Below are 72,089 nucleotides of genomic sequence, written 5' to 3'. Positions count from 1 at the left end.
GTAACTTTAAACATTCATGGCATTTCGGTTTAATGGATCTAAAACATTTTTTGAAAGTCTTTAAAGCCAAGGTTCATATTCCTTGAGTTGTGCATATGGTAAAATACAAAACCAGTTGTCTAATATATGACTTTAATATAATTTTTCTTGTGTTTTGTTTTAGTTTCTGACTTAATAACGATCAAAAAACCTTTAACCTTCATGTTTAAAAGTATTTGTTTAAAGTTTTTTTTAAAACGTTTGTTATTTTCTGGCTTTGGGTCGATTTAAACTATCATCATTTTATACCCCTCTTTTACGCAAAAGGCCAGTTTTTCACAAGCCATTTTGTAAACACGTACCTGAACCTTAGCCAATTAGTTCATTTTTAAAACATAGCTATGTTTTTTTTTTTTTTCATGCATAATACAGATAAATGCTCACACTTTATATGTGGTATAATTTAATTCTGTACTATTATCTGAAAACTTTGCAGTATGGTGCATTCCCATTTAATTACGTTTTTATCCCTGTTTAAGCCTGTTGACCTATAAAATAGGACATACAGTATAATGACTCAGATAAAAACAAATAATTTTCACCTGCACTAAGAGTATCAATTGGAGGATGGTAACTTTAAAGTTCCCCATTGTGGACTAAAACTAGGAAATAGAAAATGAATTTGTTGAGGGCAGAAGCGGGTATGAAATGTCGAGAAATGTCGAGAAATATTGTTCTCTTGTATTTGAATGTGCCGTATGGGTATTTTTTTGGTTAGGAGACACTGGTAATATTTTGGGTCTAGACTTTATTTGTCTTCAGGTCTTGTGCTCCTGTATTTCAGTTTTGCAGCAATACCCACCGTTAAAACCCTAGGATTGACCAAGGATCTACGTTTATTTTAAACATGTCTGTAAGATCCACGTTTACACATCATGCATGGTTCTGAACGTTGGGAAGAATCTGGACTAGCGTAAAACTGGGTTATCAGCCAACGGTCGTTAGAATAAAGATGTTGACGACATAAACGGGCTGTTGTGCCAGCAGCAAGATCTCACCAGTGTCTTGTTGGAGAAAATCATATTATTTGCTTTATTGTTCATTTTTGTTTAGCTTTTCTTTTTTTTATCAATTAATATGGTTGAACCTCAGCTTCTAAAGTCACAGAAAGAGCATAACTTCTCTGCTTCCTGTCATGGTTAATAACAGGGAATTTCTCAGATTTCTGCTCAGATTATAAAGAACTTGGGTCGACTCAACAACAAAACGTCACAGCCAGCGTCAGACCGAAGCCATTTGCTCCGAAAGACAATTTCTGATCTACGGTCCCTCGGAGATTCAATTTTCACAATAAAAAACAATTTGAGTTTCTGCTGTCAACAACCCTTGGGAGAAAACACTGAGCTCAGTCCCGACTAACACCAGAACTCTGTCTCGTTTTAGTCGGGATCGCAGCAATAACTCTCCGAGGTCAAAGACTGAACTTGAGCTTTTCCCACCACTGATGATGAGATTCTGCAAATAAACAATAAAAAGAGGGGGGGGGGGGGGGGTTACAAAATGTGGGAAAACACATGTTTACAGCGTTTAGTCATTTTGTCCATATGTGTTTCTCTATTTGCAAAGGTAATCACACTAAAAGTGAGATGCATACGGTTTTATAGCTGTTATCCACACAACTCACCAATGATTCATGCAGAACACACACACACACTGTTGGCATCAGCATGACCTTACCAACAGTGTGAACACACACACACACACACACACACACACACACACACACACACACACACACACACACACACACTGACCTAATGAACCATGTTTTCTAGCCAAGGGCTGTGTGTCATCATAGCCAACTGCTGCTACATGTGTTAGCTATAAAGCCCTGATTAACAACAGCACAACTCTGTGCAGAGGAGCGTTGTACATGTGTAACTCATGATGGATGTAAGAAATGCGTTGTTTGACAAACAGACACACTCAGGCTTCAACCCCCCCCCACCCCCTGCACTGAAGGCTCATAGTTTTGTGATGTGCATTTCGTCTCGTCGGCGTTGAGCTGTGTGAACGTCGGCGGGAGATCCGACGCTTCAAAAAAACATTAAAAACTACAATTTTTTTTTACGATTTGTCACTGATGAGCAGCAGGTTTGAGAACTGATTGAATCAAGCTCTAGCTCGTGGTCAGAGCTACTTTCTGTAGTTGTAATTTAAATAAAGGTAAGTATTTGACAGTTGTAAGAATCCTAATATGAGCAAAACATGGGCACTGGAAGCAGAGGAAGAAAGTATGCCGAAACAGTATATATGGCTATTTCAGTGGTTATTTATGTATGCCAGGCAGTGGCCATAAGTAATAGATTACCACACAAAAATTATTTTGTTACACCATAAAATGTATAGTATGCAAATCTTTTTTTTTTTTTTAACAAAGTCAATGATCAATACAGTAAGCCAGATACAACAGTTTCCAATGCAACCATACAAATAGTTGAACAACAACTAAACAAGTCGGCGAGCTGAAAATCCAAGATTTTTTTTTTCCTTTCATGGGGAATGAAATAAAGGAGAAGTCTTTCTGAAGTGACTTATTTTTATCACAACAGAAATATATGTTAAGTCTACCTATAAAGTACGTACCTGTGTGTTTACAATTATCTTACTTACAATATTAATTGGAAATATGTCTTAAAAGGACTCCATCTTTTCTCAAATAAACCAGTGGACAAGTTTAATTTTGCTGTTATTTTCTCCATCGTATAAACGTTCACTAGTTTTATGCAAATCTTTTAAACGCATTTAAAACTGTAGTTTAGCGGTCCCTCTTTATGTCTTCACTTACACTAGATTCTATGGAGCTAAAACGGTGACAGCTTGCAGCGACATTGAAAAGAGATTCAGCATTGCAAAATCAAACACTGAAAAATTAAACAATAAAAAATCACTTGCAATGACAACGTAAAAGAGATTAGACATTGAAAAGTCAAACATTGTTAGAAAGTTGCTGGTGCAGCTTCTTCTACTTTTACGTTTTCCTTCCACTCAACTTTCTATTAATATGCTTAGATCCTGCACTCGGTGAACAATCAGCTTCCTTAGCAAGAACCTTTTTGTGGCCTCCCCTCCTTGTGAAGGGAGTCAATGAGTGTCTTCTGGACATCCGTCCATTCAGCAGTCTTCCCCCTGATTGTGTCGCCTATACTGACCCACACTGAGGCACAATTCAGAGGCTCAGGGATCCTCTGCAGTTGTTTTGCATTGATTCACTGCGAAATATTGGAAAACACGACTCTCCAACGAGATTTAAACTTTCTGAAACACTGAGGTTTTGGTTTTCATTATCTGTGAGCCATAAGGATCAAAATGTTTTTTGATCCTTTTATGACATTCTGATGCTTTTAAATGCACCTCTTGTAATTTCTAAGCATGAAATGAATCAACATTTATGGGTTGAATCATGTTATGTTTTAGTGCATACCCTAAAGTCTTATTTCTGTATAATTGAAACCATTTCATGACCATTTTGATGTGTTTATGATGTTTTTTTCATGATGTAAAGCACTTTTAACAGCCTTGTTGCCTAAATGTGCTATACAAATAAACTTGACTTGACTTATAGAATAAAATAATGTTGAGAACAAAGAAGAGAAGAAAACCGTGTGTCCCCTGGTTGACAGGAGAGGAACAACATTGTAGAAGTGACGGTAAGTGAGCCTGACGGGGTACAACTGCGATTAAACCAGCAACCTGGTTGCAGATGGAGCCTATCCAGGTCAGACTGTGAAAGGCCTCCATGGTCTTTGTAAGGTTCAGGTTCAGGGTGGGAGAAAGGTCAACAGCAGCACCGACTGCTAAAGTCTCCAGTAGCACAGAAAAAACCAATGAACAATTGTTGCTTAATTAAATAAATGTTGCTAGAGGAGTCAAAAAAGTCACTAAATACAGTGACTGAGTAGTTAAATTGGAAGCAGTGCATTTTGAAGACAAAAAGTCGTAAAATGTTTCTATATTTTTCTGATTAAAAGGGTAAAACTCGCTAAAACGTTGGAGAACATTGTTTTCTACGAGTGAAAAACAAACCATAATACATGCTGACACAAAATACTGCAGTTTTAGGATTTTTCTTGCCCATATGATAAATTGAGGCGGCTGGCCTGATAGCGGCAAAACTGTTAAGAATCAAAACAACATAAATGTTTGTGTTTAATCTGATTGAACTAAAGAAACAACACAAAAGTGGAAATAGAAAGTCGATCCAGATCAGTTTTAGAGCAAAGTGTGTTTTGAACATATGTGCTTCAAAGAGAAACGGCACCATTTACTAATCTTTGACTTATTTGCGGTTTCTCAGCCCAATTTATTTTCTTGTTGTTCGTGTAATCAACGTTAAGGGAGCCTGATGTAAGTCTTAGTGTTTCTGTCTCACCCATGGCGTCACATTTTCCTCCACATGGCCCATTTGTTCTTGTCATTCATCATTTATTTTGTAAGTGAAAAATCATTTCGCTCTTTGTCCTCCTTACTTCACTCCTGCCTCAGCTCTTTTTTTCATGTGAGGCTTTATTTGTCAAAGACGCTACTTTAATCCCTCGGCTTTGTTGCGTCATCGGACGTGTGACAGTCCGGATTATGTCTGTCTAGCAGAAGATATTCTCCTAATCAGAACCATCCTTCATCCCACCAGTAGCATGACACTTTGCTGTGAAGTTTTTAGCGGCGCATGGGGTCCTAAGTGAGGAAAATGCATTTTGTTAAGTGACTCAGGAATCAGACGGAGCCAGTGGTTGCTCGCAAATAATGAATTTTTAAGTTGGGGCTGCATTTATCTGCATCAAGATAGAGTCCTTCTGTCTCAGTCTTAAATCACGAAAAATAAAAGATTCCCAAAATAACAAAATAGTCCACATTTGCTGCACTGGCATTAATGCCATGGCTCAAAACAATGAGTTATTTAATGGTAAAACCAACCTTAATTCTTTTGAATTTTATTCAAGCTGTGGTTACGTGGCTCTGCTATTGTTTAAGGACTAATGTGAATCACATTGAAAGTTAAAAGAAAAAAACAGAATGAATTTCAAAGATTAGGTGGCTCTCAACCTCCGACCACATGGTTAACCAATACTGAAGAGTTTCCTTTAAATACATCTGGTTATCTTGTTTTTTTTTTTGTTTTTTTTTATTATTCAAAGAATCTTCAATAATAAAAGCTAAAAACGGTTCATCTCCACAAATCAATTGCATCCTGTGTAATTTCTGGCACTGATAAGTGAACTGAAAGTCCTGAATCCTTTGCGCATATCTAAATTTTTTTCACCACACTTGAATTTTAATAAATCCCACTTTATAAAGCACATATGGGCAGAATACATTCAAAGGGCCAGAGCTAGTCTTAAATGGCCTCCAATACCAAATAACTTAACCTTTAAATTTAAAACGAGGGCAGCAGATCGGCACAGTTGGCAGCAATATCTTCTTTTCCACCAAACGTCTGGGGATTTTTTTTGTTTTTTTACCCATACCATAGCATAGCATACGATACCATACTAGGCTTAAAAATAGCCAACAGCTGAAACAAAGTGCTGGACATTGCTACAAGTGAAAAACACATTGATTAAAAAATAAATAAATAAAAAAATAAAATAGAAAGATAATGCATGAAAACGCTTAAAAGAAACAATAAAACCAATTTAAAATGAAGACTAAGTCTTGCTAGTGGTAAAAGCCAAAGAATAATAGTGGGTAATTTGTGTGCTTTCTGCTTTTAGTGCCATGAAAGGCTGCAGAAAATTTTATCAGTCTGTTAATCTGTATGGCGAAGTTATGAAGTAAACTGCACTACACCTCCAGTCCAGCAGGGGGTGGTAATAACAAAAAGAAAGACCATACAAGCAAAGCCTGACCAACAAGCCCGTTTTCCACCATTGGTTCACAAAAAAAGATGGAAAACACACAAGTCCTTAGGTTCATTCTAGATTACAACAAAATATGCTTAGTTATGAGTCTCACATATATAGTAGAAAACAACAACAGGCAGGTCTTAAATATGGCGCATGAGTGAAAGTCAGAACACTGCAAGAGTCCAATCACTGTTGCTCAACCCATAACCCTGACCGACAGCAATCCAGGGGTGATCTGAAGTCCAACCCCTAAACTACACCCATTTATCTGGGAAAGTGTGCACCCAGGAAATAAAAATTGCTCAGGTAAAATTGTATTGAAACACGTAGAAGGCATCGCTACAAAATCCTGGGTAATGACTGACTGGGTTCAAATCTCAGCCTGAGGTCTCTCTGCTTTTTAGAGACTGCAGTTGTAAAATATTACAAAATAGGTTTATGGAGAATCAATATTTATTATTTTTATGCAGACTGGATAGTTGTTGTTTTTTTTTAATTAAAGCTGCTTGATTTGTTTTACACTTTTTTGTTGTTTGCTTTATATCCTGTGAAACTGTGATATTTAAACTCATAATTACCAAAGTGTGCGGATTTCCTGCTGTCCCGGTTCAAATCTGACCCTGAACAACACACACTTGATGAAGATTAAACATCGTCCTATACAGCTCATAGTAAAAATAGGAAATTGTACTAGTATTTTTTTTCTTTTATTCAAGCAAGGCTAACTCTTCTGCCATAAATACAAACAAGCAAAGTCTGATGAGGAAATAGTCACACAGTCACCTTGAGGAGTTGGATAAAAACCCACATCCTTGTTTCATTCAGAAGTCTTCCCACAAGTCCTTATCCAAAAAATTTGTCATGGAGTGGGACAGCCACTTTGTTCTTAATTAGTTCAAGGAATCTGCATGAAATCTTGAGCTGTTTAACCACATTTAGTCACTGACCCGTACCCCTGAGGACATGAAACACACTGCACACTGTTCCCACCAAATCTAACCCCAAAATGTGTCCCGTGTTTGGCCTCCACCTTTCACAGCAACAGGTCTTCAATCTGTGTCTCATGACAACATGAAAAGGACTTCATAAATTATATTAATTTAGAGATTCATTTAATTAATGGTGATAATATAAAACAGACTACTGACCCTGTGTGAACTTTTCAGTTAACTGAACCACCAACAACCCTCAATATTCTCGTTTTTAAAGTTTTGTTTGTTTAAGAACAACACAGGATATAGATTGTTACCAGATGAAATCATCAAAGATCCAAAATGACTCTAAAAAACTTCATGTTGCTGTAAAAATGAGCCATCAGCCACATCTGTAACATCTGGTTCCTCGTCACGGTGGCTTTCCTGTTGTTTTGTTGCTCTTCTTCTCGGTCCTGACAGTCAGTCAGCCGCCCCGCAGGACCATGCAGCAGCATCTTTGTTACTAGGAGTTACATTCAATTTTTTATTAGCGATATTTACCACAATCAGAACCAGTTTGCTTTAGTTTAGTCATTAAGTCTGACAATTTAAGCTTCCAGAAAATTCATTTTTCTCTGGTTAAAGCTGTTTCTTATCTTCTCATGTAAGAAGTTTGGCACATCGAAAATGTGTTATATAAATCAAATGTGAGAAGAGAAAGCAGATTTTGCTTTGTTAGGCTAACTTATGTTGCTTTCTGTAACATCAAACTCCTGTTTTATATATTTCCTTAAAGGACTGCTTATCTAACTGGGGAAGAAAGGTTTAATGCTCTAAACACAATCTATATTAGTTCCCCCCTAGAGGTCAAATATTTATTAGATGAATTGCACATAAATTAGGTGGTTTTGCTGTCAGAGCCACTCAGAGGAGAGTAAATCTTCATCAGGGCAGACAAAGCATCTGCATATGATAGCATGAGAAGACGTATCGATAGTGCTGGTACTATTCGACCTCAGTGCAGCATCCTGTTAGAGCGCCTGGAAAACTGGATCTACCTTTCTGGTACAGCTCTCCGCTGGTTTAAATCCTGCTTAAAGGACAGGGACTTTTTGTGTCAGTAGGTCATCAGATATGACAAAATTCACATGTGGGGTTCCCCAAGGGTCCATCCTGGGTCCCCTCCTGTTCAATATCTACATGCTCCCTTTAGCATGGGTCATAAAAAACAACAAAATCTGAGTAAATAATTGGAAGAGATCAATGCATGGATGTGCCAAAATTCTTCAATTGAGTAAAAAGAAAACTGAAGTAACTATTTTTGGAACAATGGAGGAGCGATCAAGAGTGCACTGCTTCAGCTAGAAGCCACTGATCAGGCCAGGAACCTGGGTGTAGTGATGGACTCAGACCTGAACCTCCAAATGAATCTCAAGACAATTTAAAAAGTCACCCTTCAATCACCTGATGAACATTTCCAGGATTAATGGACCTTACACTGACTCTCTGTATCTCAGAGAATAGACTTTAAATCCTTCTGTTAGTCTATAAATCAATCAATCAATCAATCACTTTATTTATTTTGGTAAATTGTCCACATTAAACACAAATTAACAGCAAAAGAAAAAAAAGAAAAAAAAAACAATAGAATCCCTGAATGGCTTAGCACCTAAATACATCACAGACTTGTTATCAGTGTATCAACCCTCCAGACCACTCAGGTCGTCTGGCTCCAGCCTGCTCTGCATGTAAAAGTGCTGATACCCCGAGTTCCTTTAAATCAAGGTTAAAAACCTAATTGTTTAGAGTTGCCTTTAACTGTTAATGTTGAAGTTTGTAATCCAACTTGTCTTATACTATATCAGACCTGCTGTTACTATTACAATGCAATGTGCTCGACCCCTGAAATGTTTTCCCTCTGTCTCTGTAATGCATTGTTTCCTCTGTTTGTTTTTTTTTGTTCTGTTCATGTACAGCACTTTGAATCGTCTTATTACTGAAAAGTGCTTCAAAAATAAACTTGCCATGCCTTGCCTAGTGCGGGGTCATCGCTGCAACATCTGTGTGGTACGTATATTTTTTTGATGTGTAGAAAAATCTTCAGAGCCTGATGATCACTGCTTATACCGTGGTCTGGGCGAATACTGAATTCTGATTGGCTGCAGTGCGTCCATTGGAAAGTGTTATAGGACACCTATAAAAAGTTACAGTCAAATAGTCAGATTGTTATAAATTATTGTGCTGCCTCAAATGTTAGCCGGTAACGGCAAGACAATTGACGCTGGTTTACTAGGAAACACGTCACAATGAGAGATATTAAACAGTTCTCTCTTCCACTTCTGGTGAAAGACTTCTGAAAGTATTATTAACTGATTTAATATGTATTTATCTCCTAAGTGACATTGATATAAGTGGGATAATGCCCTTCGAGGGGTCCTTATCGGATGAATGGTTTACGCCTCCGGGTCGTCCATTAATTTCTGATAATGGACACCTTGTCACTATCCCTAACATTTACCAAAGCAGTGTCTTTCAAAAATTTCCAACTTCCCACTTACCAAAAAAGTAGCTTTTATTTAATCGGAAGAATACATTTTTATCTCTTTTGACAATTGCAGCAAAATGTTGCTTCGCTGTTGGGATTTTTATTATTTAGTGTGATTTAATTTAATTTAAGACTTGTAACTTGTTTTTTTGCACTCTCTGCAACTGCATCAAATATACAGAGTGGCAAAGCTGGAGTGTTATCTCAAAATATGCAAGAATACGACAGAAGGAAAATACTTAAAGTACTGAGTCCCAGGACCACGATTCAACTTTCTGTATATTGAAAATAATACAATCAAAGACTTAAAATAAAAAGTATCATCAAGTTCATTTGTAGAACTGGTCTGATCTGTCATTTACTAAACATTCAAACCAGTAATGGATTTATAAGTAACTCAGGTTTCTATGAGTTGAAACATCAGCCATTAGAGGGTCTTAGTGGTTGCGTCTTATTTAAAGTGATTACATTAGACACATTAGACAGATTAGACAATAGCTGGAGTCCATGTGTATAATATCAATGTTTTTCAACATTTATTAGAGATAAACCTCTGATAAGTATGACATGCATTTGTGTTTACTTATTCTTTAGTCTAGACCTCAATACTAAAATCCAGAGCGACAAATTGCCTGCAGACGTCACCTAATTGGTTATTAAAGTTATTCTCTGTGCGTTTTAATTTCAGTATAAAAACTAGTGTTCGAAGAAAACTTTACAAAATGTAAATAAATAATGCTTTATAATTACATGTAAAAAGTTCATTATATTAAAATAAATTAGGAATACAATACTTGGATATGCATTTGTAGTAAATATACCTTCATATTTTAAAAAAGGTACAAAGATTGTGGGGGGAAAAAATCCTGGAAATCTGAGGCTGAAAAAGTTTGACATTTTTCAAATGATAGATGTGCGGGAAGCACAGAGCTCAGTCTCTTTTTCCCCCCTCACTGTTGATGTGCGCCGTGTTCACTTCCTGTGTCCCCCTAAGCCCCCTAAAGCCTAAACTAAACACCCTGGCTGTGAAAGGTTGCTCCCGGGTCAAAGGAAATTGAAAATGTGTTAAGCAACAGCCGCAGCAGCAGCGCCACATCATCATTCACACGCACGCCGCCTCCAGTCAGCCCGCTGGAGTCCAGCGAGCGTGCTGCAGGTGTTAAAAGCTTAAACGGACACGGAGGTGGAATGTAAAGATAAGCCTGTGCTTATACAGTGACACAGTGGTGGTGGGGGGGGGAGAGGGGGGGGGGTCACACGCATAACGGCGCTAACGTGCCGAGCAGCGGCAGACCTGGAGCGTCACGCAGGAGGTCACGACCTCGCAGCGAGAGAGGAGGGTTTGTTTGGTCGTGTGATTTTACAGGAACTGTTTAAATCAGATGTTTGGCACCAGCTGCCATTATCTCATCCCCATCTCAGCAGCAGGTTGTGAATCAGCTTTGAATCAGAGCTGCTGCTTTTTTTTTTTTTTTTTTTACCGCGTCGTCATCGTCTCCGCCTGCAGTTTGTTCGCTCTGAAAACAATCTGTGAAACGGTGGCGGTGGCGGGAGAGAGGGGGGGGCCGGCTGGGTTCTACCTACAAACACGAGAGCCTCCATTAATCAGGCGGTTCTGCGTTAAGGAGACGGGTTTGACCCAGAAGAAGCAGGCAACCTGGTATTGAGATCATAAACCACAGACAATCGATGGTTCCATTAGTCAATGCCGCTGCAGGCTTTGGCCTCTATAAATCTAACAAATTCTATTTGTTGTTTCTCAAAAAAAATGTTCTCTTGAACAGGGCTCCGTCTTTAAAATGTTCTTTATTTACATGATGAGGAAAATGTGACCGTACACTGCAAAAACGGAAATATTTTCTTAAAATGAGTGTATCTGTCCTTGATTTAAGCGGCTAAATAAAATGATCTAACTCATCGACATCGTCTTATTTCAAGTGCAGTATGTCTAATTATCTTATTGTAAGGGTCAAAATACTCATTCCGTTGGTAGATAATCTTATTTATCTGCTCAAATCTAGAACAAAAACATTTTACTTACGTTTAGATCCTTTTTTGCAGTGTATGTACAACAGGAAACCTGTCATTGGTTTTCTGGAAAAAATGCAACATTTGTGTATTTTTTGTTACTATTGGACCAGCACCCATAAATTCTGTGCCGATTTATGTGCATTTTGTAGATCTGGAAAAAGGCCAATGACCGTGTCCCTAAGGTACTTTGCGTGGGCTGCTGTGGTAGTATGGGGGGGGGGGGGGGCGGGTTGGCTTTAAGGGGGATCCAGTCCGGCTGTCCAGTCCAAAGCCAGAGCTGTGTCCCTATTCTCGGCACAAAGTTGGACCACTTTCCAGTTTGCCTTGGACTCCACCAGGGCTGCTCCATATCACCGACCCTGTTTGTGGTGTTAAGAGAATCTAAAGGTGTAGCTGTGGAGAGGAGGGCATCTGGTTTGGGAACGTCAGGATATCATCTTTGCTTTCTGCAGATGATGCGGTTCTGTTGGCCTCTTCAGGCGGTGATCATGGCCACCCGAGGAAGGTGGACCCTCCCCTTCTTCACGAGTGATGATACGGTGGAACGGACTGGTGGACTGGGAGTTCATCCGCAGCGATGTGGGCGCTGCTCCGGTCTGTTGTGATGGAAAAAGGACTGAGGACTGAGTGATTTACAAGTCCGTCTATATTCAGACCCTCACCTACCTAACATGAGGTATCATGACTGAGACAAACGAGATCCTGGATACGAGCGGTCCAAATGAACTTCCTCTGAGGCGTAGCTCAAAGTAGGGCCGCTGTTTCTCCGCCCTGAAAGGAGCCCTGCAGGTGGCTCAGACTTCTGATCAGGATGACCCTGGGTGCCTCCCTTCGGGGATTTTCCGGGCACTTCCCCCTGAGAGGAGACCTTGGGACAGACCCAGAACTTGGTGGTGGGACTAGATCTCCTGTGTGGCCGGGGAATGCTTTGCAACTGAAGCAGAGGATGTCTGGGATTCCTGATGCATAACAACTCACACAGGGCCATGAAGTTTAAAGTCAGGATCTTTATATTAAATCAAAAATGAGCAGAGAACCATTGCAAAGACGCTCAATCAGGGCTGGTTGGAGCTCATCCGTTTGTTCCTGTTAAGACCTTTGCTGCAGAGTTTCAGACCAAATTAAGCTGCTCAACGGCTTTTCTGTTTATACATTTGAAAAGTGCAGAACAACAATCTACAGAAAAGGGGGAAAAAGCACAAATGAACATGTAAAGTTCATATTTTGACATGAACATTAATATTTAACGACATTTATTTGTAATTAAATAGCAGAGGATGCGTCCTCTGATCTGTTGTCTGATCAGAGGACCCATTCTCTGCAAGACACTCATCACACACTCCTTTGAGAGTTAAGTTGAAATAGAGTTATTTTCTGACAAGTTTTTAATTTCCTTCAGGTCCTTAAGTAACTCAGTTTGAAGGAATCAAAACCTTTGAAGGAACAGTGAAGCTGAATGATATCATCTCCATAAAAGCGATAGGAGATATTGTAAAATTCATTAATTATCTTTCCAAAGGGGTGTTTATATTACAGACAAAGGGGGATACCAAAACACAGCCTTGGGGTACCCCAGATTGGCTAAAAACATTAGAATATAAATATATTTATATGGAAACTTTTCAAAGAGAAGTCCAGCTCAGTGGAGGTAAAAAAATTAAAAACTAGCTGCTTTAAAAGGAGAAAGTGAGCCTTGGAATGTGCTTTTAATACAGTAATATCACATTTATCGATTATACATCTATTATTCACTCAATGCTGATGGTGCACTGTCAAAAATAAAAAAAATGAATTGTATATTTTTCTTTTGCGGGCCACTTTTTCCCAGGATGAATCTCGCACATGTATTTATTCAGCGACAAAGACTGTAAAATTATTTATATCCGTTTTAAACATCAGGTGCATCTAGTTTCTGGATTTTCCTCAGCAAAGCGGTTGATTTCGTTTGTATTTCACAACAAAAGGCCTGAACTCCAGCTGAACATCTGTCCCAAAAACAGATGACAGAGATGTTGAGTCATAAATATCAGAATCAGGTTTCTAGGAGCGCCAGCCCTCCTCGATCCTGACTGACAGAATATAGATATTTAGACACATTGTGATTAAAACCTGCATGGAGTGAGACAGAAACCGGATAAAAATGTTTTTAGGTCAGAGGGAAATCATCTTCTGATTAAAGTTGAGCGGTTTTAGTCATCGGGTGAACAGTTTCTGCTCTCACTCAAGATATTTACAGCATTCAACTCATCCAAGCAGGCAGACCGTCTTCTAATCTTTTAGTGCTCCTGATGAAACGTTATGAGCCTTTTCCAAGGTTGTTCACGGCTTTCTTTGGTACTTTTAGCTGCTTTTTGACTTATTTTCTTTTAAACCCTCTACTAAAAAGTAAGGGAAGTGGACATGTCGAGGAAAGAAGAAGTGTGTTGCCTAAAAATGAGCAATTGAACCGTATCTGAAAGTCTTCAAGAAGAAATGCAGCAAAGACCCGAGGCAGAGATGATTTTTGTTCTTTTTTGCTGTTTGTAAAAGCTCTGTGGTTCCTCTGAGCAACATTTGTGTTTGTAGAAAACTTTTCACTCAAAAATGTAGGAAAAAGGAATATGGTAAATAAACATTGCTTTGGCTGCACAAATACTGTAGAAATTTGCTAAAAGTCGACCTTCAATGAAGAACAATCAGCAGACCTGTTTTTTTTTTTAAATGTACCTAAACATCTAATTTAATCTTGGTTTGCTTTCTTCTGCATGGACAACAACTCAACATATTAATTTTTCTGATGTTTTTTTTTTAATGTACCTAAACATCTAATTTAATCTTGGTTTGCTTTCTTCTGCATATACACAACTCAACATATTCATTTTTCTGCCAGACAAGTCAGGGTCCGGAGGCCTAATTAAGAAAATACAAATATTCCTTTAGAATTGGGCTGAATTTTAAATAAAAAGCAAAATCATCATTGAGTGAGACAAGATTTGTCCCAGTATTTGTCAGTATTACATCTCTGCTCATATTCACAGCCTGTAGTTGTAACCTGTGCCTCTCCATGGCTCAGTGGGACTGCAATGAGGCTCACCTCCGCTAGGCGGCGGTGCTGAGCTGCTGACTGAGGAGAAGACTTGATGAAGGGAAGGGAAACCAGGGAACCCCGTTGAGGTTTCTCCTCTGTTCTGGAGAGGAGAGGAGTGAGCAGGGAAAAGCATTTCTATACGTGGTGGAGTTATTATGACAGAAAGTTATTAAAAAAACTGCTTTAGTTTGTGGAAATTCTGTTATTGTGCTGAAAAAAGTGAAGATGCAAAGGTCCACTTCATCAGCAGATTCAGAGGAGATGAAGACAAGGGTGATTAAGAAGAGTGAGCTTTATGGGGGAAATGAGAGACTGGAGGGTAAAATCATCTTTGTTTAGTAGGATTTATGCAGCCAGCGTTGTTGGAGAACATCGTTCAAACAGATTTTAGGTGTGATGAAGGTGAGGAGAGAAAGAAAGGAGATGCAGGAAGGATCAGAGAGATGCTTGGTGTGTTTCCACCTAACCTGGTCATGTTAACCAGATATATGAGCTTTAACTAATGTCATCAGCTGACAGGTCAGCTTGACCAAAGAGGGCAACATTTATTTGTCTATTTAGTTTATATATATATATATATATATATATATATATATACACATATATATAAACAAACCACTAGCTTCTGGCCACGCCGTCAGATAATACCAGAACCACATATTTTAGGTCATAAATCAGTGGAGTTATAGTATTTTAAAGGCTTAAGGTCACACTATGTAATGCATACATTCTAATGTAGATCAGTTGATTTTTCATAGTTGAAAACATCAACTGCGTATTTAAAAAGTGGATTTTTCTTTGATGTTTAATATTTAAATTTTTAAGATAGGTAGTAGAACTTGAAGTTTTACAGCTGTTGGTTCAGATGTGCCACTGCCGACTGGGCCGCAGCTTCTAGCAACGCCATAGCCCCAACGATTGGGACTATTTACATATATAACATTTATATGTTATATAATGGTTTTAAACATACAGCTTAGGAGCCCACGTCACCATAAATCCTTGCATAAATCTTTATATGTGTGTTTCAGAGGCAGCTAGCTCTTCAGTGGAGTTGGTACTGTCCTCAAAAGCGTCCGGACCTGCTGGTGGAGGATCCAAAGAGGCTTTGTGCCTCTCCTGAGAAACAGTTTAGGTGAAGCTATGAAAAATGTGTCGGTCATGATACTTTAGGTTCCAGTGCATCTGTTGTTGTTGTTGCTGTTTTCTTTTCCAAGAAAAAAACCCCCAAAGGAATTATGCTAAAAGAATCCAATTTATAGTTTGGTTCTTATGGAACTTTGTGTTATTTCATTGATGAGGCTTTAAACAGTTCATTTGTTGAATTTATTAAGTAGAGAACAAACACACGATCATTACAAACCTCTGAACCAGGGGTCGCCAACATGGGGGACCACATGTGGGGCCCACGAGCCTGTTCTAAAAAAAAAAAAAAACAAAAAAAAAAAACAATCCACCACTGAGCTACATCTAAAACTATTATATTCTCTGTTACTCTTCCTGTTTATTCAAACTTGCATTTATATAGATTCAAAAATGACAATATCTATGACAAAGAATGAACATTTTTTTATTTTGCATAAAGTTAAGGTGAACTCTGACTCTTGTGGTTCAAAGGTCAGTACAGGTAGCCCTTCATGTGACACACCAATAAATTAGCTCTCAGTTTGAAAAAGCTCGGTGACTCCTGGTTTAATCTAACAGGAGCAACTTTTAAACACTTTCTCCATGACTCCGTTGCTTCTGGAGAAGTTTTGTACTGGCATAGTTTCTACAATATCTGTCCAGCATTTTTTTTTTTTTTTTTTAGTGTTTATTGACGACTCCTTGTATACGAGAAACTTTTCATAAAGAAGAAAACTGACTGTGGGCCAGGGCACCATGAACCTAATGTGTACCCATCCATCAGCCAGTTCTTATTTAGAAACCTGCGTGGGCAGACAGTGGCGCTTCCTGCAAGAATGGCGCCCTGAGCACCTCCTGCTGCCACCCCACTCCATCTTCTCACTTAGTAAAAAATAACGACGCGTAATAATTCAGTCTACTTTGAAAATAATTACCTTTTTCAATTCATTGCATCAGCAGGCTGCGTTTCAATTGGACTACTGTTTAAAAAAAAATGATGTTCCAGTTTCCATTTTATTCCCGACTGAATTTTCTCGCACAATGATTTTCAAAATTCACTGGATGCAACTGACTGAAGCCTGTTTTCTTTCTTCTTCTTCTCTTCTTCTTCTTCTTTGAGCGCTCCAGGAAGAAAGTTTCACTTTGAGATGCGGAGAAACAGGGGAAAAAAAAGAAGAAGCGCGCACCCAACTCCGCGCGTAAATGCGCATCGCTTAGAAAAGGTTTCCACGGTGTGCGCGGACTGTTTTAGCCCGCAGGTGACTGGCTGAGGGGGTAGAGAAGGATGAGCAGTGCGCACGTCCTTCACGGAGTCATGACTGCCACTACAGCCCCGTTTCTCCCTCTCCTCTCCTCCCAACCCAGCCGCTGGCGCTGCGCCAGCTGCAGCACGCTCCGAGCCTCCTCTCCTCTTACGCCGCTCTCCGCTCACTTTACAGCACCCCACCCCCTCCTCCTCCTCCGCTTTCTTAGGGGTGGGAAGGGGGTTCTCCGGGAGCTGAGAGAGGTGGAGCAGAGGTGGAGGAGGGATGATGGGAGGGGAGTCTGGGGCTGGAGGGGGGCGACGGGAGCCCTTGGCCGCCTATTCGCCTTCCAGTTGCCTCCACACTATATAAACACTCATTGGTGCCTCTGGCTGGACGCACACACACTCTGTGAGCACACACACATACTCACACACACACACACGCACTGAGGGTGACTTGTATATGCAGCCAGCAGAGAAAGAGAGAGAGAAGCGCTCCGAGAGACAGAAAGGTGCACAGAAAGGAGAGTGGACGGCAGCAGCAGACAGAGCAGCAGCAGCAGCAGCAGCAGGACGGAGCATCTCCTGCGCATCACTGCAGCTTCACGGATCTAACTCCTCACAGAGGCTCGTAAACTTTTTAAAATATATGTTTTTTTTAAGTTTTGGATCTGAATCCCGCGATTCCTGGAAGAGTTTCCCCTTTAAACCAACTTTTTTCCATCCCAGTCCAGAAGTTTTTCTTTTTTTTTTCTTTAAAAAAAGTTTAAACTTCTGTTGGCTCTAGGCTCGGCTTCACTTTTTCCACGTGTCCTGGCATCTCACTTCTTTTTTTTTAATTATAATTATTATTTGCCTCAAATTTCCAGATATCCTTTTATTTCTAACTCAATTTTTTTAACCCAGAAACTCACAAAAAGACTGAAAATGAACTTTCACACCCCAGGAGCGTCCCCGGTCAGGTGTGATTCTGGTCCCAGATGTTTAAACCATTAAAGCAAACTTGACTTTTTGCTGACTTCCCTTTTCTCTCTGAAAGTTTGAGATCCAAGCGTCACCTGCTTCACATCTCATCCTCTCAGCCAACGGCGATCTGCGCCCTGGAGACGCCAAAAGCGCCGCTTTGTGATTATCCTCAGCACACATCCCATATCGCATCTCCACACATCAATCAGTCCCAGCAGAAGCGCGCCGCTTCCAACCTCCGGGAGCGTTTGGGGAGCCTGAAGAGGCGCTGCGCCTTTTACGCGCAGAAAAGAACGAGACAACTCATCAGCCGGGTCTACAAAGCGTGTCCCAGACGCGGGTTTAAGCTCTCCACAATCATTTCCCCCATCATCCTCATCATGCTGTTCGACAGCTTCGACCTGATCTCGGCTCTGGCCACGCTGGCCGCCTGCCTGGTGTCCATGGCGCTCCTGGTCGCGGTGTCCCAGCAGCTCTGGCAGCTCCGGTGGACGGCCACCCGGGACAAGAACTGCAAGCTGCCCATGCCCAAGGGCTCCATGGGCTTCCCCTTCATCGGGGAGACCTGCCACTGGCTGCTGCAGGTAAGGAGCGCGTCGGAACCCGGGGATTGGTCCAGGTGTCTCCACACAGGCAGACAGGAGGTGTGGGATCGTTTTAAGAGCTGATCAGGGGGGGGGGCAGTGTTTGCTTTCAGGGCTCGTTTCTGCGCTTTCTCTTTGGTCAGAGGTTGTGAAGTTATCAGGTGAAGGATGAGTGAGTCTGCCGCCGGACAGTCGCTGTGTCTCTCCACGTCGATGCGCCACCCCACTTTTTTCAACTTTCCACTCAGGCAGATCGCACATCTGTCTCCGCGTTTAAATGTAAATTTATCCGGATCGGCATCAGAAAAGTTAGAACCACTCAGATCTGATATTATGAGCCTGAGCTGGAGCCACCATGCCGAGTTGATGGGTTTATATAATTGTTGCTCCTCTGGTGGAGCAATCTGGCCACTTTCTTTAGTTTTTTTTTTTTTAAACCTCAGACAGGCGCGCATCAGGGGGTCAAGCTGGAGTCAGGCTGATAAACGCATCGATCGCATCAGATATGAAGGGAACTGGTTGCAATGGCAGGAATGTTGTTTATACGGAGGTGATGATGAGCGCATGAGCTGGGCGCTCCTTGGACCGCTCCTGCAGCTCCATCCCTCCTGACGGCCAGAACTCACCGCTGGCTGCGCGCTCCCAAACCCCAGCGGAGACCCCATGGTGCCGCGGGGACCCTTTAAACATCCTTTTGCCTCCAGACTTAGATCTCCATTTCAACCAGAGCAACTCCTGGCCGCAGCCCTGCGCCTCTCATCGGTCTGATCCACCGGGATGGATCAGAAAGAGAAACGTGGAGCGGAGAGAGAGAGAGAGAGACGCTGGTTTGAGCGGGAGGGTCGTATAAGTAGAAATCAAGAGATAATTACGCGTGAGGGGGAGGGAAACCGAGGAGCGAAGTTCAGCGGGACGCGCGGAGGCACGTCGGCAGCGTGCGCGGCTTGAACTCGCGGTGCTCCTGTCGGGCGAACACATCTGACCGAGAGAGAGAGAGAAAGAGAGAGAGAGAGAGAGAGAGGGAGAGAGAGACGCGTTCCCGGAATGCAGCCGCGGACCACGGCCAAGTTTATGGAGCGGGGATGGGAGGGGAGGCGGAGCGGAGCGGAGGGGGCTTGTATGTCAGTCTGATGGAGGAGGCTGCGAGTGTCTGCGCTCCTGAGCTCCAAATGTCTCCGAGACGCGCAGGGAAGTGTGGAAAAGTCCAGATTCTTGGCTGCGGCGCCGCTTCTCTTCCCAAAGCCTGGATCTGCGGGAGACTTTGTCCTGACGTGAAATCGGAGATGCTCTGATCGGGCTTTTTCCTCTGCGCTCTAAAACCTGCCTTCTCTGTCTCTCGCCAACGCAACTTTTATTCTGATGACTTCAACGTATAAGAAGAGGGAAAGTTAAGCTGCAGGTTCTTCTGGCTGAGGTCTTGGTTTAACCAAAAAAAGAATGCATTGATGCTTGTCAATGCACCGGCAGACTGAGAGATCCCAGATCTTTGTCAGTATTTGAGCATTCATGGCCAGGCACAGACCTGACCAACAGAAAAGTCCCACAAAGAGTCCTCTGAGTGATCCATGGGGGCAGAACTGTCTTCAGGTGATGGAGCTGATAGACGGGGACAATTTAGGATTATATGTAGAGTGAGGTTCTGTTAAAAGGTTAGAAGCTGAAGCGAGGGACGGAAATCAGAGCAGACCCTGCTGTCTTAATATCTGTGTTTGTTGGGAATCCTGTTTTCTGAACTTTAAAACCGTCCCACTGGGATGTTATTCACACAGAAGCCAACAGGGATTTACATGGAGGGTGGAGGTGGGAGGTGGTGCGCCACCGATGACCCGCCCGTGTCAAACAGGTCCTGAGGACAACTAACAAATGTTTTGGTCAAAGTAACTTCCTAAAAGCAAAATAAAAGCATCGCCGGGGTTTCAGTGACCTGACCGGAGACACTTTAAATGTTCTGTCCTCTGCGCTTGTTTTCACGCAGGAACCCAACTGGGGGCTCACCGCCACCGACCCCCGTGTCCCGTAGAAATAATCAGCAGCTAGTGAGTAAATGACCGGCCAAAGCCAATTTAACCGTGGCTCAAAGGTTCGTGAGATAGCGTCCTGATAAAACCGCGGGGAAGTTCTCTAGATTGGAGTTGTGTGGAGAATGCAGAGTCCTGCTTTGACTAGCCGTTAGCTTTAGCCTCGAGGAACGACTAATCTGAACCCGCAGCACACGAAGACGCCTGGAGAGCTACAATCAATCTTTTAACAGAAGCTCATATGCCAGAAATATACCCTGAAAACTGCATTTGTGACGTGTTCTGCTCCTGATTGGCTTGGATGGCATGGATGAAGGATGAAAGATGGAGATCTGACAGGACCATAATGTCGCTGCCTGGTCGTTTGTGGAGAGGAAATGTCCGATGTGTTTGGAGAGGAATCATGTCTGAGAGGGCTTGACTTAACGTTGCATGTTATTATATTCAGGAAATAAGGGACGACTTGGCAGGCTATTGTTTATTTTGTTTCTTTTTTTGAGTTTGCCAAATTAGGAGCACATTAATTGTTTCAGGTTTCAATTTGGCATTGGTGAAATGAAAAAGAAATGTGTTTTAAGGCATCACACAGTGAAATAAAGAAAATACTTAGAAAGTGGATTATAGTGTTTTGTCCCAAAAAGTCCCAAAAAGCTGGTTTTGCCCTGGTGCAAACTGATTTTGACATCAGCATAATAAAGTTTAGATCAGGGCTCGCCAACATGGGGCCCGCAGGCACTAAGTAGCCCCCGGAGGACCTCATGTGGCGCCCACATGCCTGATCTAAAAAAATAAAAAATAAAAATACAATCTTCCAATAAGCTGCATCTAAAACTTTATTTTATTCTGTTACTCTTCCTGTTTATTCACATTTGCATATATATTGATTTAAAAATGACAATATCTATGACAAAGCATGAAAAATGCGTTTACTTTACATAAATTTAAGGGGAACTTTGACTCTTCAAGGTCAAAGGTCAGTACTGGTGGCCCTTTGCGTAACACAACACCAATGAAGTAGATCCCAGTTTCAAAAAGGTTGGTGACCCCTGGTTCAGATGTTCCGGCTGCTGCAGTTCCCTTCCCAGACAGCAGGTGTCACTACAGAGAGACCAGGTCGAAGCAGAAATGCAACCAGAGGAAGAGTTACTCATAAGTGCAACTAACTGGGTACCTTTTAAACATAAAATACGCCTTTTGGGGTTTTATTAGTTCTGTTTGCGGAACTTGACTGTTGCATTTAACAGTTCACATAAATTAATATGAGCAAGACAAACACATTACAATAATTTGAATAAGTTAAAACGGTAGTGATTTTTTTTAAAAATAAGGCTTTTTAGCAGCATGACCTCAGCAGTGACACCTGCTGTTTAAGAGAAGCAGTGCAGCAATTATATGGGTCTCAAGGGATCTTTTTACCCCGACTGTGATCATTTACCTAACTTAGCACGAGTTTCTATTAACTAGAACACTTTTTCCTCCACTGGTGCACTTTTATTTCTCTACACTTATACAAGTTAAGCTGTTGTTTCTGTTTCTGACCACTGGGGGGCGCTACGGTCACGTTAGTTCACTCCAGATGTTTTCCTCAAGATTGGAAAAGTATTTTGTACTCCTAAAATCTATGAATGTACAAACATGGGATGAATGTCCGATTTTACGCATGTCTAGCGATGCCTTAGCTATTTACATAGATGCCATTGCTAATTTCGGCCACACGGGGGCAGCAGATACAAGTTTTCTTTTTTTAACAGCTTTTACGTATTTCGCTTTTTTACGATATTAAGCAGCATCGCAGATTAAACTGTGAGTTTGCTTGTACCCACTGGATTGTTTTAGTTCAATATTTACTCTCTTTTCGTCCCGCTTTTTTTTTTTTTGGGGGGGGGGGGGGAGTCTTAACCGAGAGTCCCGACTATTACACTGTCCACACTGTGTGTTCCAAGAGTTGTTTTCTAGCTCTACCCGTTTGGTTTTTGTAGAGCTTCTCTGGCCAAAGGCAGCACTGTGAGAGGGTTAACGGCGGACCAAAAATAGTTCATTTGTGCACCGAGCAGCAAAACACGGAGCCGAAAGTCGCTATGAAGAATTACACCAGGGTGTTTGTTTACACAAGTGAACAAGAGGCGGCTCTGTAGCGCTACGTCCCGGGGTAACAGCGAGGGCTTTAAATGTCTTTCGATACAAATCGACCGGTTGGAGATTATTTTCTTTCCTCAACTCACATCCTCTTTTGTTCTGCCGCGCTCTCAGCTGACGTCCCCTGGCACCTCGTCCAGAACTCCAACATAAACACTTAGTGTCTAAATGTGTGTGTACAGTGTATGCATACAGTATATTTTTACCTCAACACACACACACACACACAGCAACATATTTCTGTGGCTGGATCCATTTTAAAGCGATCTGCAGTTAGAAATAGTGGCGTGGCCCCTCTGCCAAGGATCTGTCTGCTCTCATTAGGAGCCGGGGCTTTCTGAATGGACGGTGCCAAGCAAGGAGAGCTACTGAGAGAGGACACACACAGTGCAGGGAATCACTTACCTACACCGGGCAGATTTATGCACAGAAAACAGCGTGCGGCAATAACTACAATTTGGACCGTTCCAGATGTGACTGCTTTAAATGAAACACGATACTTACTTCTTTCAATGCAGCTCGATTTGATTTATTTATTTAGCAACAAATTACAGCGCACGTCAACTCAAGGCACCTTTCAAATAGTCACTGGTACGAAATCTGTTTGGATTCAAATGTAATTTTATTAAAAAAAAAATAATAAAAAAAGAAGAATTTTAACAAAAATTTAAAGTGTATATGTGACCTGAGCGCCGTGTTTGTTGATGCTACGATAAACGGCGAAATAGCAGCTTGGGTTGTCGTTTATTTAGCCCAGAAATAGATTAGCGAGATTAGTCAAGATGCAGATGTTTGCCAGTTTGATTTAAGCCACCACAAAATATAAATAAAAAAAATGCATTGGGACACCATGCATTTTAATTGTTTTAGATGTTTCAATAAAACATAAAAAAAAATCAAGAATCCCATCGATACTTGTCTTTTGAGATTCTTTTAAAAAGTGTCTGTAAGATTTTTTAAACCGTTGTTCAAACTTGGCTAAAAATATATATTTGTTACAGTTTGATGTTCAGGTTTTATTAATCAAAAAGTGTTGATTTTCAAAAAGTTAGATTTTGATAAATAATAAAAATTCTCCTAGCATTTATCTTCCACTAGGGGGCGTATTTAGGAACAAATAAAACACTGGAAATAAATAAATTCCCTGTAGTGACCTTCTGCTACCACAGGGTGTCCCCAAAGTGCAAAGGTCCTGCATTTGTATATATATATATATATATATATATATATATATATATATATATATATATATATATATATATATATATATATATATATATATATATATATATATACATACTTTTATACAGTTAAAAAATAAAGTTCTTGTCCAACCAGCGAGTGTTTTTTCCCTCGTTTTTCCAGAATTCCCGCCATCACAGACCCTCAGCAGTTGATCCTGTGACTTTGATGCTGTGTTTGTGAATAATCTCAGCAGACGGCGCGCTTTCAGGAAGCTCGTTTTAATGCATAAACCGCGTTTAGGACTTCTGAAAGTGATCGGACATGCTACCTGATTCCTTGGATGTAGCCTCCGCAGCGTATCGTCCTCCTGTCTGCCAGCCTGTCTTCCTGTCTGATTCTCAGTGACGAAGTGTAAATTATGGTGGGCTGGGTAATAACCACCCTGCAGACCAAACACCCTAATCACACAAAGCGATGACAGATCCTCCTCTCGCTCCTTAGTCCTTTCTCTGCAGCGCCTCCCCTATCCCGTCTCCTGCTTCATCAGCTGTAAATTAAACATCAGGGAAACCTTCTCTAAAAACAATCAAACAACTTGAATTGTTAAGACTCTCGATGCTCTGATGTTTGACGCTTCCTAAAGATAAAAAATTTAGTTCAGAGTTTGGTTCAAAATCATATTCAAGCACTTTTATTTTTGCATTTTCAAGGTTATTTTTCAAGCTTAACCCTTCCCATAATAACAAGTGGTTATTGTCAAATCTTCTACCTCACTTTCATCTTCAATTATTTCGATTTTGAACTTGAGCTGATTAAATGCAAGTCCGTTTTTAGTGATTAAGATACAAAAACTAGTTTTTTTTAAACGGATCTACAAAGGGGTAAGACAAAAAACAAGAAACAATAACGGCATTTCACAAAAAAAGAGTTTTATCTCCTAAATGATCTAAAAGCTGAAATTTAAATATCTTATCATGATTGAAAAATGACTCAGAAATCTTTTTATTTGATGTTTTGGCGTATGGATTAAATAGATTAAATGGATAGTAACAGAGCAGATGGGACTGCACCAAAGGAGCATTTCAGCGTTATTGAAGGAGCAACGTAACAGAATGAGCATGCTATACATTTTAAAACAGTAAATAGTAATCAAAAAATAATAAATAATAGCTTGTTAATAATATTTCATTTCAATACTAAGGCAGTAGTTGTTGTCAGAAGCCCCATTAACTGTTTCTTTTCTGAGTTAGAGGCTGTAGATTCATGTCTTGTTGTATTTTAATTATTTTATGCCAAAATCTAGGAGTTATATTTACATAAAAACAAAAGCATCAACGCTGTTTTTTTAGTCCCACAAAAACTTTGAACTTCTGTTCACACTCAAAATGTGGACGAACAGAATAAACCCATTGGATGCATTCCTGAAGATGTTAAAAAAAATGTTTTCGTTCAACTCCTTTTAATAATAATGTGGCAGGAATTTAACTAAAAAATGAGCAGGACACAAATTTCGAGGCATTTTCAAAAGATTTCACAACGTTTGAACCCAACCAGTAACACTCCTCCAGCAAAAACGAACGACGTTTGCTAGAATCCACTAGAAGGATCAAATTCTCCTGGTTAAACAGCGAATGCATAAAGTAACCAACCACTAGCACATCCTCTTCCATTCTTCAAAAAACCACCAAGTCTCTACAGTATTGACAGCCATGATAAAAAAAAAAAACACCCAGAAAAATGCATGCGGAGCTGACTTGGTCCCCGCGTTGAGTTTCTCAGAGGGTTGTGCCTTTAAGTGGCTCAGACAGAGCGAGCATTGTGAGGCCCGGTGGCTTCATCTATAGTATTTTCCATTACTGCGGTGCAGCTCACTGTGTGCTGCACGACTGCGGTTATACACACAAATACCCAGAGCGGGAATCACATGAAGTCATGAAACACCCAGAAAAAACAATGCATGATGATGCAGAATCCACATTTGCTCTTATAGTCAGAGTGGGGGGAAAAATGCTGAATTTGTTTTGTCTTCCAGGTCTGGAACATTATTTACAAAGAAAACAGAATGTGCAAATATGTTAGTGTTTCCAGACGAGGCCTGGATCAAATACTGGTGTTTAAGTGGCACCTACGCTTGACGTTTGTTTATATTCCTGTTTCTGTGCATTAAAATACTTAGATAATTAGAGGCTAGACCTTTTCTCCTGTTCCTAAATATGTGCAAAAGCAGCTCCACCCTCTACTCATATTAAGGGTTAAAGCTAAAGCTAATAAGCTGTGAATATCATGTGGGCTGTCAGCTGACTGCCGGCGCTGCTGGAGCTGATAGCCCGACTAAGTAACCAGCTAATATCAGGGTATTCTAAGTGCAAAACAGCAAAAAAGTTGGATATTTTGCAGACAATAAACATCTGAAAACAACTGAATTAGGTGGGAATTTATTCTGTTTTAATCTTATGTACAAAAATTATTTAATAATAAAGTAGAAAGATGATGTTATAGAATGTTATAGATTGTGATAACCAACAATACATTCTATTATTTTGTACCTTTAAGAATAATAGCATTTTTAGATCATATCTGTTTGTGTTAGACATTTCAGAGTGACTACAATCAAATTGTGTTTTTTTTATTCAAGGTTCTCATAATCTTGATGATAATAATCTTATATCAACTAATACCTGTTCAACACTTTTTTCCTTGTCCTTTTGCTGATAGGATAAAAAAAAACTAATTTTCTCCAGAGAAGGTGCTTTTTTATGCCGCTTTGGTAGAAAAAGATGGGAACAGTCACTGTAACGTTGACTTTTCTCCAGCTACAGCTTCACGTTCTGGGTATATCTTTTCAAACTCAACTTTTCCGTGTTTTTTATGGTAATTTACCTAAAAAATATCATAAATGCATAAATGTCCATACACCTCTTATAATTTGAAGGCTTACCGCTCCTCAGATTACGATAAAAGATAACCGTCCTTTGCAGGACACTGACTCATCGGTCTTTAGTTTTTAAAGTTTATTGCAGCTTAAATGTTTAAAACCTTACCACCCTCCAAAATAAATGCTGTATATTATGAATATTATCAATTTCATTCAAAACTCACTGAGAAATGTAATAATTAGCATTTTTAACAAGACGTTTTTAACAAGACGCCCTGATTCCTCGTTGGAAGCGGACTGTGTGTGTTTTGCCCGGTTACAGATACATAGTTCATTAAACGGGCATGAAGGGGGCCGCCCGTCCAACGTTAACATTCAAGGCAGGGACCCCCCCCCCCCAGCCTCCGAGGACTCTTCCTCGCCCATCGTACTAACTTTCAAAGCATCCAACCGTCTTGTCTTTCCCAGTTTTCCAACACATTTTCAAGAGATTATATCCAAAAACATTTGTGTGTAATAGCTGAGAATGTTCCCTTCCCGTCGCTTTACCCGTTATTTTTTCCGCTGGTCTTTTTTTTTTTTTTTTTTGCGGAAATTTTTCGGTCTCTCCAACATGGCACCATATAAATTTTTGTTTCTAAAGATTTCCTCTCGTCTACGGTTGTCGTGTTACAATCCGGTTCAGTCTCTTCGTCAGTCTTTTCTCCGATGACGACTTTTTATCTCTCTTCATCTGTTTTCACCTTATCAGTCATCCTAGTTTAAATCTGTCCATTGGAGCCCAGGTTCATGACGAAAACTATAAAACGTGTACTTTTAAAAAACGTCCTCTCCCTCTCTTGGTCCATACGACCTCACGGTCCTCCTCCTCCTCCTCTGGTAGATTAGCGGGAGGTTCTGGCAGCGGCCTCCCCTGCCCCTTCTTTCACCCCGAGAACACACTGCTCCCTCCTTCAACACTCTTGTCCTGGGCCGACTATAGAGGCCAGTGTTAATCCCCCTCTCCTCATCCAGTGAGTGTGTAGGTGTGTGAATAAGAGGTGGCCGCACTTTTACCGCTTACAAACTTTGTGTGTGAAAAGCTTAAAGGATAAAGCGGGTGTCTTTCTGTCCTTCGGTCAATAAAACTACCACAAATACGCTTTTAAAAAAAAAAAAAAAGGACCCGTGGTGCGTTTCCCATCACTTTGACCAGCTACATGTGGTTTATTTTCCCTAAATTAGCAATGTGGTTCTTTCTGAAATTTATTGTGGCAGAGAATTAGCCTAAATGCGGGGATCCATTTAGTAAGAATTATCTAGTTTTTGACACTGGTGCAGCGTCAGGATAACCAACCCAACAAGCAATACCCACGATTTCAGCTGGGCTTATACGACACGTTCAATGTGGAAATCCCACAATGTTCAAGAGTTTAATTCAACGGTCAATTCTCGTTTTACACTATATTTACAAAACTTTGCCGGGACTTTTATGGTAGATACTTCTACAGTGGTATGGATGGATGGATGGATGGTTAAGTGATGGACAAACATGACTACATAGATAGAAGGATGAATCGCGGAGGGATCGATGGTGCAGAAATGGATGGACAGACAGATGGAGAAACAGATGGACAGATGGACAAAATTACACTTTTTGACGGCTCCGCTTTCCAAAAGTCGGCCAATTGAGTCGGTCACGGTCCACATGAACCCAGAACGGCAGAACCAGCGAGTGGCAGCAGCAGCAGCGGTGGTTGTATTGAGCTTTCAGCTAGCCACCCCACAAACATCACGCCAACACGTCTCTGCTGCCAGTCCAGAGACTTGTTGACGTCAACCGTCTGAGTTGCACCGACGGGAAAAAGGCTTGAAAGTGTCTGAGAAAAGGCGCTGGTGTTTAAAATAAAGGAACCCAAAACGACATTTTTATGTTTTGGAGTTAGCTGCCCTTGTATTTAATTCAGGAGTCTGCTGTTCAGTAGGTGGGAATGACGTGTCGGCCTAAGAAAGACTCTAAATAGATTTCTCATCAAATATTTGATGGTGTTTTTGTGCTCTTGAAGACTGCACCGATGTAAAGTAAATACAAAAAAATTGCACAGCGTTCTTTAAGGTCTTTCGCTTGCTGTTGTACGTAGTCGTGTCATTCTGTTTTGTCTTTTGCAGACGGCGGTCAGTTTGGCCATTCACCGTCTCACACTTTAGCAGATTCCGTCGTTTTGCCCCCGATTCTTTGAGTTTGGGAAAGAGGGCCCCTTCGGGACTTTTTACTTCCGACCTAATCTTCTATATTCTGCTCGTAGTCTTCTTGCAAGGAAACATAGTTTTGTTACTCCAATGACTAGGTGTCGTAACAGCTCATATTTCAACGTCAACCAATAGAGATACGATATAGTTTGGCTGTAAAGTTACCCAAGTGTAAGAAACGGATTTGTTTACGGCTGCAAAATGGCAATAGGAGGGAACGAGTTGGAAAAATGAGAGAAAGATTTCCCCACAGTCATCTACGGCGACTTTGAGATTCATCGCGGACTAAACTCTAGACTACTTGTTGTCATGGGAGGACCTGCTGTTGAGCAAACGTTGAGGATTTGCGTCGCGTTTAATTGAAGTACGCTTTGACGGAACAGCAGAAAACGACGGACTTGTTGAAAACGCCTTTATCGTCTGCATATAGAGGAATAAAACGACGTTTTACTGGGCTAGGCGATGAAACAATCAAGCCACTGTATATGTTTGAGATTCTCGCTGCGTTGTTATTGCAGCGTGGGTCTCTGCAGTGTGTGTGTGTGTGTGTGTGTGTGTGTGTGTGTGTGTCAGGGCATTAGCTGGGGTCCTGGGGTTACTGCTTAGAGAGTTTTGAACAACCATAATCTCCCTTTCTATAATGTCCCCGGGTCAGGGGCCAGTCCTGCCTCCCCCTCCGTGTCTCTCCCGCTCCCGCGCTATTCTCCGTGTTTTCTGGCTGAACCATCCAAAACCTTTTTTTTTTTTTTTTTTTTTACCCCCTTTAATCCGTCCCGTTTCAAACGAGCATCCATCCCATCTCTCCGCCTCCACTGCCACGCTCTGCGCTCGCTTTCTCTGCCTCCGTTCTTGGCTCTTTTGCAACCTCCTCCCTCCCCCCCACCCCACCCCCCCCTTACACTCTCCTCGGTTTCCTTCCCTCTCTGCTTTCTCTCATCTCGTCTCTCCTCCTCCCCTCCGGGGTCTCCCTGATGCAGTGGCGTGACCGCGAAGGGACGGGGTTCATTGTCAAGTCGAGGACCTATCGCACCATTCAGACGCACAATCACTCACACATAAAAGCCCTCACACTGGATGCTCGGTATCTCTGGCACCGGCTGAATGATTGACGGCTGAAAGGAGAGGAGGAATTCCCTCGGTGCCTTTGACCTCGTTTCCTCTCTCTTGTTCTCCGCTGCTCTCGCTGCCGTTTCCCTTTTTCATTTTTAACCTTTATTTTAGATGTAACCGTGGAGATCGCTGGCTTTTGTACGTCTGGCTCTACCTGCCAGTCAAGCCCCGCGGCCTGAATCTCTTTAAGGAGCTCGGCTTCTCTGATTTCTGGGCATAATTTCTTGGACTCTCTTCTTCTTGAGGGGACTCACCTGCTTGGTCGGCAACGTTCGCCGACGACGGACATCCTCCGTTTTACTCAACTTACTCCCTTTCCGTTTAGTTTTTAATCGCCTCGCTGTCTTTGCAGCCCCACAAACCACTTTACGTTAGGAGAATTTGACATATAACGTCACATCAGAAAGGTTAAAGCGCCTCGGTGTGGATCATTTAGCTACTTGGTTTACTCACAGCAAACCTTTCAACCTTAGACTTACACCTTACACTTTCTTTAACCTTTAAACATTCAGATGTATTTTCTCACCTGATTAGTAATGTCAAGAGTAGTTTTCCCCCCTCGCCTAATGATTTTCTTTTTTGTTTTGGGGTAAAAGCGACGTTGGGCGGCCTCTTTTCCACCTTGTTTGCTTTGAATGATATCACGCGAGAGAACGTAAAAATTACGTATTTTCGCAAATGTTTGGAAACAAATGTAAAAGAGAACAGAAAGCGAGTTCAGCTTAATATTTAATTGCCAAATATGAGTTGAAATAAACGCATTAAGCCTCCAAATGAACTTTTTTATTTTGTTGGAGACACTTCTTGCAGATATCGAGTCATGAAGTTGTTTCGTTGTTATTTATTTTCTTATTTGTGGCTAGAACAAGTGTCTCAGTTTCTCTATAAATCTAGTTAGTTTTGGTAAACGAGAACTAGAGATTAACCCTTTAAATCAACCATTTTGTGGTTGGAATCAAATATTTTCAGCTACAGCGAGCCAAACAACCCCGCTGTTGGGTTAGACTCAGAAGAGACGTATACCTCGCTAATACTCGGCTCCTTTTCCTGCCTTTGATCGTTTCTCTTCCAGCACCGACTGGCCGACCAATCGGCTGACAGCGTTTCTAACAGGCGATAAACAGTAACCAATCAGAAAAGCGGAGCGGGGACGACGGAGGACGACCCAGCAAAAAAAAAAATGGGTCTGGAGAAGAAGGCCAAAAAGATCAGAAATTATAAATCCGTCAGCACGGCTGCGCAAACTTTCCACTTTGTTTGTTATTTATAAATGTCTCACACAGGTTTTAGTCAAATTTTAAGATTAGGATTTCACGTTTTAGAAGTGAAGTGAAATTATACCTGCCTTATAATCTTAGCGAATATACGTGGCAGGAGCTTTTATTAACATATATAATAAAAAAACAGGGGGTCGTAAATTTAAATTCGGATGCTAAATTAATACTTTTGTCGCTTTTTGTAAGAAGAGTTTAAAGCAAAAGCAGCAAAGTATCAGCATGACCCAGATTTTAACTCTATATAGGTTACTGTTTTCTTATCAGCTTGAGTTTCTGTTCCAGAAAAAAAAAAAACTCTCTTTCACTAATACCTTGAAGCTTTTCCCTCACATTTGAACTTTTTCTCCCTCTCCCCTCACACACGGGTGTGTGTGTGTGTGATCTGAGTAAACATAATTAGCTGTGTTTTTTTGTCTTGCCCTAATAAAAGAGTCATTTGTTGGACATTTCCACTGCGCTACAAAGAGCACATTTATAAGCCCCGGCCCAGGTTTGCCCCCAGGCCAACCCCAACAGTACAGACGGGGGTATTTTTAGCTCGGGCCGACGGGTTAGCGAGCTGGGCTGGGACAGAGTGAGCGAGTCTGCTGCTTAGGATGGGGGGGGGGGGGAAACAAGAGAAACGGGGATATTTGAGGGGAATATCTGGGATGGAGCTCGTCAGGAAGTTCCCGTAGATTTCAGAGCCCAGAGGTGGAATTAGGCGGCTTTAAAAGTGTGGACGCCCCCCGTTTGTCTCGTCTGTACTGAGGTTCTTCTAAAATATCTGATAAATAAAGAAAATAAAAATAAAATAAAAAGAAAGTGTGTAACGGCTGAGATCACAGGTTCTAATAGCAGCCCTGCCCAGGCGGCAAAGAGACAAGCCAAGTTAAGAAGTCTGTTTTTTTTTTCTTTAATAGAAGCCGTTCTTTTTTTACGGTTAGCCAGAGAACAAAACCTTTAACCTGGACAAAAAAAACTTGATTTAGCCGTGCTTTAACCACGCCTTAGGGTGCAGTTTGAATCCGGTGCCTTCAGTCCACCGGGCGCCAGGTTTATTCTCACCGTAAAGTTAGCTGGGAGCTCCAGGGAAATGGAGGGAAAGTGTTTCATTTTACAAAGCTAAGAAAAGCTGGATTTGGTGCTTTTTTTATTTTATTTTATTACACGCCGCTATGTGGAAAATATGTAAAAGGATGACATGCATTTTGCACTCTTATAAAAGACACAATTAATGGCATTCATGTCTTTTTTTTAACTCAGAAGTGCAATACTTCGCAGATTTTTGCAACGCTGAGGTCAGTAACGCTTTAATTTAATTTTATATCCAGTGTTTTAACTAAAATGCTGTTTGAATAAAAAAAAACACTACCTGGCTTTGACAAAAGGCGCTAAGAATGTGAACATGTAGAAATTGACAAAAAAATTCTTATTTAATGTTTTGCTGAATGTATTTTTTATTCTTTTGCAAAATTGTAGAGAAGTAAAGGGATAAATGTTACGATTACAAATAACGATTTTGTAAAGAGTCATATAAAGTTAGCAATACAGGAAAACGCTGAATATCCATGAAACATCAGATGCATAGAGGTACAGATATCAGTAAATTCCCTGTTTATGAAAAACATTCAAAATGCTATTTTAATCCCGTGTTAATTTATTATCCATATTTTAATCTGGAACTGTAATAAAAAAAAGTAGGAAGGGATTACGATAAAAAATAATAAAGATGTGCCGAAACATTTAATGTATATCCTATGAGGAAATCTATGGATGCATTAAACTTTTGGTTTACAGAACAGTTTCTGTCACTGAAGATAAAATAAAGATGGATTATTTATTTTAATGGTAGGTTTGGTTTATTCAGATGCTGATGTTTTATCAGAATAATTTTTTACTACAAATGTGAACACATATTGATTCATTCATCTTGTTGCATTTTAATATAAAAAACAAAACAATATTTTACCATGATAGGAGAATAGAGAGGCAGAGAAACAGGAAAATGATAGAGATGTTCTCCGTTTATCATATACATAAACATATACGGTACATTTTAAAATGATGAGAAAAGTTATATTGTAATTATGTAGTCGAAAGGTTTATTTAGATGTAATCTTTTAGCAGAATTTATTTTTTTAACTGCAAAAAATAAACCATAAAATCACTTTTCTTTTGACGAGTTGTTGCATTCGTGTCAAATAAAATGCTCCTTGTTCCTTTTAAATAAGAAAAAAGAATACGATGCTTAGATAAACTGAACTAAAATAAAGCATAAAAATGGGTTTTATTTCTATTTGTTAACAGATTTTATTTGTTGGCATTTCCTGGATGGTTGCAGCTTGTTTTAGCTCTCATAGGTTATCTCCCTTAAATTAACAAACTGCTTTTATAATTTCATATTGATATTCATATTCATCAGAGCGATAACAGAAGAGCGGTAACTAAAGGATCGCACCACAAATAAGTTTTTATTATTTTTTAAGATTACACAGAGCAGCTAATAACTAAAACTTGCACAAACCCTGTTTTATGTTTTATGCAGTCTCTCTCCTGACTTCACTTTATTGGGTCCCTGAAGGGCGTAGAACCAGCAACCATTACACAGACGATAAACAAGAAGAGAGGATGAAAGGCTTTCATAAAGTTAGAAAGAGATCAATCTAAAACCTACACTATAAAAAAAATATGTAAACTAGATCTAAAATTGAAGTTAAATTGCAACGACCCAGAAACATGTCGACAAAGACAGAAAAAAAAAAGCTTTTAAACTTTTTTTTTTTTTTGTCTGCCATCATTGAGAGAAAACCTCTTTATGGTTTTCAGTTCAAATCAGAGTTTTCTGCCTCCGGCCTCTCTGGTAAAATCAGCCGTAATGCTGCGGTGGTAATTTTGGTTTCTTGGAGGTTTATTTAAAAAAAAAAGAGAAAAAAAAAATGGATGGAGAGAAACTCCCTCGCTTCACTGACGTTTGGAGGGTGAACGGTGTTGCTGCGTGAGCAATCAGCGTGAAGCTGTGACGCCTGCGTCTCTGCGGCTGCGTCTGCCGCTCAGACGTCTGCGCGTGCGTCTGTGAGCCGGAGGAGCGCGGCGTCATTACGTCATGACTTTCCATGAGTTCCTGCGCTGATGCGAACGTGTAGGGGAGCTTTCTTTGCCAGGATTTAGAGGAGGAGGAGGAGGAAGAGGTGGGGGTGCACCGCTCTCACCTTTAAGTTAAATGTCATCCGGGACCACACCCCTGGCACGCAGACGCGCGTTATTTAAAGTGCGACGTCTCGGTGTCGTAGCATTCCTTTTTCTTTTCCGCTTTGCTGCGCACAGAATATGAACAGATGACAGCCTCCCGAGTTTTTTTTTTTTTTTTTTTTTTAAGACGTGCGCATGAACAGAAAAGGGCATGTGGAAAGGAGAAACGCGCACAATGCTCGCATTTTGCACACCCACAATCGCTCCGATCTGATGCTGTATCTGAGAGAGTGAAAGGGTGCCTTGTCTGGCTGCCTGAGGAACTCCCTTTGAATTAAACGGTGTGTGTGTGTGTGTGTGTGTCAGAGTGTGTGTGTGTGTGTGTGTGTGTCGGCAGGTCCGCCTGGCAGACATACTAAACCACTCTACATCCATGTGGCAGCAAAATGTAGCTTGGAAAACAACCCGACTCCAACACACACACGTATACACACACACCCTGAGGGCTCCAGAAGCCAGCCGGCAACCTGGTGTGTGTGTCTGCGCTATTGCGTGCATGTGTGTGTTATTGTGTGTGTGTGTGTGTGTGCCACAGGAGAAGGAGGAAGTGTACAGGAGCCGGGGAAAACAGCTCAGGTCAACAGTTTGGACCCTGAAAGATGAAGGGAAATCAAACTCAAAACATAAATCTACCGAAGACGGAAGGATTGTAAAATTTACAAATTTGCCTCGCTGCGTAAAAGTCAGCTCCAAGACACTTCCACGAAAAAAAAAAAAAAAAAAAAAAGCCTCCGCTGTAAACACGCTGCGTAAATAACGTTTTGTCGACACCTCTCAATGAGGTCTTAACATCTGAAGAAGCTTAAGCCCAATTACAACAAACACACCCTCAGACATTAGGGGGTGTGGAGGGGGTGGGGGGCTAATTAGCAGCATTTTCCTTCTATAAAAGCAGGTCTGGTGCTCAGAGTGCTTTTTTTTTTTTTTTTCGTCCTTCAAAGCAACATGAAACGGTTAAAACAGGGCCGCTGAGGCATCTGTGCTCAATTTAGCTCACTAGGAGAAAGATGTGAGATGTGTCGCAGGAAGGTGAGAAAGAGCCAGGAGACACAAAGAAGTCTCTGGTCCAAGACGCTTCTGCGTCACAAAGCAAAACCGAGCCATAAAACGTTTTACTGAAAAAACACAGCGAGACCTGAAACGTTTTAACAGGATGCGTAAAGCTGCTGATAGACTAGACCGAGTAAAAGCCGTTAAATTGCTTAAACTAATCACGCTACACGAAGCATTCACAGTTTCTACCAAACATCAGGAGTTACAAAGGCTTTCGATCGAATAACTCGTCAGAAATACACGAAATCGAATGCCGAAATGGGAACAAAGTGTGGTAGTGTTTTGTAATCTTTGCGTAGTAGTCAGTTCTAGGGTTGCATAATTGAATATCGGGCATAGCACTTTTAATTTGTTAACTTTCGAAGCTTGCAGGGTTCCTAAAAATGTTTTCGAAGGAAGCATTTGGAATCGAACGAAACCAGTTTGAAACTATGGTGTCCAATTTAAATCCTGATATTAAACTAGAGTCTAAAAAAAAACTCTGGCACAATTATCATTTTATTTTTGAATGAATGTGTTTAGCTGTTATCAACTTAAAAAAGCAACGTGATGAAGAATTCGGACGAAAACTTACGGCAGATCAAAGATAAATGGCACCGTCTACATGTAGATTGATCTTCAAAACCTTTTACTTTTCATAAAAAATCTTTTGTATTATGGAATTTAAAAAACAATATAGGAAATACACTTTTTCACTTCCCAGTTTCAGTTTTTCAAAGCTTTTGCATACCTGGAAGTAAATTAACTCAACATACTATTACAGCCTTTCATGACGCTGTAGTCCTGAGCTTTTAAGACTGTAGACACCAAAGTATCCAAATACTTGAAGGTAATAATTGCCATACATTTTCTGGTCTGAGAAAATAAATATTTGTTAACAATGTTAGACTGTGGGGGTCAAGACTTCATGTCCAAAAAACACAATCATAACTTTTAGAAGACATTTTTCAGCATGAAAGAGGAGTAGAAGTTGTATGATGTAGTGTATTTTAAAAGATTATCACGAGGTATGGACATTTTACCACTTCACCCAGTTATGAGTTCAACAAAAAACAGTAAAAATTAGATTATATATGTATTGTGATAAAGGCTAACAATTTACCCTGCAAAAAACAACCCCTCCAATACATAATATGCTGATGATGATGCGTTTTATGTCACAGAAAAAATTACCTAATTTTACAAACCATGTATTTCCCATGGGTTTAATTTTTTTGGTCCCAGCATGAATCCCTTCTATAATTGTAGCAGCACACATTTTTCTACCTGCATGTAGTTTTTTGAGATTTTTGCAGACATATTGATGTTCTGTGGGGTTCTTATAAAGTATAAAAGTTTTGTAAAACCATAACCCTTCACTTGTTGCGACATGAACACTTTGCAACGACTGCAAACGTGAAATGATAAATTTGGCGCTGTCTCCTGAAAACGTTGCTCAATCGTCCTTGGCCAGTGGCGTTAAAGTTTTATATTCACTGAACCGTAAAGGCCTAAAGGTGTAAAATGTGATGTTGATCTGGGTGTAATCAAAGCCCATTCATCGTTATCCCATCTTTAACCCCTGCTTTACAAAGAAACAACAAACAAAAGCCAAGAAGCACTCATACAAGGCGTCGAGCTGCAGATCTCATCTTGTAGCCAAAGTCAAATTCCTTGGTTGTGCACACAATCGTGGCCAAAATAAAGCTGAATTCACAATGCTTTGTGAATTTCCCAGTAGGGAAAATAACAGTTCATCCTTATTTGTTGTCTTAATATTTGTTGTTGTCTAAAGTTGATCCAGGTGCTAAAGTTGAACCCATAATCCAATCACAAGTATTTAATTCTACTCCTGAAATAATGTGGCAAAGGGAACCCGATGTTTTTAGGTATTTGGTAACAGTCATCCTCTACTTATCCTACAAAGCAGAACATAAAAGAAAAGGGAAGTTTGAAATGTTCGAAGATGGCTGTGCATATATTTTAAAATTAGAAATTGTTTTAGAAAATGCAAAGAAAGAAAAGGATGATTAATTTGACATTGTTGCTTTATAGTAACATGATTTAGTTTTTTAATGGCATTGGCCTCTCCATGATGTTTTCAACTGCTGCCATCAGGGAAACGGTATCTCTATTGACCCCAATTGGCAGGACAAATTATAATAATAATAATAATAATTATTATTATTATTATAAAAGCAGACTGCTGAACTTTTGGCTGTCAAAAATGTTGAGCTGTTTTCAGTATAATCTAATTAATATTACTGCAGTTATATGCTTTTCATTGTTTCCATTTAAAATGCTCAGTAGATGTTTTTGGATCTGTAGCTGATTTTGACAGAGTACATAATCATTTGTGGTGTACCTCAGGGCTCAGTTCTTAGTCCTCTATTAAGCTTTGTTACACATAAAACACAATCTAAATTATCATCTATGCAGATGATTCACTAGTGTACATTTCTGATCCTCTTACCCGGATTACCCTCACAGACTTCTTCACATCAATCTAATTATAAGCTACAGCTTAGAAAGCCAAGTCTGCGGCAAGTCTGCATAAGAGGACACATAAAAAAAATTAAATAAAAAAAAACTGAAAGTACCAGTGCTGCTAGAGGCAAGGCAAGGCAAATTTATTTATATACCACAATTCAGTACAAAGACAATGCAAAGTGCTTTACATGATTAAAATATAGCAAAATAAAAGCAAGTAGGAATAAAATGTAGATAGAAAATAGAATAAAAGCAAGTAGAGATAGAATGTAGAAACAAAGAAGAACATTAAAAACAGTAAAACAGTTTAACTAGAACAGTTGAAGGCAATTTTAAACAAATGTGTTTTTAATCTCGATTTAAAGGAACTCAGGCTTTCCGCACTTTTACAACTTTCTGGAAGTTTGTTCCAGATAAGTGGAGCATAGGAACTAAATGCTGCTTCTCCTTGTTTAGTTCTGGTTCTAGGTATGCAGAGTAGGCTGGATCCAGAAGTTTATTTGCTGGTTGAGAGGTGTGTCTCAACCAGCAAATGAACCATCAGCCAAAAATAAGCACCAATCTCTGCATGTTGTACTCTGGTTGCCTGTAAATGTGGTACACAGCATTTGTGCAGTGGGTTTAAAGACAAGTGAACAAGAAACAACATTGATTATTAGACAGAAAGCGATGTAACCGCTCAAGCATCACCTCAGAGTTGTGCTTCATTGTGTAACACGCATCACCTCTCTCTGCTTGTGTGTGTGTGTGTGTGTGTCTCACTGTTGCACATATCTTTCACCCCTTGACTAAAGTGGGGTCAAGCCAGTTAGTGTTGTCAGGGCAATGCGTTTGTCAGCTCCACATGTTTTCTTTTTTAGTCGATTTTAAGAATCGAACACGCGTGCACTCAAAAGTGTGTGCTTTTACGGAACGTGTGAATACTTGCAGGTGAACGTTAGGAGCGTTGTGAGCGTCCTGCGTGTGTGTGTAACACGATGAGCTGGCCTCAGGCTGATGTGTGCTCTGCTCGCTCAAACAGTCCGTTTACAGTTCTGGGGTCGGCTGCCTCTCACGCTGACACGACTCCAACCATTTGGAGGTCAACGCTGCAGTCGGGTCAGCCCCGAAACTGACTCCAGATCTGATCCTACAAACAACCAGGCTGCTCCAACGTGGGTCAATAAGACATAGAAAAGGGAGGATGTGTTTTATCTAATGCATATGGCAGGAAATTAAAGGGATACGAATATCTACTAAGGTGATATCATTAACTTAGTAGTTTAGCTTTTTATGAAGTCAGGAAGTCAAAATGTTTGATATGAAACAATTTAGATTATCTAACAGACTTTCTCAACTTAATAATGGTTGATATTTAAAAATCTGTCAGCTGCATAGATAAAGAACCGCTTTTTTATGACTAGTCAGCTGCATGTAGCTGTCATTTAAGTAGATCCTGGATGGATTTGAAGGGTTTTCAAATAAGAAAACATAAATGTTTCAAAAGATTTGTCTGTCTGTACCACATTTTTAATGCCAGCATCCTTCGTACTTTCTATAAAACTTAAGAAATTTGAAATATTTTTGCCTGAAAAACATACAGTGAAGAAGCTGTTAGTTAAGACTGACGGGGGAAAACGTGAAACCCTGAAAATGATTTGTTGAGGATAAAGAAAAGATGAATGCACAGAAACTTTAATGGCCATTTATTAAGTTTTGCACTCAGTAAATAGAAAAATAGCATCAAAGGTAGAATCAGTAAAGAAAGTGGAGCTGATCAGCGAAGCACCATGGGATTGTTTGAGGTTTTCTTCAGATTAATGTTGATGATGATGATGTTACATCTTCTAATAGAAACAGTCATAATAAAGGTAAATCACATAATTTAAAATCGATTAACCTTTTCCTCCTGCATGACTTTAAGATTTTTTATTTTAACTCTCTTCCACTGTAACGTCACCGCGGTTAAATATGTTTAAGAGGCTTCAAACTCAGCAGTAGGATACTTCTACAGGCCACTGAAAGATCGTTTAATTCTCCAACAGTGGGCCGTCTTGTCGACACCTTGTTTCTCTCAGTTCAGCTTGTTTTAAGCTTTTTAATTATTTATCTGCCTGTAGCTTTGGAAGATTTATCCCTTGAAGCCCTTCCCTCATATTTGATCATAAACACACACATCTCCCTTCCTGATGGACATGATCTCTTGTTTTTACCATTTTGAATAGAGGCCGAGAGAATTGACGGGTTAATATATAAAGGTTCATTCAGATGCAGCTGTATTTAAAAGTAAAAATGTTATTTATTGATTGAAATTAAAAGGAATTGTTAGACTATGACAGCAGTGATTGTATGAAGAAAATGTGTTCTCCTCTGGATAACAGTGCTAAAATTAAAGGATCATTCTACTGCAGTAAAAGATTAGCTGATTTCAAGGCCTGATAGACATTTAGCAGGGACGACAGTAAGTGTAGTGGCTCAAAACGCAACAAAAAACAGGCCTGAACATTTTTGTCCCCCTCTGTCCCCCCCCTGCAGGGTTCGGGCTTCCACGCATCGCGGAGACAGAAGTACGGCAACGTGTTCAAGACCCACCTGCTCGGCCGTCCTCTGATCCGAGTGACGGGCGCCGAGAACGTCCGCAAGGTGCTGATGGGCGAGCACACGCTGGTGACGGTGGACTGGCCCCAGAGCACGTCCACGCTGCTGGGACCCAACTCTCTGGCCAACAGCATCGGAGACATCCACCGCAAGAGGAGGAAGGTGGGGGACACGCGGCCTAAAACACCTTCTGCATACCGGGGGTTTGGGAAGGGGCACGCCTTTCTGTTTATGTGCATTTAACTGTGTGATAGTGCTCAAAGAGTCACAGATAATGTTCCACGTTAAGGCAAAGAGAAGCTTTTTATGAAAGCAATTAAACAAGGAGGTGGCTTATTTTTTTTTTAATTAGATGCAGGTAAAACTCTAAACAAGAAAATATTCTGAGCGTTTCTGTGACACCATTGAATCAAAATACAGATTTCTTATTAATTGCTTTTAAGAACAGGATGGAAAAATGTCAGACATTGGTCTCTGATACTGACAAGTAGTCAGACTGAATGTGTAGGATTCCCATTGGCTGTTCCTCCTGCAAAGAAAATTTAAAGCCGTCACATGACCGCAGAGTCTCGTTTTTATCCGCGTCTCCATAAGTGTGGAAAAAAGAAAGAGTTAGGAAACACAACTTCATTCCTTGTTTCATATTCTAAAAAAGAATAAAATGTCAAAACAAACATTTTGTTTTTATTTAATATTACTGAGTTACATTTAAATGACATCTTTATCTACAATGTGTAACATCACCCCTTGACTTTCACCCTCATTCAATTTTCAGGAAAAAGACCGTTTCATCTCCAAAACACCTACACTGCAAAAACGGAACTAAAAATAAGTAAAATATTCTTAAAATGAGTGTATCTGACCTTGATTTGAGCAGGTAAATAAGATGATTTGCCAATGGAATAAGAGTTTTACACTTAATATAGAAACAACTCATCTCTATTATCTTATTTCAAGTGCAGCATGTCTAATTATCTTATTTTAGGAGTCAAGGTACTCATTCCATTGGCAAATAATCTTATTTACCTGCTCAAATCAAGGTCAGATACACTCATTTTAAGAATATTTTACTTATTTTTAGATCCATTTTTGCGGTGAAATACAACGGTTATAAACAGGACCTGTTCATTAATCTTTGTCTTGTATTTTTTTTTTTAAACAGAATTTTTTTTTATCAAACTGTGTTTTGGAGAGTTAATATTTAGTTTAGAATGATCCCGGCCTGTTTTTGACACGTATAAATATTACAGATTTGAAAATAAAGCTGTTCAAAGTTGGTCCAGAGGCCATAAACTGATCAAATTGGCCCTCCGCTTAAACTTCCAGCTCAAAGGTTTTCACGATCAGCGTAAACCAGACAGCTGCTCAAACATCAAAGCAAATGTTTTGAAATCACATGTTCAAAGTGTTTTAGAAATGGAGAGAAACTGCATTTTTTAATTAGCAAAAGTGCATACATGTGCAGGAATCCTGTTGAGAAGCAGCTGAAAGATCAATGTTGTGAAGGTGATAAAAATCATAACATTACCAATAATTAATAAAGCCCAAAAGGCAGCTGAGAAGTTCTCCATCCTTACCACACAAAAACCAGCTTAATCAACAAAAAAAGCAGAGAAATATCCTTGTTAAATCATCATTTTAAAATTAAAAAAGCGAGAGAAATGCCCTCTTTAGTCACGCAGACATCACCAAATAATGAACAAAAAGGTTGTGCACAATACATTAAATTGCAGTACCAAAATACGCGATATAAAGGTTGCAAACGGCTGCTATTTGATCCGTTTCATGACCAAAACTGATGTAGTTCTAATGAACAAAAAGCAAAAGCTCACAGAGGATGGTGTGAACATTCAGATGATAGAGTTTAAATTAAAAAGTGAAGAAAATGTGGACTGATCAGAATCAACGCTGTCCTTGAAAACGTCAAGATTAGTATCAGAACCGCGGATTTTCGGTATATCGTGCAGCCAGATGAATGAGGAATACCTGCGTTAACAGACTAGGAGACAGTCTGTGCTTTAAGGATACATATATTTTCAAACGTGAGCGCTTAGATGTGCGTAAAATGAAAACTTTCTAGTCAACAAAGTAAAGAGTGAAAATCCCAGCATTGATGCTGTGGGATTAGACGCAGACGCCCACTGAAAGCACAGACTGACTCAGAACGCGAGGACTGGCGTAAAGCTATCCCTGAGGCCGAGCGTTATCAGCAGCACTTTGGCGATGGAAGCGTGAGAATGACGCCTCCATCACTCCACCCTCTCCCCTTAATCAGGAGACTGTCTTCGATTATCCGTTTTTTCCGCCCCTACGGTCCCTTCCTCTCTGCTGTCTGCATGAGAGCCATTACCGATAATCTCCTTCCTCTCCTGCTCACCTGACGCACAAACACACAGGGCAAAAGCTGGCGGAGCACAAGCCGGCGTGTTTTCCTGTAAATCAGTCTCATTTTCTCTCATTTTGGGGGGTGGGGGTTAGGGGGGGGGGAGGCTTCGGTTTCGCTGCCGTGGTGCCTGGGGACAGCGAGGGGTCGGCTGGGTCTAATCTGAGCTCTGATCCCTTCTCCTCTCCCCGGAGACCCCAGGACTAACCTCACGTAATGACCCCTGATTAGGAAGGCTGCCTCCGACATGGCACAATGAGGGGCTTTCTGTGTGGGGGTCTGACACACACACAAACGCACGGAGGCACAGGAGAGCACGCGAGCGCACGCACACACCTGAAGAGCGCCTGGCTTTTAGCACGGTAAACACACGCAGAGAAAAAAGGATGTGAGGTCAGGAGAGTTGATCTTAGAGATAGTTTCGTGTCTCGTCTTGCTACGCAAAAACGATGTGACAATCAAGTTTTCCACACCTGCGTCTGCTCCGTCTGTAACACCCGGATAACAAGGCGAGCAAATCCACTGATGAGGCGATAAAGTGCATTTCAGAAAACACCCTTTGTTCACGACAAGGTTATACTTTCACTACAATAAAACCTCCAAGCACACGAACAAGGGAGCTGAGGTTTAGTAAGATGATACGACCACAAACCGGAAGATGCAACACATTGTGACATGCACTGCAGAAACGGATCTAAAAATAAGTAAAATGTTCTTAAAGTTAATGTATTTATCCTTGATTTGAGTAGGTAAATAAGATTATCTGCCAATGGAATGAGTATTTTGACCCCTAAAATAAGATAATTAGACATCCTTCATTTGAAATAAGATGATGGAGATGAATTATTCCTCTTTTAAGTGCAAAAATCTTATTCCATTGGCAAATCATCTTATTTACCTGCACAAATCAAGGACAAATACACTAATTTTAAAGAACATTTTACTTATTTCTAGTTCCGTTTTTGCAGTGTGTCTTTGTGGTTTTAGCTCATCAGTAATACTTTTTCCCTTTTTTGGTCATTTTGGTTTTATGTTGATTCTGTGCACCAGTTCTGAAAACTCAGAATCTCACCTGCAGTAATATGCGGCAGTCAAACATGTCTAATTTTGGGGAATGAGAGACAAACTGTAATTGGGGAGTCAAGCTAACATCTACTGAGTATAAGCTGCTTAAAAGCGGCTTCTGCTTTCTAAGATGACTTCAACTCACAACCTTTCTACCGGTTTCAGTGAGGATGATCAAAAAAAGCGTTCTTCTGCATCAACGTCGTTGCTCGATGCGGTTTAGTAAATATTACAAAAAAATAATAATAATTGGGTAGGACTTCTGGACGGGTTGTTCTTTGTTGAAACATTTTAGTCTCTTCTCCAAGAGACTTCTTCAGTCAGTAGAGTTGTAGGTAAACTCAGCCTGACAGCGGATCAACAAGGTTAAGTGTGACAATCAAAACTGGTTAATCATGCAACCCTGGGCGGGAACTCCCACCATTTCCCTCTAAACTTGTCTCACAACTTATGAATAAATTATATTTTATTTGAATCAGCCTGAATCTGAGTTGTCAGCTTGCCTTTGAGTAATTTCTTTAACCTACATAAACTGAAAGCCAGACTTCTTGTGTATGTTAGCTAAGGTGACCGGACGTCCCAGATCTTAGGTCCTGACATGGTAGAACAGCTGTGCGCCCCGTTAGCATTAGCATTGCAGATCGACTAACCCCCGGTTTTTTCTTCAGAAATATGGCCACCTTAAGCTAAAATAATTTTTTGTATGTTTTGGCTTAAGTTTTAGTATCTGTTAGCTCAGCTTTGGTTCCACTTTGATTAATTGTTAGCTTCACCTTTCAAGGAATGCTGGTTGAACTTTGAGTAGCTGTTCAACTGACTCTAGTTAGCCGTTGGATTGGCTTCAATTTCATTAACGGAGGCTTAACTTTGAGTTTCTGTAAAATAAAAATACCCGTGGATAAATGTGAGCTTGAAAATGAGTAGCTGTCTACATTTTGAGTAGCCATTAGCTTGGCTTTGAGTAGCTTTAGGCTTGTTAGCTTAACTTTAGGCTTGTTAGCTTAACTTTAGGTTTGTTAGCTTAACTTTATTTAGCTGTTAGATTGACTTTCATTGCATTCAATTTGCTCATGTTAACAGCTCAGATCTGGGAATTATGTCAAACCCCAAATGTTAATTGTACTGCAGTTGAAAGTCAGAAATCCAAAATTTGATTTGCCAAAATTGTTGGTGCTAACTGCTGATAGCAACACAAGCTAATGTATTTCTCCATTTTTTTTATTCTGTGGTCAGTGTGTGTGTCTGTTGGCATAACTAAGTCCTGTTTTCTGGGTAATAAAACCAAATCAACAGACTGAAACAGAACGACAGCAACTGAGAGAAAGAATGAGCAACTGGCCCACTGTTTGACCCACTGGACCAGAGTGTGTACGTCTGCCCTCCCTGCGGTTTTCGCATGGAAAAACAATCTTCGCACAGCGCATTAGCCTTTAGTGGATGAACAGAGCCAGCCAGTTTCCATATAACCCAGTATTGAGCTGGGAAACTAAGTCTCTTAAGGAACCACAGAGAGCTGGGTTTCCAAGACAGAGTGGCCTGGGCCAAGCATTCAGGGGTATCAAACTGACTGACACAAAAATCTGTAACATGCATATTTCTGTCGCCCTTAAGAATGCAAACTTATTAATCACCCTGAACGAGTTTAGTACAGAGTAGATACAGCTGGATTCTCACAACTGAACTGACAGAAAGTCTTGTTGCTTTAAAACCCGACCCAGGTTTGGGTCTGACTGCTCAAACTGACCGACACTAGAAAGGATGTTGCAACGCGTGGCGTCTTTGTCAAGACCTAACCCTCAACGTTTTCCCTTTTTTATCCTTCAAAATCTATCATTTCAAAGTTTCCCTTTATTTTCCACCACAGTTTCCACCAACACAGGCACCAAAAAAAAAAAAAAAAAAACGGAGAGGAGACAAGAAACATAGCTTTGTTTTCATTAAATAAAAAAAATAAAAACGTCAGCCTGGTGTGTTAACCTCAAGCAGGAACTTGTGATGCAGTGCACCACTTATAAAGATGGGGATTAGGTGCTGCAAACCGCAGGGACTTAATGTTTCTGATTATCACCAGTAGAGGGCACAGCCTTTTTAAACTGTGTCTCCTCACCTTTCAGGTCTAAATTTAACCCATCTGCAATATTTTCAGATATTTATACTTTTACAACTAGGAGGTTTTGGAAATGTGAGTTATTACAGCCTCTGAAATAAATGTGGTCTTAATCCATACAAACTTTCAGCTAAGTAGTTACAAAATGACACAATGATAAACAAGTGAGAGGAAACAATTTCATAAAAGTAATAGAATTAGTTTGCAACAAGATCCTTTTTAAGTAAGAAGAAATAAAGACAAAAAAAACTCTCCTTATGCAGAGACATTTGTTTAAAAATCTTATGCAGTGATGAATTGTATATAAATGGGAATGTTTTTTTAAGATTTATCAATATTACTGTACTTTTAAATCCTGCAAATGGTTGAAAGGTTGTGAAGACTTTGAATATCATCAGAAGGGGCTGGGAAAAAATAAGTGATGTTTGCAAAGACATAGTAAATTGAAAAAGCATTCAGGGTCTAACATCTTCAAACATTTTGACATTTTACAGTCGGATACCTGCATGTACTTCATCAGGATTTTATGTGATCAAGCATCACAGATAGGACAAAATTGGGAAAATATGACGTTGGAAAAGCACCTTTTGCTGTAAATGTTTCCACCTCCTCTGCAAATCTAGGGGCTGAATCTTTGTTTGGTTTTTATTGAGTCAGATTGAATTGAGAAAGTCTGCGAGAATCAGTTTGTAAGTTTTACCAAAGATTCTCAGTTTGATTGATGTTTGGACTTTGACTGGGCCATTCCACCATGCTGTTGCTACACGCATAGTCTCTGAGGGATTGCTGCAAAGTTAATGACACAATGCAAGCGACTGTCTACATGCTTATCCGGGACGATTGATTGATTTTAATGCAGTTCAATCCGATCAAGGAATTTTGAGCGTGTAAACGTAGCTAATAACTCAAATGCAATCTCCTGGGTATCCTCAGAAAAGCTTTAACCAATCCGTCTATATGTTTCAATTGAATTGACTTTGTAAAAGTGCCTTGAGATGACGTGTTGTGAACTGGCACTATATACATAAATTAAATTTAATTGAAAATACCTTGATGCAAACAGTTCCATTGTATCTCTGGCTGTACGTCCAAGTTCAATTTCCTTCCAGAAAGTGATCCATTGCCTTCGGCGACAGGTTTTCTTTCCAGATTGTGTTGTATTTAGGCGCCTCATCCATCTTCCAATACACTCTGACCAGCTCCCATGTCCCTGATGAAGAAAAGCTTCCCCCACACCCTGCTTCTGCCACTACCGTGTTTCACCACATGTGATCATCTTGTTAGTTTTTCACCATGCAGGGTTTTTTGGCATTTAGGCCAAAAAGTTCAATTCTGGTGTAATTTGACCAGGCTCGTTAGAATACTGTGTGCAGGACGTTCTTCTGCTTCCACTTAACAATGGCTTTCTTCCTGATTCACACCTATTAAGGGCAATTTAATGCTCTTCTTCTTGTCCGGCCAGTTCTTAAACTTTTCACTTATAGTGGAACTCCACATTGGCAGCCAGTGCTTACAGTTTTAGGAACACGGCACTTGAACCTTAGAGTTTCTTGTCGGAGCTTTGTTAAGACGAGCAGAAACTAAAACATAAACTTCACCTGGCTGCTCAGACGTCTTGACCTCCTCACCACGCCAACAAAGCCATCTCTGATTCGGACCGACGACAGAAAGCGTGGAAAGACATACAGTACGTAGCGAAAAGAAAAGAAAAGAGCAGGAAGGAGTATTTTTTAAGAAAGGATGGATGGAGGGGGCAGGCGGAGACGGGAAGAGGTGGGAGCAGCGAGGGCAGAGAAAAGAATAAAGGAGTCTTTACATGTCTGTGGAACCAGCAGCTCGCAGCACTTTCACATAATTTAAGACATATGGACGTTATTAGGACAACTTTGTGCGTGAGTGTGTGTTCTTGTCTTTGCGCTGCAGGCTACATAAGACAGTCACGTTTTTGTGGTGCAGCAGAGTGACTGTTGTACAGAACAATCCCCCTTCAGCGCACACCACCCCCCACCCCTCCCCCGACTGGAAGCTGGACTATCCCAGAATGACGCTGCACAAAAACACGGTGTTTGATTGGCAGGGAGGTGCCAGGTGGGTGTGATGACCTGTAGTTACCTCTGAAGGAGCAACACAGTGACGGACTGACTCGGTCCTACGGTAGCTCGAGCCTCCTGCTCCGCGTCTATTTATATCAGACTGCATGAACAGGCAAAGGGCTCAGTCACATTGAACAAACAAACAGAGTGAATGGGTTAATTCACAGCCTTACACAAGCAACCAGGTAATCCTTTATAGTGGTCTATGTCAGAGGCATTTCGGGCTTTTTGGTTGTCTTTTGAAGATTTTCTATTGGCCTTGGGTTGCTTTTCCATTCACTTTTAGTCCAGTCATTTAACAAAACTTTTAAAGAATGCTGTTTTCAGTCAACAGCTTTTTGTTGATCACCTTGTTGGAACTGAAACCCTGTGTTCTTGATACTCCTCAACTAAAAATGGGACCAAATTCTTTCTTTGCAGAAGACAGGCTGTTGATAACAGAGAGGCCTGAAGATCATATTTAAAAATGGTTCATTGCTAAGCTGTATGTTGTGTTGACAACAGTGCTTCCTGGTTGAAATGATTCACATATCATAGTAGAAAGGCTTAACAAAAACAGCAATGCTTCTAAAAACCATCTAAGGCGGGACTGAAAACGAATGAAAAAGCAGCCAAAGAAGTCCAGAGGATAACGTCAAGCTGCTGTCACACCGTTTCCTAACTTGTAATGTCTCCTGGTTTCATGAAAAACACATTGGGTGGTTCTTAGCATAAGAAAGTTACTTTCTGGAACATTCTTAAGTAAGTGTGTCACTTTCTATGCAGTACCATACTGAATAGTATATGTATATTTGGATGAAGGGTGTGGAATTCACTGTGTTCAGCTGTGTCAGGACCCCGTACATTACTTTTGCAACAACGCCTTGTCTCCGTTTTTTATTATTGTTGTTTTTCCCTACTTAACATCAGACAGGCTGTCAAGGAAAGGGATTCTAGAGCTCTACGAGCAGTCGGACAGTGATAACCAAAACGAGATCAGAAAGTACGCCCAGCTGTCAGTTGCACTTTCAGTTTCAAGTATCCGGCATGCGGAGTTGCGTAAACCTTTAGCGATACAGAATGTGTACTTAGTGTGGCATTGACAAACAAGAAAGACAAAGGTTTACATTTTTATACCCCGCCGTATAGAAATTTCGCCTCTGTATGTCACATCTGGAGGAGGACCAACTAAACAACCTGCATCGTATTTAAACAGGACACTACAAAAGTCTGCAAAGTTCAAATGTTTCTTCGATCAGGTCTGCGGTAGCTGACTTGTCCTTTACACAACATGAATTAATAATAACTCACTTGACCCAGTTTTGCACCAATATTCACCTAAACCTAATCAGTTTTTGCTAAATAACAATAAAAAATAAAATGTTTTTATAAACCTCTGCAACATTTAACGTTTGCCCTTCTAGTGAAACTACGCAGAGCTGAATTAATCAGGTTTGCTTTGAAACGCACTAAAAACTGACGTTAAAAACAGTTCCTCCTTAAATAAAGAGCTAAAACCTAACACGAGGACTTTCCCCGAGGTCAGATTCTGTGTTTAAGCTGCCGTGGTGGAGGGAGATGCCACGTCATGTGAGCCGACCGGAGATCTGCAGCCGGCGTAGGAAAAGCGGCAGCGCTAACATACCCAAACAGTTAGCGGATACAACCAACACGTGCACGCTCTCATGCTTGCACCGAGCTCAGTGGACCATTGTTTATTCATTTAGTGGAGGGATGAGAGCAGGGTTTAAAGAACGGAGCAGAAAAAAAGGGGAACATAAAGGACAGCAGAATGAGGTAAGGGGGGAAAAAAATAGGAGGATGAATGCCCAACTGATGGTGAACCACATGGATCAAATCCCAGTGGGATTTTCTTTCTTCCCTCTATACCTCTGACTCATGTAGAGGCCCTTTGTTGTCATAAATACAAAGTACACGTTACTTTTTTTTAAATTCATTTTGATGTTATGTAAAAGTTGCAACTTTGTTATGGTGCACCCTCTTGGGAAGATCTCCCCTGACAAAGAGACGTTAACCTCAAAAGACCTCATCTCCAAGAAATAAAGAAAAAAACTAAATAAGCGTGTGACTTTTGAGTGAACCCACGTCCGCCGTGATCCCCTCAGAGGGAGCCGACGGCCCTGACTGGCCACCAGTCGTTACACAGAAGCTCCGATATGAAGGCAAAAATGCTTGTTCAGGCGTTCCAGCCTCCTTTCACCGAGCAGAAAATGCAAACCATGTGGAGCTGTTCGCCGAGCATTCGCCCCGAGGACGTGCCGCGTTGTCTCCTTCAGATTCCTGATTCACTCAAACCTTGTCATGGAAAAATCTGTGGAAGTTGAACTGGAAGCCGGTCGCCAAATTGGACCCAACAAGCAGCTCCTTTATGTTCAGTTCCCCCGACAGCTCGGACTGTCAGATACATGAAAATGTTATTTATTTAGTTAAAGATGGACTGTTTAGAATAGGTGTGAAGGCCTTTCATTCTTCTACTTCTAAATCATACCCAGGACAGTTTTAGGGGGGCAGTTTCAGAGGTCAGATCTGGGGGAATGTTATTTGTTCAAACAGCGCTGACGACTGGTGATTGATTCAGCTTGAAAAAAAAGAAAAAAAAAAAAGAAAAGCTTGACGCAAGCTTTACGCGTGCCCCTCTCCTCGCTTTTTGTCTTCAGCCTGTCAGTCTGGTCTTTGCTGACTGCAAAGGAAAAACTGAAATATTTAGGTTTCCCTAAAGTTGGATGCAGGAAGGGGGAGAACATCGTAAAACAGTTAATAGAGGGGAAAAAAAGATGTTAATATAGATACTGGATGTCTTTCATTGTAATTATCCATGTTATTCTCTGACTAAACCCAGATTTGTTGATTTAAATTGTCACGTCTTGCAAGTATCCCCCCGTGAGTTGACGGAGTTGCTTTGTGACTTCATCAAATCTAAATCTAGACAGGTGTAGAAGTCCGTTTTAACCGGAGTTGCCTTTGTCTCTGTCTCTGCAGGTGTTCGCGAAGGTGTTCAGCCATGAGGCCCTGGAGTCCTACCTCCCCAAAATCCAGCAGGTCATCCAAGAGAGCCTCCGAGTGTGGAGCTCCAACCCCGAGCCCATCAACGTCTACAGGTAAACCAGTAGTCCAGGAAGGTTTGCAATGAATGCGTGGAGGATCCTCTTTGAAAAAAAAATTAGCTCAATTATTACAAGCCTTACCATCTGAAGTGATAGCTACACGGGAATAGCAATAACCGGGTTAGAAACGGGGCAGAGCTGCTGATACCCAGCGGTCATTGGCAACCAAGCAGACACACTCTTGTACCTTTTGGTCAACTTAGAACCAATTAACCTAATACTCAAAATTAATTTGGATAGTAAAACTATTTTAATATTATCAAAAATCATACAATTACTGTCAGAGCTGATAAATATTACTGTTCAGAAAGTCCAGATCAAAATGAACTGAACGGTGTTGGATAAGACGGTAAACGTCACGTGACACAGCGAAAAGGAGTTGGAGACATTAAAGAGCTGTTGAAGACAGTTTTAACAGGAAAACGTTGCTCATACTTTGCATGTTGCAGGGAGTTTAGCAGTCACGTTGCCCGTGGAAAGGAGAAATGACATATTCTGGTTCTTCTTTACATCCCTGCAGGGACAACGCTGGATTGCACAAGATTAGATAGCTTCTAAGAAGAGCATTACGAGTCCCTCGCAATCCACAAAGCTCTAGTTCCTTGATAGATATTTCCAGAAAGGGTTTATGTGAAGGATATTAAAGAATATTGATCACAAAGCAATAGCGGGAATGTTTTTTATGATTATCAAGGCTAAATTTAACATCTTAGTGGCAGAGGAGATTTGCGTGAGGTTGGGTCCAACTGGCTGTATTCTCACTGCACAAATGGAGATATTCCCACAGAGAAACTCCTGTCAGTACGGCACAGATACAAGATTAGTTTGGTTCTCATGGTTGCAAGAGAAAGGCAAGCAGTTTTTGGGTGTGTTAAAAAAAAAACTGGAAGCTTTAGGGTTGCTTAGAGTTCTTAGCCAGAAATGAACGATGTCTGCAAGAAAATTGTTACGTACTCTGTTAGGTTTTCTAATTTGTAGGGGAACATGTTCTGTGAATGACCGTGTGGGCGTCTCTCCCCAGGGAAAGCCAGAGGCTGTCCTTCACCATGGCGGTCAGGGTGCTCCTCGGTTTTAGGGTGGCCGAGGACGAAATGAGGCACCTGTTTACCACCTTTCAGGACTTCGTGAACAACCTGTTCAGCCTGCCGATCGACCTGCCGTTCAGCGGCTACAGGAAGGTAGGACTTTAAAAACGGTTTTCCCCCTCTTGCGAGGATTTTCCCTAAATGATTGGAGCCTGGTTTGAGGAGACCGATTTTGAGCAGAACACATCCTTCTGTTGAACGTACGAGGACGTGACCGGCCAGGTGCTTAGCGTGTGTTTTTCCTGCGTTTCTCCTGCAGGGTATCCGTGCTCGAGACACCCTTCAGAAAGGCATAGAGAAAGCCATCAGAGAAAAGCCGCTGTGTTCCCAGGGGAAAGATTACAGCGACGCTCTGGACGTCCTGATGGAGAGCGCCAAAGAGAACGGCGCCGAGCTCAGCATGCAGGAGCTCAAGGTAAAACATCTCTGCACAAAGATGGAGTCCACATTTTCTGCACTGTGCATTTCAGGGACAATTCAACGAGATGCTAATATATATATATATATATATATATATATATATATATATATATATATATATATATATATATATATATATATATATATATTTGTCTACACATGTTTATGGTTGTAAGCATTTTTCTGCTCAGGTTAGTTTCACTTTATCATTCACGGATGGTGAAACTCCTGCCACAAGCGTCACACTCAAACCTGACTTGTGGGCGGAGTGGGCTGAGTTGTGGCATACGCAGATATTTGACTCCACCCTTTAATCATTGCACTTGGAAAAAAAAAATACCTTAATTAGGAGAAACGAGCATGCAGGTATATTTTGGAGTAAAGCCAGACACACAGGAAGTCACGGAATTACATACAGAAGGGTGCAACAAAACTGAAATTGAATGTTTATGATAGAAATGAATGCATGCGAGAAACAAGCCCTCTTTGGTAAAATATGTAGCTAATGTCCGCAGACAGTGAAGGAAACATCGTCAGGGACAGGCGCACACTCTACTTACTCATTTGAGGAATTCTGTGGATGCTTATTTCTTTCCCTGCTTCACTGTTTGTGGTTTCTGGGTACGGTCCAGGACCAAAAATAAGTCAACACTGCCCCCGCTAGGGGTTTGAATGAGGCCTCCTGTACGTGCATGTATGTGCACAGAACCTGAACTGGGGAGGCCCTGTCGCAGAGGCCCAGGCTCTCCCCTTTAGTTCTGTGACGGATGTGAAACACTCACTGGGTGAAGCTCAGACACCGAAGATGGCCGAGGAGCCGTTTACGACCTGAGGCATACTGCCCGGTCTGTCTTATTTATTCCAGGAAAAAATTGCGGCACATTCTGTGTTATTGGAAAACACTTTTCAAGAATCAAAAATGTCTCCATTAAGTTGTGGATGTTCCACAACTTAAGGTCCACTTTTTTTTTTAGCTTGGCCAAGAAAACAAAAACAAAACCTAAAGTGTGAGATAGAGGGTTTGTTGCCAGAGGCAAGTTCTCTACTTGGAGCTGCTCGGCTTGGGTTTTTACCAACTGCATTTTCAAAATAATAAATCAAAGTGAAACCAGCGTCCAGGGACAGAAAATCCCTTTTCCACAATCATAAAAATCTGCACCAAAGCTCAAAGGTGTAGCTGCTACTGTAGGGAAATCAAATCGTTTATTGGTTGGAAACTTGTAGGTCGAGGCTATCTTATCGTTTAGACGACTGCAAGATATTAAACAGAACATAAAAGATAGCGGCATCAACTTCCCCCCCCTCCATGCTTCCGCAGGAATCAACCATCGAGCTGATCTTCGCTGCCTTTGCCACCACCGCCAGCGCCAGCACCTCCCTTATCATGGCGCTGCTCCGCCACCCTCAGGTTCTGGAGCGCCTGAGGGAGGAGCTGAGAGGCAGGGGCCTCCTCCACAATGGCTGCCTCTGTCCTGAGAGAGAGCTGAGGCTGGACACCATAATCAGCCTCAAGTACCTGGACTGTGTCATCAAGGAAGTGCTGAGACTCTACACGCCGGTCTCCGGGGCCTACCGAACAGCCATGCAGACCTTCGAACTGGATGTAAGTCTTCTCGTTATGTTTGTCCAGTACTCCCTAACATCCAGATACAGCCGCAGTGACTGCTTGTTCACGTAGGATGGCTGTAAAATAGTTTTTACTATGTGCCTTGAGTACCTCAAGGCACCATGTCAGGCCCCATTCTCTTCAGGTTGTTTGGGGTCAATGTACCGTATTTTCCGGACTATAAGTCGCTCCGGAGTACAAGTCGCGCCAGCCATAAAATGCATAATAAAGAAGAAAAAAAACATATATAAGTCGCACTGGAGTATAAGTCGCATTTTTGGGGGAAATTTATTTGATAATATACAACATCAAGTACAGACATGTCATCTTGAAAGGCAATTTTAAATAAAAATAGAACGGAGGCAACAACAGGCTGAATAATTGTACGGTTAGCTTAAGCTACATGACACAACTAAAATTCCCCTTTCTTTCTCCGTTTTAGCAGCATGACAAACCTAAAAGTTCCTAAATAGCAGAGTATAGTGCTAGCTTGGAGTGTTTTTTGGTTAAAACATGTGTACCGTTACGCCCCTACTAACGAATACCTTCTGGTACATGACTTTGAGACTTTGTGCACTGATAGCGATCCACTCAGCTCATGCAGACTTTACCAAATGTAGCAAAGTGTGATCAGACGGAAGACAACATTGTTATTTTTGACTTGTTATTGGTTCATGGTGCAGTCTGTAGCCTTGCTTAGCGACGTTTTCATGGGTAGAGTTAGCCCCCAACGCTGTGTGTTAATGCATTTTTGTGAAAATAAATAAATATCTGACAAGGAAATATAAGGAAGTTTTCTCTAATTTATCTGAATAATTATTTCCAAAGTTGTACTTTGGTTTGAGAGACCAAAGTGCTTTATTACATTCTGTACTGACTGCCCCCATGTTGCGCCCCTAAAAAGCCTCTTGGGCTGCGTTCACACTGCAGGTCTTAATGCTCAATTCCGATTTTTTTGTGAAATCAGATTGTTTTGCGTGGTCGTTCACATTTCCAAATATATGTGACTTGTATGTGATCTCCTGCGTGAACTGAATGCGTTCAACCTAATTGTCCCGCATGCGCACTCGAGGACGCGATGACGTCACACGTAGCAAGCGTCCTCAGTGTTTGCAGAAGTAAACATGGATTATAATGCTGGCGCGCATTTTGCGGTCATAAATCTATTTTCTAACCGGAGCTTTTCCTCCATTGACTGTTCTCCTCATTGTAGTCCGCTATGGGTGTCGTCTTTCTTCCCGCTTCTGCATAGCAGGATGCAGAATAGGGACGTTTGTCGAGTATCGGTGACGTGTAGGTCGGATAAATGCGACCTGGCCGTACAGACACAGGTCACATTTGAAAAAGATCAGATACGTATCGGATTCAGGACCACATATCTAAGTGGCCTGGGTCACATTTGAAAAAATCCGATCTGTGTTGTTCAGACTGTCATGAAAAGATCAGATCTAGGTGGCATATGGGCAAAAAAATCTGAATCACTTCAGGCTGCAGTGTGAACGTAGCCTTATTCTCCGCTTCTCTTATCGCTCTCTCTCTACAGGGAGTCCAGATTCCCAAGGGCTGGAGTGTGATGTACAGCATCCGGGACACCCACGACACCGCCGCGGTCTTCAAAGACGTGGAGGCCTTCGACCCCGACCGCTTCAGTCAGGAGAGGAGCGAAGACAAAGAGGGCCGCTTCCACTACCTGCCGTTCGGCGGCGGCGTCCGCTCCTGCCTGGGGAAGCAGCTCGCCACGCTCTTCCTTCGCATCCTGGCCATCGAGCTGGCCAGCACCAGCCGCTTCGAGCTGGCCACTCGCCAGTTCCCGCGCGTGGTCACGGTTCCTGTGGTTCACCCCGTGGACGGGCTAAAGGTCAAGTTCTACGGCCTGGACTCCAACCAGAACGAGATCTTGGCAAAGTCAGACGAGCTGCTGGGGGCAACGGTGTAATACGGGCAGGTGCTTATTATGGGGGGTGGGCGGAGAGGTTCTTTAGGGAGAGGGTTGATGGAAGGCAAAAAAAATGATTTTTTTCCTTCTTCAGCTTTGTTCTTCCGCGTTGGAGCGTACCTTTCAGACTTTTCGTGTCTTCTAACAGCTGATGATCAGGACTTTTCTTCGAGAGAGGAGGAAACTGCCAAAAAAAAGCTTCTTAAATATGCTCTATTCTGTGTATTTCCCCGAAGAAGTACGCATACAAAATATGTAGAAAAAGCTATCTAATATAATTTGAGTAAGAGTAGTGCACAACCAGACTTTTGGTGAAATGAAGGGTTGAGGTGAGAAAAGTAAAGTTACTGTGTTTTGAAGAGAGGCGGGAGCTAAAACAGGGTATAGAGAGAAGGATTATAATTGTCAACCGTTTTGCTTGTGCTTAAATTCAACAAATCAGTTTCAGTTGTCTTGCAGGGTACAAGAGATGGATTATATATAAACAGAGTTTTTTTTTTCTTTCCTTATCTGGTTTTACACTTTAAGCAGATCTGTTAATTTGAGATTAGCAGCTGGTCTTGCACCCATGTGCTAAAACGTGTAATATTTTGTCTGATACAAGGATAAACATAAAAAAAACAAAAAAAAAAACAATCGGTTACAAAAAAAAGATCCAGGACAAAATTGCTTTGATTGAACGGATTTGTTTAGCATCTTTTAAACTACGCTTAAGGAATCCTTTAGTGCCGATCTCTAATATCAGCTTGAGTTGAAAACATTCGAAAAACTGTTCAGTTTGGTCGGTTTTATTTATGTTCCGTTTGGTTTGCCGTTTATTTGGATTGGAGAATACAAATACATAATGTATTGTTAGCTTTACTGTTAGGAAACCACTTGATTAGGTCCAAACCCACACTTGGTTAGGTTTAGGATTAACTAAACTTTAGGAGTTAAACTTACATGGTTAAGTTAAGTTTGAAATCAAATTTACTCGATTAGGTTTAGCAGAAAAATCTTGCTGGTCGGCTTTAAGGACCAAACTTAGTTATGTTTAATTGTCTAAATTCTTACCCAAAAACTTCTGCTACCCAACAATGACACTAAATTGTATCACAGTTACAACATTCAACACCTGTTAAAGGAAAGATTAACTCTGAAGGATACATTCTACTTTTGATTTTTGAGAAAACGGCATAACTGAACAACTCGATGAAGGATCCAGTTGGATCCAATAAAGTTTTGGGATTCAGTTTTCAGAACTGTGAATCCTGATCTGTCAATCATTACTAAACATTCAAAACAGATTTATACCTCTATTTCTTTTTCTAAAAAAACAAACAAAACAACAACAACAACAACACAGGTTGCCTGTTCCCAACACTAAAACAACATGAACTTGAATGTTTCCTGAATATTGCTTAACCTAGTAATGCTGACCTTAAACTCAGGTGCAAAGAAGACAATGTAAAAAATTAGTATCCGCTTTTTGATATTTTTTTCTGACTGCAAAATGAAATCTTTACTAGTAGCTTTAATTTTGTAGGTGAAACAACTACCTGGCTAATTCCAATTTTAGTTTTAGCTAATGCATTCATCTATGCTGTCGCGTTAAGAACTAGCACAATTTTCAGTTTTTCTAGTTGAATTCTGTGTTCTTACCAATAAGCAATGTCACCAATTTACGCCGAGATTTAATCTCTTGGATAATTAATTTGTCCGTACAGTTGTTCTCATAAAGCAGTGCACCTTCTTAGGCTTAAACCCGGGTTAAGAGGTCCGGGGATGTGGTGAAAGTAAAGGAAGAGACCTACATACATGCTGCTTAAGTGCTGCCTTATCTTTGTCTTTATCGTGCACTTCATTTTATCGTCCCACCACCACACGGAGGACAGCGGTGTTTTCTCGTCGCTCCTCCGGGTCAACAGTGAGACTGCAAAGCGAATTCCTTCCCAGAAGGCTCGAGGTGGTTGCGCAATCAGAACCTTCGGAGTTTGCGCGTTCCGGCTACCCCACATGGAGGGGGGCGGGGCTTCCTCAGACGTTCCAGACTACTCCGGAAAGAGTTCTGACGCGTCACAGAAAAGGACCAATGAGATGTCAGGCGCGGGGCGGGGCTTGCGTCTACAACGCTTTTCCTATTGGACGATCTTGATGGACTTTGCCTGTGCCACGCCTTTTTTTTTTTTTTTCATTTCTCCCAACCACACCACTGATTTTATTTTTTGTTTTAGTTTATATTTTCACAACAGAAAAATATGAAAACTGAAAGGGTTTGTTTTGCTGCTTTTCTTGTATACATTTTCAAATTGAAAGTTATAGATTGCAATAGTTTGTACTGAGTGAGATTTGTTATGTCAATTCATTTTAAAGCATTTCTGAAGCATAAAGAGCATTAATAGGGTTATTGATAGGTGTCTATTAATTTGTACATTATTCCTTATCAGAATATGGGGAAAATAACTATTTACATCAACTAATAACCTAATATTAATGTTATTGTATGATTAATATTGTTGGTATAAGATATTTGAAATGCTATTTTTTATTCTATTGCAGATTTAGAGATTTTAGCCTACATGAGAATGTCTTTGGTAAATATTGGATGTATTTAGAATGTTACGGATTTCAGTTTATATTGTAAACAGTGTTTAAAATGTTGATATTGTTGATTTGATTACTGTAATAATTATTATTTTTGTTATCCAGGCTTATTATCACTGCATTTTATTTTACATTAATTATGGAAACAGAAAGCACTTGCCAGATATGTTTATTTTTTAAGTGCCATGCGACTACAGTTCCCTCTTCCTTTCTGAAGCTGTCCCTTGTCCTTCTGTACATATTTGCAATTCTTTTTACAGGAAGAAATGTTCATCTAGTTTAATTATGAATGTCTTGTGATAGTTTTTCCCTTTTGCTTTTTTGTTACCAAGATTGCTATGTGTACTCCTGTAATAAACCACAAAGAAAAAAAATAAATCTCCCAGTGAAATGTTTCGTCACCTAACCACCTAAACAGAAACAAATATTGTAATTGTTCTCAAGAACTTCCTATTTAGAAAATATAATTTTACGTAAATTCAATTAAATTGTATTTATATGGCGCCAATTCATGAAACATGTCATCTCAAGGCACTTTCCAAAGTCTAATTCAATCAGATTATACAGATTGGTTAAAAAAAATATATATATCCTATCTAAGGAAACCCAGCAGGTTGCATCAAGTCTCTCCAAGCAGCATTCACTCCTCCTGAAAGAGCGTAGAGCCACAGTGGACAGTCATCTGCATTATTGATGGCTTTGCAGCAATCCCTCATACTGATCATGCATGAAGCGACAGTGGAGAGGAAAACTCCCCATTGACGGGAAGGAAAACCTCCAGCAGAACCAGAACCAGGCTCAGTATGAACGATCATCTGCCTCGACCCACTGAGGGTTACACAAGACAGAGCAGAGACACAGAAAGCACAGAAGCACACATTGATCTAGTAATCTGTTCTACATTAGATGGTAATAGCGGATGATCTGTCGTCACTGGATGATGTCACAGCTAACAGAATGTCAGACCAGGTGTACCTACTATGAAGGGGAAAAAAATGACAGAACAAAAAGTTAAAAGCTGAAATGACGACAAGCAATGCAAACTGGAGAACAGTAGAAATCAGTAGAGTGAGAAAAATAGGCCCTGATGTCCTCCAGTAGCCTAAGCTTATAGCACCATAACTATAGAGGTAGCTCAGGTTAACATGAGCCACTCTAACTATAAGTTTTGTCAAAAAGGAAAGTTTTAAGATTAGTCTTAAAAGTAGACAGGGTGTCTGCCTCACGGACCAAAACTGGGAGTTGGTTCCACAGGAGAGGAGCCTGATAGCTAAAGGATCTGCCTCCCATTCTACTTTTAGAGACTCTAGGAACCACCAGCAGACCTGCAGTCTAATTAGTTTCATTTGTGATCAACACCATGGCATCAGATGGTAATGACTTAATGTCAGGTTTCTCTGAAGGGCATCACAAACTGAAAACTGAACTGAAAAGGAAGATAAAGAAGAGCCCTTAAATATGTAATAAGCAAAACAGCAAATATACCCAATATAACTCTGGGGGAGCTGCAACATCCCCAGCTCAGGTGAGATAATCAGTTCACACGACAACTATTAGTCATGCACGCCACAAAAGTTGGTTTTATTGAAGAACAGCATGAAGAAAGCAACAGCAAACATGTGGATGAAGCATTGATGCTCAGAGAAGACACACATGGGGAGGAGCAGAAAACCAAAATAATGTACTTCACCCTGAGCGCACCATCCCTACTGTGATGCATGGTGGTGGCAGCGTTATGCTGTGGGGCTTCTCTTCAGCAGGGAAGGAGCAGACCAAGACGGGACGATGAAGGTCGCTGTTTATTCAGTAGTTTGGCCTTCTTGTCCGTACTATATTAATTACGACCATATATTCATCAATATTAAAGTTATAATCACTGAAAAGGCAACTTAAAAAAGTTAAACTCTGTATTGATACTTCTGCTTTTTCCTTCATGACAGTGTTTTAATGGATTCCTCGTAATCTTGGTTTTGTGAAGATGCTCCACAGAAGAACCTGAGTGCAGCAGAGCTCAATAAATGTGACGTTAGCACCAAAGTATCTACCACCACCCTACAAAGGGTTGTAATCGGTCGAATGAAATAGAGAAGCTGAGAAATCAATCTGTAGACATAATGCATAATGTTAGATGTTAGATTTGAGGCCTTATAAAAAACATTTGGAAAAAGGACCGTCTAATAATTGTTGCTTGATTATTTATGTAAATGCATTGACTAGAAGCTTATTCTCAGGGAATGTCATGCATCAGTGTGCAGGGCATTATCAGAACAATCCTAAGGCAAGAGGTGTGATACAAACGGCGTATTGCATGGTAAACAAATATATTCATCCTGTCAGCACATTATGTTTTATTAGTATTAGCAAAGCTAACATCATGAGCGTCATGACCCATATCAAGATAACAGCACTGAGGATGTGAGACAAAGCAAGCTGTTAAGATCTACAAGCAATCATTTGTAGGAAGTTGAACTAAAAGATTATTAGCAACACTCTCATTGAGTAGCTTTTTGAGTATTTCAATGCTACACTGCAAAAACGGAACTAAAAATATGTAATATTTCCTTAAAATGAGTGCATTTGTGCTTGATTTGAGCAGGTAAAAAAAGATGAACTGCCAATGGAATAAGATTTTTGCTCTTAAAATAGGAATAATCTATCTCCATCGTCTTATTTCAAGTGCAGAATGTCTAATTATCTTATTTTAGGGGTCAAAATACTCATTCCATTGGCAGATAATATTATTTACCTTCTCAAATCTAGGACAAAAACATAAATTTTAAGAACATTTGACTTATTTTTATATCTGGTTTTGCAGTGTAACCCTTTATCTACCTTGTCTGAATGAGGTCTACCGTCCTTGAAGTCGAGATACAGATGATGAGAAAAGGATGATGTCAGTGGAGAACAGAGCATCAGTAGTTGCTCTGAAGGCAGTGAGGAGGATGAGGAGAGGACAAAAGAGGAAGAGAAAGACAATAAGAGGCTGAGCGATGCTAAGAAGTTGGGATTTTCTCAATAAAGAGGTTAAAATAACATAAAATTTCTTATCGGCATAGACGAGAGACGGGGTCCCACCGAGACAGTTTATGCATGCCACCCAGAATTTCACGCATCGCCCTTACCTGCTGTGTTTTAGATGCTGTTCTGGATTCTCTTTCAACCTACATCAATATTGTCAGATGGGTCCTATTTAGGTAACTTCCTGACCCAAAAAGGCAGTAAATAGATTGTGGCTATTAGCTCTATGTTTAGCATGCTGTAGATCAGAGAACCCGAGAAGGTTGATCATTGTGGTACAGAAGAAGGGATTGAAGAAACTTTAGGAGACTGAAACACAACAAGCTCAAGAAAGGCCAACATGTGAAAGAGACAGGTGGTGAAACATTTGGTCTAAAATGGTGCCGCTGATTCTGGAAGCATCCAGAACTCTGACCGTCAAGTAGACTTCAGGAACAACATCCAAAGGTGCAGTCTTAGCCCCAGCCGAGAAACTGTGGAGAACCCTGAAGCTCCTCGGCTTTTCTGACCCAGGAGGGGTACAATTAACTCTGATTTTGTACATCTAGCTGCCCACAAACACCAAAAGAGAAGAAGCAGGCACATGGGTCTGCAGTGTACAGTAACAATACTTTGAAATGTAGGGTGATATAACAGAGAGAGGCAGAGATCAGCAGTAAGCGATTAAAAAAATGGATTTAAAGCAGACATCTGGGCCCAGTCAAGACTGACTGCTGCTGGAAAGAGTTTAGCTCAGTTTGTTTGTAGGTTTGCAGCCAGGAGAGCCTGTTTGCCACGCTCAGTACTCCAGCATGAACAAGGGACCCTGGAGTCTGCGGGGACCAGAAATTATTAGATGTTTTTTATGAAAGGCTAGATCATCAGCGACCGTTTGACCTTTGTTTGGATTTTATCCCCTCCCCCAATACGTTTCTTTATAGTTATGTATATTCTGTTAAACATATTTTTTTTCCAACCAAACCATGTTTATACCTGGAATCTTTTCAGATCTTACAGTATAGAAAAGTACCAGTAAAAAATCATATTGAACTGTATCCTACGGCGCCCCTAAAGAGACATTGATGAGGAAAACAATAGAAAATAATTTTCCTCTGTGCACCAGATAGTTTGCCTGCCATCTTTAACATCAATGAAAAGTAACTGGTATCTGGAGCACACAAGAAATGTTTTGTAATTTTTCTGCCCTTCAGTGTTCCTTCAAGGGCTCCATGGTATTCAACACCTGACCAACTATTATTTAAGATAAACCTCTATAATTGGCTTTTTTCTGTGTTTTTTTTTCTTTAATATTTTTTTTAACGCTCTAAATTCTCATGTATGCTGCCATCTTGACCTTGAATTGCTGAGAGATACTCTGTTACGTAAATGTGTACGCATTATTGAGTGTGATTGTGTTAATGTGGCTTTGAGTGGTCAGTATGACCAGAAAATTCCTGCAATTCAGTCCATTTATTGGTAGCTTCCTGCCTAAAAAAAGGTATTTTCTGGGCCCTGTTTCAGAAAGCTGGGTTAGTGGATATTCAGAGTAAGTTCTGGGGTAAATGCCTGCATACTCTGGCTTTTCTGTTTCCGAAAGCCCAGAAGCCTTTACCCTGAGTCAAATTATGACAACAAGTTACTCCGTGAAACAGCCCTGCTACCGAGCACAGCTGTTTGGGCAAACTCTGAGTTTTCCCTTCTTTTTAACAGAGATCTGCACAAGGAAGTGTCAGATTTATACATCTGCAAGAAAATCAGTGTCAACTCATTTTTAGAAGGATGAGTGAAACCAAATTATGGCAAAAATATGAATGAACATATCAGTTATTTCAATAACTCCCACCTTCCCATCATTAATTGTGAATGTGTATTATAGCCAATTAATGCTTTAGTTGGCTATGGTTAAACATAAGAAAACCTATGAGTTAACCTTTCCTGAATAAACTGTATTTTCATACTTTGTCTTGATTTGCTGCCACGTCCTTTCAATGCCGGGTGGGTTGCACCTAGACACGCAATCAATGCCCCCAACTCCCCATTTTTTGATTGAATGAGTGCAGCGTGAGAATACAACTTCAACTCTCCGTCACTCCATCAAATAACAATCATATCACTCATGCATTGACCTTTTCAGCAATTCTCTGCCTCTAACTTGCTTTTTCTGCAGCAACAGCATTGTTTCTTTTTATTAATGATGGTTTAATATTCTCCATATGCCATAATTAAAGATTTCTAATTCCTCTCATGGGAAATGCGCACTTCAAGGCTTCTTATTCCCTGTCATTGCCATGGTGAATGGCATTATCTGCAATCCATTGATGAGCGCTTCTTTCATGCTAGTACTCGTGTTTAACTCAGGGTTGATAGAGTTTAGTAACCTGACTGACATCACCTGTTCTGAAACCGAAAACGCAGAGTATGACGGAGTGAGGTAGAACTACTTAGAGTGGTTGCCATTCTTTCTGAAACGGGTTCCTGGCGGCTCGTACTTGAGCAAGAAGTGGTTGGAGCGCTGCTGTTTTTAAGGACATGGAGGCTCATCTTCCTGGGATTCTCAGTCAGATGGAGATCAATGTTCCACCCATCACTGTGTTCTGGGTCGTTAGAAGCTATTGCTTGGTGTGATTGGAGTACTTGGTCACCTGAATCCTGATGAGATGCTGATGTAATCTTTTTGGAACGTGTTGGAGGACCGAGCTGTAAACACTGGAGAGTTGGAAGTGCAATCCCTCTCTGTTCAGTGATGGCTTTTCCCCAAAGCGCTTTACACTACATTGAGTCATTCACCCACTGATTCACACGGTGGTAAGCTGCCCCAGGGCAGAAGCGCAGCAGATGTACTATCGGCATCATCTGGCCCTCTCACCTGCAGCAGCTGCTGAAGCGGGTGAAATGTCTTGTCCAAACAGCCAAAATTTAGACAGATGGAGCGGGGATTTGAACCGAAAACTCACCTGTTACAGGACAAACTCCAAGCGCGTGCGCCGCTGTTGTCTCCGAAATCTCAAAAACATCAGGCAGGAAGTGAACGCTTGGGCCACTAATGGCTGTTCCTCATGCACAAAATATTTGACCCAAGATTACAGCTTAATTCTAGCCAATAATAAGGAAATGCACATAAACTTCTAAATATGAAGACAGTTAAGATAAACGCTCCAGTTCAATATTTTTGGCAATTAGTAAACATAATATTCTTGATTAGTTCAATATTAACACCTTAAACAGGAAAATGTATTATGATTTAATGCCATACAGAAAAATAAAAATTTTACAAACTGTAGTGGAAATACTGGGATAAAGGCAAGGCAAGGCAAATTTATTTGTATAGCACAATTCAGCACAGAGACAATGCAAAGTGCTTTACATGATTAAAATATAGGAAAATAAAACAGAATAAAAGCAAGTAGGAATAATATGTAGAAAGAAAATAGAACATTAAAAACAGTTGGACTAAAAAAGTTGAACTAATGATGTTTCAGTAGAACAGTTTAACTAGAAGGCTAAACATCAATGTTCCTGTGTGTTTGTAACTGATTTAAAGCCGTATTTACATTTATGTCATATTATTACATGTGAATGTACATGTAATTACATTTACATGCAATGTAATTATTGTCATGATTTTAACTGTATTTTTTTGTGCCAAAAAACAAGAATGTGTCAAAGAACAAACAAAAAAACGACACAATTTAAATAACATCACAGGGAAGATTATAATAAAACATTTCTGTGCTCTAAGGAAAATTCCCTGGATGTTCACATTAATTACATTAATTACAAGACCTCTCTCATCATGCCGATTTGTTGGGTTGCAAGTTGTTTTTGTAGATTTATTGGATGTACTCAGAGAGTACTTTGAAGCAACCTAAATGATTGATGGATCTGAAATTCCTTCCTGTCCTAACCTCGTTTTGACCCTGCAGATAGTTTAGCTTTAGGTAAACGTCGATCATCACGTTCAAAGAAGCGCGTTCGCTGAAATCTGTAGGAAGTGACAGCAGCAGTTTCACCTGCGTATGTAAGGGCCTGGGGCAAAACCGCTTATGAAGGTTTAAGGAGTGACAAAATGAAAGGTAAAAAAAAAAATCTCATTTAGCTTTTTTAACCAGTTTCACTTTCCTGTAAGTGAACCAGAGCGGCTTCTTCTGGGGAGAAATGAGAACTGATGAGGAAACGTCCGTCTCAGGTCACTTTAAATATCAATTTGAACAGAGTAAGAGGTCAAGAGTTTGGAGATAAAATGGGCTGGAAAGTGGGTCAAGGTTGCCCTAAAACAGGACGGAACGTGGGGAACAAAATGTGCAAAAATTAATACAATTTTAAATTCTCATTTTCGCCGTTGGCGTGTGCTTCTGCCTCTGCATGCTTGAGCTTGTACAAATATTTCCAGGCAAGGCTGCTCCGTCTGTTGGCAAACTGGCAGGTATTCTGGTATGTGCGAGGCGTGGCATTTCCATGGGATTTCCCTGCAGAGACGAGCTGTCAAACAGAGAGCCAACAGCCCCAACTGGCAGCACATGTCGACAAATCCTTGAAGCAGACAAACGTCCAAAGTAAACATGTACCTGCTGCACCGTGATGCGGTTCTGCTGTGTTCCAGCGGAGGAGCTGATTGCGTAATCAGCACATAACGGAAATGTTTACCCTCTTAAACCCTTCAAACTGTTTCCAGTAATCATGATGAGCAGTTTCAGTTTTATTCTCTTGGGATTTTGCTGTAGAAATTCCCAAGAGGGAAAATTACACCTGTTGATCTGTCACTCGTTCACTTGTTTGGTTTCTGTTTTGAGTTCCAAGCTAATATGCTTCCTGAAATAGATATATTTTACGTTTTAATAATCAAGCTCCATCATATATCAGAGCTCTGATTACCCCATATGTTCCTAACAGAGCACTTCGCTCTCAGACTGCAGGTCTGCTGGTGGCTCCTAGAGTCTCTAAAAGTAGAATGGGAGGCAGATCCTTTAGTTATCAGTTTTATCCCAGTTTTGGTCCATGAGGCAGACACCCTGTCTACTTTTAAGACTAATCTTAAAACTTTCCTTTTTGACAAAGCTTATAGTTAGACTGGCTCATGTTACCCTGAGCTATCTCTATAGTTATGCTGCTATAGGCTTAGGCTACTGGAGGACATCAGTGCCTATTTTTCTCACTCTGCTGAATTCTCCTACTACTCTCCAATTTTGCATTACCTGTATTTCAACTTTTAACTTTATATTTTCTCAGTTTTTTGTCTTCATAGTAGCTACACCTGACCTGTTGTTCTGTTTAGCTATGACAACTTCCTTGAGGGGGACATCGGCTGAGCTGCGTGTGCAATCAGTGGGTGTGTTGCTGGTGATCTACAAAGATTGTGTCCACAGTGGGTAAAATGGGCAAAACCAATTTGGTATGTCCCGTGTAAATTACCTAAATTTCATGGGCTACTGGCACACGCAAGAAAGATGAAGTTCTAAGTATAGTGGGTCTAGAATTAATGTTTTACTAAAACAGACACCCCCATTTTTGAAAAGATTATTTTATTTTATGATGATTAGAACAACTTTCTAACATTAACTGACACATGTCGATGACCACCTAGTCAGTAAAGGGCGTTACTGTGAGTGAATGAACAAACGAGGAAACTTCTGTAGTCTCTGCCCGCGCATGCGCAATCAATAATAAACCGCTGCCAGCAGAGCCAGGTACAACGTATTAACGTGTCCGTTCCTCATCATTCACAGGTACTATTTGTAACTATTCCTAAACATTCTTAAAGATGAAAGTAATGTGAACTGTCTGTTACATTATATTAACATTTTGAGAGAACTTGATCCGAGTTCTGATAAATATCTGTTTTGTTTTGCCGAGTCGAATAACGGCTACCGTTAGTTCTTTAACGGCTGGATTACAGAGAGCACACGGGATGTACCGATGTGCATGTAAAAGAGAATATAGTGTCCGTTCCTCATCATTCACAGATCCACAGCGCATCCTGCCTGTGTATCGCTTGTGCCGGCCCAGATTTCCCCTAGGTCTGAGGCCGGTAACAATTGGGGGCTCGTCCCGGATCACCAGCGCCACCTAGTTGGGAGAGTGGGAACTGCTACAGAGAAGACCTGTGTCCAAAGCTTCAGGAAGGCTGCAGTGCTGTGCGTCATCCAGAGAGTAGAGGCTACAGAGGTTAAAGATGGCTACCACAACCCCTCGAAGGATGCTGGTTTTCAAAATCCGAAAGAGACTGCTTGCATTGAGTAGCAGCCAACTACAGGTCATCGCCAGTGCAATTGATGACGGATCGGGGCCGGACGCTGAGGGCCTTATGGCACTGAGTGAACCAGAACTGTTTGATTTGATTGACGATTTCTTAAGAAGCGAGAAGCTAAGCGGCATGGAAGATGAAGGCATGTCTCAGATTCTTCACCTTGACGACATGCTCGATCACCTGTTACAAGACACGAATGAAGAAGATACAGTCGGGGGAGCGAAAGAAGTCAGTGAGGCTGCACCCCCCCAGCAGGAGGATACAGACACTCGTCGACGGATCAGTTCGACTACTGCATCCATGGGCTACCACCTGCTGTCATCATCTGAAGAAAGAGACTTTCCCAGCCCTCAACCGACCACAGCCAGAGAAAATAATGGACCTGCCAGGAACCTTTCCACCACATCGCCAGCTAAGTCCACCACCAACAGCGCATTTGTCGCCCTTCCTGACCGTGCCAGCCTGTCTTCCAGTGTTGGTGAGCAGGTTGTAAAACTCACTGATGTAGCTGCTCTGTTTCCACGTAGAGAGTTTAAGATTCATGGTGGTCAGATTTCTGACACCGGGTCTGAAGTGTCCTACAGCAGCCTCTGTAAACAGATGGATCAAGGTTTACTGGAAGGGTTTAGTGAGACAGAAGTTATTCGCACTGTGTTTAAGATAACTAAACCTGGTACGTTCAGGGAGATGTTGACTAGCAAAGATGATCTTACTATGAGTGAGTTAAAAAGGTTTCTCCGCTCTCATATTAGAGACAAAAACGGGACCGAACTTTTTCAAGAGCTTAGTACCGCTAGACAGCAAGACAAAGAGGGCCCACAGCAATTCTTTTATCGTATCATGGGTCTAAAACAGAGGATTATTTTTGAGTCACAACAGCCAGGTGCAGATTTTTGTTATGATAAAAAACTTGTCCAAGGCACATTTCTTCACACTCTTTACCAAGGGTTAAATGAGAAAAATAGCCATGTAAGATGTGACCTGAAACCTTTCCTCACAAACTTACAGGTTACTGATGACCTTCTCTTAGAACAGATCACTAAGTCCACTAGTGAGGAGACGGATAGGTTGAAACGCCTTGGTACAATGACTAAAACCCGACCAGTGTCTGTAAATGCGGCTCAAACTGACCAGACTAAACCAACCGCTGTTGATACTGAATTACAGGCTAACCGCACTGCTATTCTAGAACTGACTGCACAGGTGAACTTGATCGCTCAACAAGTTGCCCGCGTTGTCAAACCTTTAGAGCCGGTGACCAATGGGAGCCCTTGTACCCCCTTCACCCGGCCCTCAAATCGATTCCAGATATCAGCTGAGAACAGAGGCAGATGTCAGGAGTGTGTGCAAAAGAACATTAGGAGCTGCCCACACTGTTTTGTTTGTGGCCAAGAAGGTCATAGAGCAGTTGGATGTCTGCAGAGAAAGGTGTCGGTAAACGAGAGGAGGTCACAGGAATGAGGCTGCCTGTGACCGTTGCCAGTAACAAGCCTCCAGCACAGGTTAACTCAGTTGAAACCATAAACCCAGTAGACTCAACTACACTGCTGTCCCAGCCCACATCTAGAAATCGGGTAGCACAATTAATTGGCAAGCGATGTATGGTCTCATGTGCAATGAATGGAGTCCCACTCCAAATGCTGCTTGACTCAGGGGCTCAGGTGACCATGGTGGGGAGAGCATGGATAGAGGAAGCACTACCCACTGTTAATATACAGCCACTCTCATCCCTATTCCCAGACCAACCGCTTGAAGTATCTGCAGCTAATGGCACCACGGTTCCTTTCGATGGATGGGCTTATGTTGACTTACAGATACGCAGTAAGAGCCATGGACACATTGACATTCAAGTACCCATACTAATAAGTCAGAGTTGTGTTAATGGTCCCCTTTTAGGTAGCAATGTCATTGCAGAGATGATCAAGGAAAACAAAGAACAGGTAGATATTACTGCCATACTGAAGGAAGCCATGAGTCTCAGTGAACAAACAGTGGAAACTCTGATCTCCATCCTCCAGATATTGTCCCCTGATGAAACACCTTCCCCTTGCCCTGTGCGAGTCGGAAAGAAAGGACTAACAATCCCTGCTGGTCAAATCTGTGAGGTGAGGTGCAGAGTCAGAGCATGGCCACAGGGTGGAACAATGCTATTTGAGCCCAGCCTAGAGAACAACTGTCCTGAGGGTTTAGACCCCCTTCCTACTTTAGTCGATGTCCCCTCAGGCTCATCAAAAATTGCAAAAATCCCCCTTCAGAACTTCACCAAACATGACATCTATCTGCCACAGAGAACCATATTGGGCACAATGGAGGGAATTAGTGAGGTAAAACCAATTACCCATTCTCCCAGCAACCCGAAGCAGACAACCAGTTTCACTGCTCAAACCTGCACTGCTCTGATTAGAGAAAAATGGCATCCACCTATTGACTTGTCACATCTCGAAGAGGATGAACAAAACATTGCCAGAGAGATGTTATATGAGGAATCAGATGTCTTTGCCAAGGATGATGCTGACATCGGTTGCATCCCAAATTTGAAACTCAAAATCCAGCTTAATGATGAGACACCTGTCCAAAAGCGCTATAATGCGATCCCAAAACCCCTGTATGGAGAAGTAAAAGAATATGTGCAGAAATTACTTGACCATGGCTGGATAAGAAAGTCCACCTCACCGTACTCATCCCCCGTGGTCTGCGTACGAAAAAAAGATAAGAGCCTACGTCTGTGTGTCGACTATAGGGCGTTAAATCTAAAAACTGTTCCAGACCGTCATCCGCTCCCGCGCATTCAAGACCTGCTGGACAACCTGGGGGGCTACTCCTGGTTCTCCATACTCGACCAGGGCAGTGCTTATCACCAGGGTTTTGTCGATGAGAGTTCCAGGCATCTGACCGCCTTCAGTACCCCTTGGGGATTATATGAGTGGCTTCGCCTCCCCTTTGGCCTTACCAACGCCCCGGCGGCTTTTCAAAGATGTATGGAGGGTGTACTTGATGGTATGAGGGACGAATGCTGCTCCCCTTATCTGGATGATGTACTTTGTTTTTCCAAATCATTCAATGACCACGTGGAGGACTTGAGGCGGGTGCTCCGTCGGCTACAGGAACATGGCATTAAGCTACGCCCAAAGAAATGCGAGCTGTTCAGACGACAAGTGCGATACATTGGGCGCCTAGTGACAAGTGAAGGCATCCAGATAGATCCTAAAGACCTGGAAGCAGTGTTACAACTTAAAGAGAGAGAACCGAAGAATGTGGGGGAAGTCAGGGGTCTGTTAGGCTTCCTTAGCTATTATAGATCGTTCATACAAGACTTCTCAAGAATTGCACGACCTCTGTTTCAACTCATAGAGGGTACCAGACAGCCAAGCAAAAAACCTGTTAAAGGTAAAAGTACCCCAGCTAAACAAACGGTGTTGAAGCCTGGGCCGCTCCTCTCCAATACACCTGTCCAGTGGACTTATGAACACACTGCTGTTGTTACTCGCCTTGTGGACATGCTAACCAATCCACCTGTTTTGGCCTACCCCGACTATAATTTGCCCTTTGTACTGAACACTGATGCATCCAATGAAGGGCTGGGTGCTGTGCTCTACCAGCAGCAGGGAGGCAAACTTCGTGTGATTGCTTACGGATCCAGAACACTTACACCAGCTGAAAAAAATTACCACCTCCATTCTGGCAAACTTGAGTTTTTGGCCTTGAAGTGGGCAATCTGTGACAGGTTTCGGGATTATCTTTATTATGCACCTACATTCACCGTGTATACAGATAATAACCCCCTTACTTATGTCATAAGTACAGCCAAGCTCAATGCGGTTGGACATCGCTGGGTGGGTGAGTTGGCAGACTTTCACTTCACCATAAAATACAGGCCAGGCAAGGCGAACGCTGACGCCGACACCTTGTCACGTTATCCAGTACAGCTGAAGGGTCATGTATCAGA

General features: G+C 41.0%; 1 protein-coding gene across 1 annotated transcript; it reads left to right on the top strand.

Moving 5' to 3' along the window:
- The first annotated feature begins 17,232 nt into the window (after nt 1-17,232).
- On the top strand, nt 17,233-59,280 carry LOC105935972 (cytochrome P450 26B1). The gene is made up of 7 exons (XM_012876601.3): nt 17,233-18,360; nt 40,458-40,682; nt 51,148-51,266; nt 52,294-52,450; nt 52,617-52,772; nt 54,096-54,380; nt 55,927-59,280. The coding sequence occupies exons 1-7, from the start codon at nt 18,157-18,159 to the stop codon at nt 56,317-56,319; spliced, it is 1,539 nt and encodes a 512-aa protein (XP_012732055.1). The 5' UTR covers nt 17,233-18,156; the 3' UTR covers nt 56,320-59,280.
- The last annotated feature ends 12,809 nt before the right edge of the window (nt 59,281-72,089 follow it).

This window comes from Fundulus heteroclitus, chromosome 14 (assembly GCF_011125445.2).
Source record: "Fundulus heteroclitus isolate FHET01 chromosome 14, MU-UCD_Fhet_4.1, whole genome shotgun sequence".
In the NCBI taxonomy this organism is placed as follows: Eukaryota; Metazoa; Chordata; class Actinopteri; order Cyprinodontiformes; family Fundulidae; genus Fundulus; species Fundulus heteroclitus.
Note: the sequence above shows the minus strand (reverse complement) of the source record. Positions and strands in the feature narration are given on the sequence as shown.

What these genes read in the sequence shown, in the direction of transcription:
- LOC105935972 (XM_012876601.3), top strand. Translation starts at nt 18,157, where the DNA reads ATGCTGTTCGACAGCTTCGACCTGATCTCGGCTCTGGCCACGCTGGCC. An exon ending in TCCACCGCAAGAGGAGGAAG is followed by an intron (nt 40,683 to 51,147) that starts GTGGGGGACACG and finishes CTGTCTCTGCAG; the next exon opens with GTGTTCGCGAAGGTGTTCAG. An exon ending in CGTTCAGCGGCTACAGGAAG is followed by an intron (nt 52,451 to 52,616) that starts GTAGGACTTTAA and finishes TTTCTCCTGCAG; the next exon opens with GGTATCCGTGCTCGAGACAC.